The 57,119-nt window shown below is 31.7% G+C and overlaps 5 protein-coding genes across 6 annotated transcripts; 3 read left to right on the top strand and 2 right to left on the bottom strand.

Moving 5' to 3' along the window:
• Positions 1 to 431: 431 nt before the first annotated feature.
• On the top strand, positions 432 to 1,628 carry LOC111009866 (uncharacterized). Its single transcript, XM_022283095.2, has 2 exons — positions 432 to 800; positions 985 to 1,628. The coding sequence occupies exons 1-2, from the start codon at positions 516 to 518 to the stop codon at positions 1,483 to 1,485; spliced, it is 786 nt and encodes a 261-aa protein (XP_022138787.1). The 5' UTR covers positions 432 to 515; the 3' UTR covers positions 1,486 to 1,628.
• A 317-nt stretch (positions 1,629 to 1,945) lies between these two features.
• On the bottom strand, positions 1,946 to 7,228 carry LOC111009865 (Peptidase S41 family protein). The gene is made up of 13 exons (XM_022283094.2): positions 7,064 to 7,228; positions 6,606 to 6,942; positions 6,373 to 6,522; positions 5,749 to 5,831; positions 5,403 to 5,608; positions 4,851 to 4,919; positions 4,404 to 4,522; positions 4,100 to 4,175; positions 3,985 to 4,026; positions 2,944 to 3,052; positions 2,475 to 2,572; positions 2,298 to 2,391; positions 1,946 to 2,219 (listed from the first exon to the last, which is right to left on the bottom strand). The coding sequence occupies exons 1-13, from the start codon at positions 7,166 to 7,168 to the stop codon at positions 2,094 to 2,096; spliced, it is 1,614 nt and encodes a 537-aa protein (XP_022138786.1). The 5' UTR covers positions 7,169 to 7,228; the 3' UTR covers positions 1,946 to 2,093.
• Positions 7,229 to 14,667: 7,439 nt separating this feature from the next.
• LOC148210480 (ammonium transporter 1 member 1-like) lies at positions 14,668 to 16,416 on the bottom strand. Its single transcript, XM_088126650.1, has one exon. It carries the CDS (start codon positions 16,345 to 16,347, stop codon positions 14,854 to 14,856), a length of 1,494 nt encoding a protein of 497 aa, XP_087982776.1. The 5' UTR covers positions 16,348 to 16,416; the 3' UTR covers positions 14,668 to 14,853.
• Positions 16,417 to 23,053: 6,637 nt separating this feature from the next.
• On the top strand, positions 23,054 to 24,892 carry GATA1 (GATA transcription factor 1). Its single transcript, XM_088126198.1, is given in 3 exon segments — positions 23,054 to 23,357; positions 24,072 to 24,390; positions 24,393 to 24,892. Coding segments are annotated over 3 exon segments (807 nt in total). The 5' UTR covers positions 23,054 to 23,168; the 3' UTR covers positions 24,692 to 24,892.
• An 11,430-nt stretch (positions 24,893 to 36,322) lies between these two features.
• Positions 36,323 to 41,222, top strand: LOC111009870 (uncharacterized). Of its 2 annotated transcripts, none has more exons than XM_022283100.2 (3): positions 36,323 to 36,860; positions 37,333 to 40,288; positions 40,615 to 41,222. In XM_022283100.2, exons 1-3 carry the CDS (start codon positions 36,804 to 36,806, stop codon positions 40,995 to 40,997), a joined length of 3,396 nt encoding a protein of 1,131 aa, XP_022138792.1. In that variant the 5' UTR covers positions 36,323 to 36,803; the 3' UTR covers positions 40,998 to 41,222. The 2 variants fall into 2 exon arrangements, with proteins under 2 accessions (XP_022138792.1, XP_022138793.1); XM_022283101.2 differs by having other exon boundaries at positions 37,300 to 40,288.
• Positions 41,223 to 57,119: the final 15,897 nt, after the last annotated feature.

The raw sequence follows: 57,119 nt of genomic DNA, 5'->3' as shown, positions 1-57,119 counted from the left end.
TGGATCTCGTGCGTTCACTTTGATCCTTGTACGTTCAAAATATTTATTTTGATCATGTACTTCCAAAATATTTGTTTTGATCCCTATACTTAGAAAGTGACCACTTTTATTCTTGCTTTCAAATTTTAACACAAAGTTCACAATTTAATAAAATCATAGTTATATTTTTTATAAAAAAAATATTGAACACATTCCGTTTGAATGGAATAGAAAAAGAAAATTATATTAAAAATAATATTATAATGGATAAAAGAGTCCAAAAATGAAGATTTTAAAATTACAGCAACTAAAATAAATCAAATCAAAGTTGAGATTACTTTGATCAAAATAAACTAAATCTAAAACTGAAAATATAAATATCAAAATAGTATTTTAATCTAAAATTTAATATAATTTATTAGATTTAATCCTGAAATTTTTTTTTTGGCTGATGTAGAACACTATACGACACCGTGTAGGCGAAAATGAAGGCGCTTTAACAGAGAAGGAGGGAGACAAAAGGATAACGTGGCGAAATGAAGGCCCTGCACCTGCAGCTGCAGCTGCTCCCTCATCCCTTCTCCGCCCTTCCTTTTCACCATCCATGGCGTCTCTCTTCTCGCTCCCGTTTCTCCTCTGCAACCCGCTACCGTCTCTGGGATTCTAATGCCGAAGACGAAGAACCCTTCGACCCCGGCATTCGCTTCCGAACCACCCGGAACAAGCGGCGGCGATGGTGGTCCGACGACCCGGCGCCGGAGTTCGAGGAAGAATCTTCTGGGATCTTGGATGAAGTAATCGACAGTGTCTGGATTTTCAAGGTAATCCCAGTCCTCCCTTTGATGCTCTTCTTCATTCTCTTTTCTACTTCAACGTCCCTGCAACGGTTAATCACAGAGTAAACTGGAAGAATCCAGGACAGAATTCAGTTTGCAGAGGAAGTGTTTGTTAAAATTACCAAAAGACTTCCTTCTTCTTGTTGTTGTTGTTTTTCTTCGCGTGCAGGTGTTCAAATCCTACGGTTGGACTCTTCCACCCATAATCATCTCACTGCTGCTGAACTCAGGGCCTAAAGCTTTTCTAATGGCGCTGGCCCTTCCACTTGCCCAATCAATCATATCTCTGGCGTTGGAGAAGCTGTGGGGAGCAGCAGAGAGAAGGCCAAAGCGCAGCGCCAGAAGCAGGACCAGGAAGAGGTCATTTTACAGCACTGAGACTAAGGTTCAAGAAGAAGAAGAAAAAGGAAAGATGGGGTATGGATATCAGTCATGGGAAGCTAGAAAGGAGGGCAGAAATGGGAGCAGTTATGGGGGATGGGAGGATTTGGATGGAGTTGGGTCTGAGAGAGAGCCAAAATCTGGGGTGAGACCCAAGAATCAGAGCAGCACCACATCAATGGAGAAGGGTAAGTTGAGTTGGAGAGAGAAGAAAAGTGATACTCCCTTGCTGTTAAGATTGTTGATTGCTGTTTTTCCATTTTTGGGTTCATGGACTAGGATGCTTTAGTTGAAGGCTCTTCTAGACTTCTATACTTGGGTTAGAGTTTACTCATTGTTTTGGTTACATTAAACCTCAAGAAGTTACTCATCTTGTTGAGAACAGGATAAAAAATTCACAATAAACCTAATGTAATAGTGTGAGTTTCTATACTTCAGTATAAGTTAACCTGTAAGTCACTGCAATATTATTTCTTCTGCATAGCTACATGCTCCATGCAAATGAACTTAATATTACAGGATAACAGTCTAATCTTACATATTAAGAATCAAAAGCTTGGTAGGATAAGTTTGTTCTTAATTGATCTAACTCTTGAAGTGTTCGGAGCACAACTTGACTTATTTCACGGGACAACGGGACAACTACCTGATCCTACCTCACCGTCTAACTAAATCTTTAATTCTTATCCATAAGAAACTTTTGAGTTATGGAAGAAGCTAAAGATTGAATGGAGAATTTGATTAAAATATAAATCAAACATGCTGCTTGTATTTAACTTGTAAATAATTGCTATTACATAAACCAATAGGATTATAAAATGTAAAGAATGTTGATTAGTCAAGATAACTGACCATCCGGGTTAAATAATGCCAATCTAATTCAAAGAAAAATCTCCATCATCTTGAAAATAATTGTACCGTGTTGACATTGCAAGCAGAAGCCGGGTCCCTGAGGCAGCTGCAGAAACCATCTTCGTCCTTGGGGAATGAAGCTGGTAGAGGACGATCTGGAATCACTCCAACCTGTAGAATATGAATATCCAGGTGAATTAGAACTTCGACTTTCTGAGAAACGTCTGTGTGGGTAAGAAATAGAGAGACCTTGTCAATGTCGATGCGAGCTGGTGTCTCGTAACGAGCTACGGTAACAGCCAAGCCAGAACCATCGGATAGTTTAAAGACCGACTGGATTTTACTGCAAGGAGGGATGTGAATTCTTGTTAGGAATTTGAACATTATGTCATGTTTTGTGTTACAGACTCGCAGAAAAATTCTTACCCTTTACCATAAGTTGGTTCTCCAAACAACATAGCACGTTTATTGTCCTTTAGTGCTCCGGCGAGTATTTCACTCGCACTAGCAGTTCCCTTATTCACCTGATATAAGCGTGTTGAAGAAATAATCACAACAAAGTTCACAAAAGGCGAACAAAATTTCCGTACACTCGATCACAAATACTCAGATTTAAGACTAAAAATGCTGCAAACTAACTAGCAAAGAATGATGAAGGGGAAAATCAAATTTGCGGATAGGAAATATTAGGGGATTTGTTATACATGAAGAAAATGCATGGAGTCCATCTAAGGAAGTAAGGTTTAAATACAAACCACGAGAAAAAAAAGTATCTCAATGAAACGCTAAAGATTAAACTTAAATTTGAGTTACTAAAGTAGTTTAGATGGAATAACAACAGATGAGACATTCGAACAGGGTTTTACATAGAAAGAGAATAGAGCTGATAGTTTACCAACACAGCTAAAGGTTCTGAAGCTGCTATAGTTCTACTTCCATCTGAATCATATATATCTCGAACACCACGACTGTCGCAAATATACACAATAACACCTTTGTCCAACCTGAATAAGAACTGATAATATCAGAACCAGGCTGCAGAGTGTAATTCTTTTATGTCAAGCTTTATGTTAAAAATCTGATAAAATATTGATATCTGAAATACATAAGTCAGTTAGCAAATGAAATGATCGATGGAAAAGAGGAAGGACGAAATTATAGATCTTGCACATGCAGAAGATAAACTTCACCTATAAATATCAGTTCACCCAATTCGTTAAAATACATCTAAACATACTTAAAAAGACGGCCTATTTTACAAGCTGGCCCCACAATGCAAATAATTTTTGGCTTGAATCTAAATCTAAACGGAAGGTCTTTGGCTTTAGGGGGCATAGACACGGCAGTCCCTTTTCCCTGTTCCTTTTCATAGTGGTTATGGACATTCTTAGCGGACTTTTGGGTAGAGGTTTGGGTACAAGATTAGTGGAAGGTTTCGGTATGGGAAAGGATAAATTTCAACTCAGTTTGCTACTGATACCATTTTCTTTTGTAGTAGGAGGGAGGATCCGTTTGTTAACCTTGGTAAGATCCTTCAAGTCTTTGAGTGGTCTTAGTATAAATAGGGAAAAATATCAAGTGGCTGTGGCCGGTATCAATTGTGAGCCTAGTAAGCTTGGAAGATGCTTGTCTGGTCCTAAGATATGGTATCTAGCGGTGACTTATTTAGGACTTCCACTGGGTCATAATCCTAGGTCACATTACTTCTGAGATCCTGTGAGAAAAATAAAAGTGTCTATTCAGCTCGATTCTTTTCCAAGGGTGAAAGGTTAACATTAATCCAGGTAGTCCTTTGTGGAATTCTTTTATATTTTCTCTCTTTATTCAGAATTCCCTATTTAAAATTGTAACAACATATGCAGTCCATTGTCATATTAAACTATTAATGAAACTAACAACATGAATACACATCAGATAATACTCAAATAGCACGTACCAAATCTTGGCAATCTCAACTCCTTCAGGAAAAAGACCACCACTGCAACAAGATCCATAGTTCAAGACGTGTGCTAAAGAGCAAACTTAACTGATGAAAAGTGAAAGCTAATCACCTATTGTCCCGAAGGTCAAGTACAAAAGCATCAACCCTGTTACTCCTTAAAGAATCAATAGCTTCCTTCACAGCACCTGCAAAGGATGCAATTCTCAGAACAAAATAAGCATGTTGCCTCTTGGAATCCCTGGACGACTTAGAATGATACGAGATAATCTCCTGAACATAATGCCGTTTACAAATGATGTACAGATAAGTATAATGAATGAAGGAGATTCTTGTTTGAATTATTAGAATATCTTGTTTCTGAGTGTCAAACTAGAATTGCTCTAGCTATAAAAAAAACAAATAATCTTTCTTACCAGATGACTTTTGATTAAATGATGTAAGCTTGATGTAACCAATCTTAGACGAATCGTCCCCTGAGCCAGGCAACTCACAGATTCTAGACTTCACTGGATTTATCGCAACTTTCTCTCGCCTGGAAGGCAACATTAAATTAGTTTAGAATCCCTCAGGGTATTTGGGGAAAAGAAGACTTATTGCAGCTTCATTCCTAAGTAAGCTACATGATGTCAGCAGAATCTCTAAGGACGCAAGACTTTTGGCTCCTTAGTCCAGCTCCAAATTCATTAATATAAGATAAAGGGACAAGTTGCAATGAAAAAAAATATATAGCAAACTGAAATATTCTACACTGACGAGAAACTACCATGCTTTACAAGAGAATCTAATCTATTGCTGAAAGGAGGAAGGCAAGTCATTGTCAGTTAGAACTTAGACATAAAAAATGTGGAAGATAGTCTTACACTAAATCTAGATGCTTTACACTGGGTCCACTTTGAATGGTCAATTGCACAGAACTTCCTTCTGGTCCTCTGTAATCGCTCTTGTTAGATGGTCAGGTAAAATACAATTAAATAGACACCAGATAAGAAATTTGTGCTTCTAAAGAACTTCTGGAAACAACTTTAACCAACTATTAAACACAAGTTAGAAAGTTGGGTCTTCCTTAATCAATAGTTTCCAAATACATCCATAGATAATCTAATTGTATCCCTTTGATGCAATAGTTTGCAGTAATCATCATGATGCCTTATGATCAAGTAGCAAAACAAACCATTTCGTACGTTTCATCCTTCATCTACCAAAATGAAACACCAGATACCATGAAAACAAAGTCCATATTTTTGCATATCTGGACGTAATAACCCAAACACAAACATTTTAGATGACTGTAAATTTATGACATATTGAGATTATATAAGTACCTTCTTATTAATTTTAATTTACTCATTTATTGAAATACATATGGTGACACGACACTGTTTCAACATTTCATGACAAGGAAAGAAACCTACTGCAATCGCTCTGCTGCATCATATATACCCATGGATTCTGTAGTTATCTCATCAATTGCCAGAATAACATCACCAGAAGTAATACCAGCTCTTTCTGCAGGCCCTCCTGGGGAAGCTGAAATGACAACAAGTCCAGCAGGTCCATCAACAATAGTGCGATAACCAATGGACAGCCCTACACCTGTAAGGGCACCTTGAGTACCAGACTGCCTTCAAAGAAGATATTACTAGATTTCAGAGCATTGATTTCATACACCCGTAGGGTCATGTTAACAATGAATGTCACATCTAACTTTGTATATAGTCATTTTTCCAACTGAACCTATCAAAAGGTAGCATCTCCTACCTGCAAACTTTTAAACTTTTCCGGTTCTAGAAATCGAGTGAAGGGATCATCCAGAGTCGCAAGCATCTTCTTTATTGCAGCATCTGAAAGCAAAATTATCAACTAGAGTGGCAGCATTTTAATAAAATGAGTAAACATGTCTAAATTGAAGAGCTAAATTAATAAGAAGTTTCTCGCCCAGGAATATAATGGAAAATCATTAACCTATACGAGACTGCGCGGTTTTTTGCAGCAAGACTTATTTTTCCCACTCAAACTCGTGAAACAAAATTCTAATTTGAAATATTGTCCTCGTGTTCAAAAAAATTTCAAAGATTACTGCAGACATCATAGTTATATTAGTCTTTTTATATTTCCCAAACTTGTAAATTATTGCATGATTAAATCAATAAAATGATAGAAATTGGCCCTTCCAGAGTGGCCGAGCAACCCCAAAGTCAAATTCACATTACAGCACGAGTAACTCAAGAGTATAATAAACAAAACAATAAAATCAGATGCTCAAATGTTGGGATAAATTTACGACAGTGTGATATTGGAACTGTTTATTCCCGCCATTAGTTCATCACTGTGAAAGTATTCGGTCTACCATACAAGATAAGAAATAGAGAGGAAATTTCGTACAGGTCTCTTCTCGCGTATTCATGGGTTCATTTCTCAACGCATTTTCTCTGTAGCGAAACCAACTTTGTCCATTAAAAGTCTTGTCAATATATGCACGGTCTATTGTTCTCCATGCCTCCAAAAAGAGTAGGTTCTCCTCAGTGAGAGCCCCTGAATAATGGAAGCACATTTAACCATGAACAGTTATAAGAATTATTGTTCGCACGTAGATTCTATGTGGAAATTAAACTCACATGATGGAGTATCCCCAAAAGTAGAAGAAACTGACACCACAAGCATCACACAGACCATCACCCGAGCAAGTTGTACAGAGAAATGCTGTCTAAATTCTTCGATAGAACTCCTGATTCCTCGGAAAGTGTTCCGGTAATTTTTCCACTTGAAGACATACCGATATCGTACCGAAATCAAATCAGACACAGAAGACAAACCGGACGATCGATATCTCCTCAGCTGCTGGAGCAACAAACCATTACTCGATCCACAATTACAGCCCCAAACTCGCTGCCGACCATCAGTAATACCAAGACTCGTCAATCGACCAAACACAGAAGAATTCCACGGCAATACCTGCGTCAGTTACACACGCTACTAAAAAAGTAACCTAAATTTTGCGCCGGCAGAATGAGATTCTGCATTATTATCGACGGAAGACGAAAATGGCGATCGTTTGAAGGAGGAGGAGGAGTACCTTGGCAGTGGCGCGAGAAGTGAGGTTATGGAGATGGTGAATGTTGAAGAAAGCGAAACTCGAGGAGGAAGAAGAAGCAGTAGCACAGCTGGAGAGGACCTCCATTGGAGGAAGAAGAAAGCCTACTGGCCGTTCACCACCATTGCTGATGACTGTACGGCTTTATCCATTGTTATTTTTGCTTCCTGAAACTGAAGAAGACAACGATGGGCTGGGCTGGGCTTGGTGGGCTGGGTGGGCTGGGCTGATATTCGTGGGTCCAAGAGATCCATGGGCCTCATTTATTGGGAAAATAAATTAATAGAACAACTAAAATTATAATTATAAGTTTTGTGGTTAAACTTCTCTTGAAACAATGTATCTTAAAAAAAAAATTGATTGAAATATTACTTCCGTTGTTATGCTTTTAGCTTTCGTTCATTTCAGTTTATGTAATTTTAAAATGTTTATTTTGGTCATTATCATTTCAACTTTGGTTTATATGTAATTTTAAAATGTTTATTTTGGTCATTATCATTTCAACTTTGGTTTATGTTTGTTTATCCTTACACTTTTAAAATGTTTGTTTTAGTCTCTGAACTTTTAAAAAGGGATTATTTTGTTTTCTATTTTTGAAATCCTGACACAAATTATACACAAATAGAAACTCGTCAATGTAAAGTCATGGTTGCATTTCAAGAAATATATTGAGTATAGTTTCGTGTTAAAATTGTGATTGGAAAAATTATAATAAAAATAAAATAAATGGACAAAAATGGTCACTTTTAAAAAGTATGGGGACCAAAACAAATATTTTGAAAATACATGGATTAAAATGAACCAAAATTGAAAGTACTAAAATAATATTTTCACACATTTTTAACGGGTCTAACAACTTTTAGATTCGTATGAATTTACTTGTTAGTACAAAATTTTTTTAATTTTATTTTTGTGTTTAGCGTATTCTTTCTATTAACGTTGTTAGTATAACGATTATGCCACCAAATGTGAACCCAGTCGACATTAGTTCATCATATAATTAAATAATATAAGTAACTAAGTGTTAAACCAACTAAGTTAATAATAGTGATTCGTTAAGTAACTAAATTAAAAAGTATAAGCACTAGTTAGACAATCTAATTCACCCTTTTTTTAGTACAATCCAATTCATTTTAGTAGCTAATTTAATGGGTTTGAGAGATTGAAAATATGTGGAAAAAATCATGAACTAAAAATAATTAATTCTAATTAATGAGTTGCCCACATAACTTATGCCACTTTTTTACACACACAATCTTGTTAAGTGAATGAAGCAACTGAATTTCCTACTACCCATAATCAAACTTAGATTAATTATATAACTTCATAGCTGAAATATTATTTTTGACTTATATACTTTCAGCTTTATTTTAGTTTTTGTAATTTTAAAACGTTTATTTTCATCGTCGTACTTTTGATTTTTGTTTATTTTAATCTCTCTATTTTCAATATCTCTTTAATCTTTGTATTTTTATCTCATTTCTTTTGATTATAATTTTAACACAACATTTCACTCATCAAATTCATACAAATGTAGTCAAATTTTATAAAACGATTTCCATTGTATAATTTTTGTGTTAAAATTATGCAAATAATAACTAAATTAGCTACTTTTTAAAAGTAAAGTATAACTGACTATGGGTAAAAATTGAGAGTAATTAAAATGAACTAAAGTTAAAAATACAAAGACGAAAATAGTATTTAATTAAACATAAATTCATTCCTATTGTCCCATTACAACAAATTGTTAACATCTTTACCATTATATTTTCAAAAATAAAAATAGACTAAATTATTGAAAAAGAAGTATAAAGATAATGACACAATGTAAAAGTATGATTTAACCCAAAGTTATGTGCTAACATTTTTTTTGGTGGGTTTCCAAAAAAGCTTACTATTGTTTGCCTTTAAAAATAGGTCAATTTTTTTTTTTTTCAGTGAGAAAAGGAAGAATTGTCAAGTCATTGAGTAGAATTAAAGCAATGAATTTATAAAGTTGTTTGGCATTTTGCTATTTCAAAGTTTGAACGAGAGACTTTTTGGCCCCAAAATTAAATGCTTCAAAAGTGTGAATTAAAAAAAGCCAAAACTAGGGGCGGCTCCATTCAAATGGTAGGGACGACCTCAAGGTCAATAGTGTCAAAGAGGGCGTGTTGGTTTACGCGACTTAGATTTATGGCAAAAATTTCTGGTACTACGGTAATATGAACATATTATCAATAGCACTTGAGAATGTTATAGGACTATCGAAAATTTTAGAATACTATAGGAATATCTACTCCCTCTCACTATAATTTTTCCTTTATAAATAATAAAGGGTATGCACTTATGTTATTTTCTCGAATAATAATGATAATAATAATTCTTTAATTTTGTTGAACCCTACATTATTCTTAAACGAGATTAATATGACTAACAATGAATAGAAGTAGTATCTGTATCCTGATACTAGAAATCCCCATGAACTCTACAACGTTATTCAAGAATTATTAAAAAAAAAAAACCATGTGAAGGGAAAGAGAAGGAGTCAGTGTGAGGAATACTAATGGCAAAATGTTTACCCTTACCAAAGATAGATGTTTGATAAAAAAAAAAAAAAAAAGACCAACTCTACCAACCTCGGCTCGGACTGAGAGCTGCTCGAATGATGAACTGGACGGGTGACATGCAAAATAGAATACACTCCGATGCGAAAGTCAGTAGCTGGCTGAACTAAACTCGAGAGAGAATTTAGTATTTGCGTACCTTTTAACGGAGCAAATGAATCCTCGGCTCTTTAAGGTTGCCACGAAACTCGGTGTGTTGTTGTGGAGTCTGTCAGAGAAGAGGCTGAGCCGTATAAGACATGTGCGTCTCATGTGATTCAATTATTTATGTCACGTGTGAGCTAGGAAATCACCTCCAACAATAGATACAGTAGAATAAAATCTAATCCTACAATCAAGTGTTTAATCCTTTCAACAATTTTCGGAGCCGATTAATAATTATAAAACTGTTTTCTATATAATAGTTTTTTGATTAAATTACAAATCTAGTCACTAAAATTTAAAAGACTAATTTTATTTGTTGTTTGTTGTTTACATTTCCAAATTTTGTTGAAAACATAAAAAATTAAAAATATATATTATCTTACCATTCTTAATTTATAAAATATTTTTAAAAAGTAAATAAAACGTAAAAGATTTGAATATTCAATTTTAAACAATTAATTTTCAGATAAACTTTTACGTTTTTTTAATTTATAATTTTAGAGAATAAGAAATGATTATAAAAAATGTTTCTATTTGTTTTTTTATAGAAACAAAAAATAAGAAAGAGTAATTACCAAACGCAATTATGTTATTTATTTATTTATTAAAACACATGAAATGTGAAACAATAAACAAAAAATAAGAAACGAGCACAAACGTTACCAAACGAGTCATCAACATTTAACTTTGTGTCTAATAAATTTTTAAGTTATTAAAAAATATTTTAAGTTTCATGTACCTATTAAAGACGCAATTTTAAACTACAGTCCTAATTGTAGGATTGGAAATTTTTAAAAATGTCATATAAAGTCAAAATTCTATCAGATACCAAGTTAAAAATTAATCTATCAGATACAAAATCGAAAGTGTAGAAGGTTGTTAAGAATTCGTAAATCTACTAAAAAAAGCATAAATATGTAATTTAACCAAACTTCTTTTTAAGAATTTAAATATATTTTTTTTTTTAATATGTCAAAAAGTTTACAATTTTATAAAAGTGACGTAATCTAAATCAAGATTTAATTGAAATGTGGTGAAAAATAAGTGTGTAAATGTGTAATTCAAAAGATAAAGCACGCTTAAAAAGTTGAACAAGAAAATAATAAATTAGCTTTTTTTTTTCTTTTTCAAATTAAATTGAATCTTGAACTAGAATCATGTGCACTATATTATTATTTTTTTTATTTAGTTAATTGAGATGGAGAAATTTGTCGTTATTGATTTCATTTGAGTGGGGATTTGATTGGAAACTTTGAAATAGTGTAGATGAAAGGATGGAAATTCTTGATCAATTCAATCATTAAAGTCTTTTATTTCATAAATTATGTTCTTAAGTGTATAAACTTTCACAATGTGTCCATCGAATCTACCAACTCATCAAATAAAACGACAAATTATGAATGCGCTGTTTTTGAAATTATTATTATTTCAAAATTTAATACTCTTCACAAAATCAAAGTGCTTCGTTGCTTTTTCAAAAGCTCCAAACTTTTAGCATATTCTTAAAGCAAAGCATAAAAGATAATTCCACTTTGTGATTCTCATAATTATGTATTATATGGAATATTTAAGGAATATTTGGTGAATCTCTTCCCACGTGCCTCTATATGTTTATATAAATTTGAAAACAATCTTTTCATAACCCAGTATTTTAATTAATTGAATTATATTCAAATTTATCGAGTTTTAAAATATGTCATTATTATATATAATAATAATAATAATAATAATAATAATTTGCAACTGATTGTGCTTAATTGGTCGGTGGTTTTTGTAATGATTATTTCTTAAAACTTCTAATTTATTCCCTAAATTTCAATAATCGTGTTTATTTAATCCATAAGTTATAAAAGATTTCAATCAGGTTCATAAGTTTTTAAATTTGATTGTAACGAGTTATATATGGTACATACATTTATGAATACAAAATTACAAATTAAATTTGCAAATAAATTTTGAAACTCGCATATCTAACTAGAATCACAAGTCTCATGTTATTTTGACACTTACAATAATTGTCTTTGTTTAGTTCATAAATTTTAAAAATTTTCAATTATAATCCTAAAATTGGTGTTGTGAATTTATCGTGTCGGTACGATTAATTATATATGTGATATTACTCTATAAAATAAGTTATTTGACTTGAAATAATATACAAATGACAAAGTAAATAGGCAATGGAACAAAAAAGAATTGACATATACAAACTCTTACAATTATTTTAATATACTATAAATTAAACAATCCTATAAATTTAAAACTATAACATAAATTCGCTCTAAACCGAAGCTTAGGGCAGTCAAGAGCCAAAATATTTCCTAAGCCCAATTAGGAGATAATTAAGATAAACTAATAACCTCTAGAAGAGTAGACTATTATTTAAATATTTGCTTGCATTTTTTCAACTTTAAGTTTTCCCCTTTTTGTTCTTTTAAAATCGATGTCGTGTGGTTTACACTAATGGATCTTTATAATTGGGGTGCGTCGCTTAAACTAAGCAATAGTATGACACGCGCAAGACTCGAAAATAATTTCATGATAGGTGATATCACAAGGCTGCATATAGTAAGTGTACCATTTTTTAGGGACAAAAACTTACGCTCGACGATACGACTTTTTATATATTAAGTAAGAAATTCATTTAAAAAATAATTAATCAAAAAAATATTCTAAGAAAACTATTATTATTTTGAATCAACACATCTTGAAGTGGGAATAGTCAAAGAAGGTTGGCGAGAAGGGCAGAGCTGTCAAAAACCTCGAGTTTTGCTTTTGGAACACTCAACTAAAATTCACGTGACTTTAATTAATTAATTATTTTTTTAAATTTAAATACTATTTTAATTATGTATTAAAAAAACAACAATTCTAGCCTTTCTACTTTTATACCTAATAATTCTTTTAAAATATAGCCATAATTTTATATTTAAAAAGTAAGTTAAATTTTTTAAAATAAGAAATAAAATGATCACTTGAGCAAAAATACGAAAGAAAATAAAATAACATTTAAATAAATTTATTTATTTTACAAAATATCGTGGGAATTTATTACATTTTGATAAATAAACAGACAAGACAAGATTCGAACAGTGGTTGTAGATATTAAGAACTTCAAGTTCCCACGTCACCATCTCTAGCTTTGAATTTTATGATATTTTCAAAACCAAACTTCCAACAAGAAACTTCGACGAAAATTCAACTGTCTACTAGTTGGAACTTGGGTCAATTTTTTTTTAAAAAAATAAAAACTATATCCTAAATTTTAAAAATAAATTTTAGTATGTTTTATTGTCTAAACCATCACGTTAATCCAGTCCAAATTTATTTAATTTAGAATATCATGTTAGCGTAATGATTGAGTTTAAGCAAAATATTTAATTTATGAACATTATAATAGAAAAAAAATAGTTTGAAACCGACCTTTTTCTTTTTTTTTTTTTGGACGATAAATTTTTAAAAGAGCTTAGAAAACCTATTCCATGTACCTCTTTATCTCTGAGATATTTTGAAAAAAAAACAGTACACAATAAATTATTTGTGAATATTGAAACTATTCGTTTGTTTGTTATAGTCGTAATAAGATGACATAATTAGGGTATATTTAATATGCAATTTAATTTCTTATTATGAAATTTATTGAATTAAGTGAAAATTTTGAAAACAACCCTTTTTATATTTTCACTATTTGAAACTTTAATTAAAATGAAGAATTACATTAAGGAATTAACGAAATAACAACTTTGATAAATATATTATTCTATGTTACAAACTCATTTCTTTTTTTTTTTTGTTAAAATTAAAACAGGTAAAAAATGATATATTATAAATAATATAATATTGAAGAATAATAATTCTACCAAATTTATAAGGCATATGCTAATAAATTGATTAATATTATTTTATATTGAACTAAATATTTTAGTGGATAATTATACTAGTTTACAAATATATTATTAGAGGCTTTGAAATTTCTCCAAATTAATATTCAATTTCCATATTTGCTATCAAGAACATATACGAAAATAATCGAGACGTGAAATTGTAATTTATTTTTTATTCAATTTTTTGTTTTCAAATTTCTATTTTCATATAACAAATCAAATACACCAGTTAGTATTTTAAAAAGACACCGCTACACGTACGCTTGAGCTACATTTTTTACTAAAAATTAAATCTTTCAATATATGTCTCTACTCAATGCAAGTCTATCTCACAATACTTATGCATCTAATACACCACATGGTATTATTATCTTACATCCACAATTGCAATATTTAAGTATCCTTATTCCAGAATTTAAGGAAGATTAAGAGCGCTTGTCCTCTGCCAAAGTAAACATAGTTCAGCAGTAATTGATGTATATCTCCAACCAAGAGGTTGTGAGTTCGAATCATTCTCTCCCCAACATGTTGTACTGAAAAAAAAAAAAAAGAAGAAGAGCACTTGTCCCCTCTAATTTAGATTGGATATAAACTCTTCCATATCTTCAAATTTGTCTAGTCAAATACACTTGTTCATCTCTCTAACTTAACATTAGACCACTTTTATTGTCTCCTATCTCAAAACAAAAAATAGCATATGAACAAAATTTTAACCATCCTTTCATGCTAGAGAGCAAAAAAATATACATATGTAAAACATTAGGATTACTTTTGAAGAAATTTAACACTCTCTCACACACGATACAAAAAATCCATATAAAAACGATACTTAATCTACGCAACCAGTAAAGACACATTTTTTTTTAACAATACTTCTATACTGCCAACTGTGTAAGTTGTCCATATGGAATACAAAGAAGAAGGAGAAATTATCCCAAGAGGCAGTCACAACATGTGGTTCTTAACTTTACACGTACCATTAGACATTATTAGAGACGGCATACAAATTTTCGAACTTACATCCAATAATTAATAGAGCACAGCTATATTGTGGCGGCCTCCTGTAATAATTTTCAATAGTGAGGAAACATCAAAAGTATTGTTCATAAATCTTCCTTTTAAAAAATTTAATCTTCTATCTTCAAAATGGACTTGTTGAGTTGGGCTCAATTTTCCTCATCTGAACTCCATTCTTATTGGAATCATCTTCATCATGGTACACGTAAGCAAATCCGCCGTGCCGCGTCATATCCATGCCGGCCATCTCATCTTCCGGCGAGATTCGCAAAAGCTTCAGCTTATGAAGAATGAAGAACAGCGGCCCCATGGTGGCGCTCACCCACCCAATAATCACCAAAATCTGAATCACGTGCGCCGCCAGCAGCCTCCCTCCGCCGCCCATGAACAGCCCGTGCGGCCGCCCCGGCTTTCCCGGATACACTTCGTTCACATACTTCTCCGTCGCAAACAACGCCGTGAAAATTATCCCCCACGCGCCGCACCCGCCGTGCAGTTGCGCCGCCTCCAATGGGTCGTCGAATTTCACCTTCTCCGCCAGTTTGTTACAGCTAATCAACACCACCGCCGCCACAAACCCACACACCACCGCCGCCCACGGCTCCACCACCGAGCAGCCGGACGTTATGGCGGCGAAGCCGCCGAGCAACCCGTTGCAGACGTCGGTGACGTTCCAATGACCGGAGAGAATCCGCTTTCCGAACAGCGTCGTGAGCGCCGCCGTGCAGCCGGCGAGCGTGGTCGTCACGGCGGTCCGCCCGACCGCGCTCCACTGTCCGTAAAACCCACCCGAACCATTCGGGTAAGTGACGAGTATTTTCGTGAACGAACCGGGGTTGAACCCGTACCAACCAAACCAAAGCATGAACGTCCCAAGAACCACGAGCGTCGCGCTATGTCCACGGAGCGCAACGGATCGGCCGGACCGGTCGAAGCGGCCAATTCTGGGGCCTTCAATGACTGCGCCCCAAAGTCCGGCAATACCACCAACCATATGAACGACTCCAGAACCGGCAAAATCAATGACGCCGGTCCCGAATAAAAAGTCCCCACCGGGCCGGGCCGGGCTGGCCCAACCGTCGGGGGACCAGAACCAGTGGGACACAACCGGGTAAACAAAGCCGGTCAAAACAGAGGAGTAGATCAAATAGGCGACGAATTGGGTCCGCTCGGCGATGGAGCCGCTGGTGATTCCGGCGGCGGCGATGGCGAAAGCCCACTGGTAGAGGAAGAAGCTGAAATCGGCGGCGGAGGAGGGGACGGATTTGAGGCCGAAGAAGTGGTGGCCGATGAAGCCGTTGGAGGGGGTGCCGAAGGCGAAGGCGAAGCCGAAGAGGTAGTAGAAGAGGCCGCCGGCGGCGGCGTCGAGGACGTTGGTGAGCATGATGTTCATGGTGTTCTTGGCGCGGACGGAGCCGGCGCAGAGCATGGCGAAGCCGAGCTGCATAGAGAAGACGAGGTAGGCGGAGAAGAGGAGGTAGAGGGTGTCGACAGCAAAGCGGGTGTCGGAGAGGTTGTTGGCGGCGGCGTCGCAGATGAAGGCGGCGGCGGCGGCGGAGTTCGTCACGTTCGGGCCCAGCAGCTCCGCCAGAGTGGCCGAGCAGTTTGGAGCCGCCATTGTTGAAAAACAGAGCAAATTAAATTTTGTCGTTGGACAGAAAAAGAGTGGGGGAGATTTCTCGGGGGGTGATGGGATTTATAGAGACCGACGATGTTTTTCTTTTTTCCTTTTTTTTTTTGTTGTTGTTTAAATTTCAAATTTCTTTTTGATTTATGATAATATTTATAAATAGGGTTGACTCCACGTAAAAGACGTTGACCGAATTATTGGTACTGCTGAAAGAGTTGACAGATTTTTTTTAGCTGGGAGTGGAAAATTTAACTAGCAACTTCTTAATTTGAGATATACGTAAATTTTGTTGAGTTATGCTCGCTTCGATACATATAATTAGTACTCAATAAATTTTAGATAATTTTTCCTTGGGAAGATGGGTGTTAAGACTGAGAACTAAATATTATTGTTTAAATGTGCATAAAAAAAAGTGTTTTTTAAGTTTTTTTTTTCAATTTTCTTAAGCGTGTAAATTTCTTCGAATTTAGAAAGTCATTTAGTTTTCTTTTTTTATTATACATTTTAATTTAAAACATTTGTCAAACTTTGAGTATAGTTTATAGAGGTATTGAAGTTCATGGTTCAATTTGTTAAAATTATAGGTTTAAAGTTATAATGAACTTGAGTTTAGTATAAAGGTAATATTGTATCATATGACTCGATAATGACGTTTGATAGATTTTTTCTGGTTTCATTTTCTGAGTTTAGTTCATTTTTTGTCTCTACATTCTTAAAATGTTCATTTTGGTATTATACTTTAACCTTTTGTTAATTTTAGTCCTTATACTTTTGAAATATTCGTTTTTGTCCCTATACTTTGAAGAAGTGATAATTTCGTCTTTTCATTTTCATTTTTCTCTCATTTATTTCGATTAGCGTGTACTTCAATTACTTAATAAGGACTAAAATAGTAATTTTTTTAAAGTATAGTAAAAAAACAAACATTTTGAGAGTAAAAAATTAAAATAAATAAAAAAACCAAGAGTAAAATATTTTAAAAATATATTGACCAAATGAACTAAAACAAAAATATAGGGACAAAAATAGTATTTAAACTATCGTAGTTTTGATTCTTGCTTTAGGCTTTGAGCTTATTTTACTTGCTTTTGTTTTCTATCATTTGCCCATACTAGTTTTGTTTGTGTTGCTTTTAGTTGTTTTTTAATATTTTTCTCCTTTACTCTGCAATATACGTAAGCTTTAATTTTTATTTTCTCTAAAAAATATGATATATATATATATATATATATATCAATCGATTGAATAATATAGAAAATTAAAAAAAATAGATAAACAAGATTTCCCCATATATTTTAAAAATTTTGGAAATAAATTGAGTCAAAGTCAAAACCAAAATGATATGTCTCACCCACACATAACAAAATACCAAAGTCTAAATTAAAAATCAGAGGTCTTATTCCCTCTCTATAAATAAATACAAATGTTAAATTATTTGTTACTCACCTTTCAAAAAAAAAAAAATTATTACTCAAATATATCGGCTTTTGAAATTCAACTCATTAACTTTGATTTTCAATTTTCTATTAAAAATCTATATGGAGTTGGAAACAGCTATTTTAGACTCTTAATATTAACTCATAATAGTCATTTTCCCAAAAAAAAATTAAAAAAAAAGTCCTTTCAACTCTACAAAAACTTCAATGCTTAGGAGTCTAAAAGTAAAAAAGCTCCTTAAAAAAAAAAATCAGCTGAATGATTGTGTTTTTTTTTTTTGCTTTGGTAAAATTTGAATGATTGTTAAAAAAAATTAATTATTGTATTCAAAAGTTCATTTTAGTTATTATATTATTATATGTTAATTTTTTCCCATTTTAGTCTATGTAACTTTGAAAAGTCTATTTTTGTTAGTATACTTCTGATCATTTTGATCCATATTCGCAAATTTTAAACATGAATTTTTACATACAACATAAACTTTTAAATACAATTTTAGAATTACATTTCAAAAAATTTACGAGTGAAGTATCATGCTAAATTTTTGATCGAAATAAATGAGATAAAAATAAAAACGAAGAGATATTTTAATAGTTAGAAACTAAAATAAATGATAGTTGAACGTATAAATACCAAAATAAACCTTCTAAAAATATAAAAAACTAAAATAGACAAAAATTAAGTACATAATCAGAACCCAAAATAATATTTAAGCTGGAAAAATATTTCAAATTCTGTGGACGAAGAGATAAGATCATGGAAATATTTTGTGATGCAAAGAATTCATCAAAGTTTTGAAACTTCTAACCTCATTTCTTTTATTTATGTTTTAAATTGGGAATTTGAAGAAGAAAATATTATTATTCAAAAAGTACCGAAATAGTTTAGTAATTTGCAATATAGACCTTGAAGTTTGTGGAAATTGGGAGAAGTCCAAGGTCAAGGTATCTGTGGAGTTTTTCGAGCGTTCACACTAGGATTTGATTTTTTGATTTTTTGATTTTTTTTTAGGGTTTGAATTGAAGTGGGAAACAAGTACATGGATTCATATGGTTATTAAGGTTAATAATATCAAATTTCTAAATTCTTTTTTCTATAGTACAATAATATTAGTTGAAGTTTAACCCTACATTTTGCTTCTACTTTGTAGATCTTTACTATGACGATGAAAATTAGGGATATCAATGGAGTAGGGTTGGGTGAAAATGTCATTCACATCCTCGTCGTCGAGACTTCTCAGTGACGGAAAATTTTCTATTTTATTATTGTTATTAGGTTAAATATATGTTTTATTAATTTAATCCTCATGGTTTGTAGTTATTTATGTTTTAGTATTTGATGTGAAATTAACTGATGATAAACTTATGAGATTTGATACTCAGTGAATCTTTAGAGATTAAGAGGAGAAAAAAAGTCATAGGGAAGGAGAGTTTCTAATTCCTCCAATTTCTTATTTTCTTCTCAGGAGGGTCTTTTTTCCCTTCTAAAATTAATTTCATTATGCCATATAAATTTGTAATCCATCAATTTTAACCTTTGAGGTTAAATTGAAAAATATCTCAGACAAACATCAGAGACTGAAATAAATATTTAGCAATTATAACTATTATTTTATAATTAAAGATTAATTAAATAGTAAATAAGGTATTATTTCAGGATAAATTAAGTTAATTTTTATTTTTAATAAAAAATTTCATACAAATATTTAATATCAATATATAAATGAAAAGTTAATAAAAAAATATATATTGAGAACGAGAGATGGAGATGGAGATAGAATAGAACCGGGCAACAAGTACATTTCCCATCCCTAACGTTAAGTTAGAAAAAAGAAAATAATTTCATCCCGTTCAAGATTAACCATAGTTGGAGCCATATTCTAGTTCAGCTTGCGACTACTCGGTTTTTGCCAGATTTTCTCTCTCTTCTACTTCCAGATATATACTATGTATTTGTGTTATTGTCCATTTCAATGCCACTTTGACATAGTAAATGAAAAGTAGGACGAAGATGATGATGGAAAACACAACACGTATCACCGTCAATAGTTGTCTCGTATATCAAAATCTCCCGTGAGGCAACTATTTGCCTATTCCTAACCAACCAGTGATCATTAGCTCTCTCGCCACCCTTCCTTAAGCCAGTTGTTTACGTTAAGTAATTTTGTAGTAATAGTAGACATTTAGGGACATTTAGCAATTAATCAAAATCCATTGTACTTGTCTGTGGCTATTTTGAGAATATTTTAGTTCTAACTTCTAGATTCTGGTATTAACTGTCTCATTTCTCCTCTTGAAAAAAAAAAGTCAAAATAAAATGTACAAAATAGTTGGAGAAACAAAATGGATGTTTGTTAAACAAGGACACCAACTCCCATAAATCAATTGAGCTATGCGATTTTTTTTTTTTTGTTGAGAGACTCACAAAAATTTGAATATGATGGGCCAATCCCAAAAGTTGAGGGCAAATCCCATCAGATCATGGGCCTTGAATAAAGATTGGGCCCATAACAAATCAATAGCCCAACCCATAAACTTAGTTCCTTAAATCAAAATTTAAAGCAAACTCAGATTACATTGAAATTTTGGGTTGTTTAAAAAATCTTAAGGAAAACATTTTCAAGACAGCATAAATTATTTTAAAAAAAAAATCTTCCGTTTTATCTTAAAATGAACATCTATATACTAATTTCCCTTAACCCCATACTTTATTATTTAATTCATATTTAATCCATGACGTTCTAAAATAAAATAGAATGAAAAGAAATTCCTAAAAAATAATAATAAATAAATGTAAAAGAGGTGAAAGCAATGATACGAATTTGAAAACACATGAATGGAAAGTTTCTTTCTTTCCTTTTAAAGAATATTTAGCTGAAAATATGACAATATGAAGACTATGTCACTTTCATCACTATGAACTTTGGCAACTTGAATCCTTTAGTTGCTTCTTTTCTATAATGATAATTTTTTTTTCTTTTTAATGTTTTCGATGATAATTAGACGGTTAGGGCATCAAAGTGAAGAGTCCTGAAAGATTCAAACACCAAACTACTCATTGTATGTTGAAAAAATCATCGGTGCTTCTTTGGCTGAATATATATTTCTTAGAAATTGATTAAAATATCATAATAAAAACAATACAATGTATTTATGGCAAATTTTTTTTTTTTGAAATTTGTGAAAATAACAACAGTATATTGATATAATATAGTTGTGGTTAAATTTTCGCCCTTATTTTATTTTGATTCATGAATTTTTAAATGGTTTGTTTCAGTTGTGGAACTTAAAAATTATTTAGTAAAAATTTGACATAAACATATCTACACATAGTTAATTTTAATCTAAAAATAAAAAATGGTTATGGTAAGAGATAAGAAAAAGTACACGTGTAGGGTAGGGATAGGATCAACATCAAAGTAGAGGATATGGGATACATTTCCTTCCATATAAATAAAATCACAAATAATTTATTATTATCAAATGAACCAAGAATATAATAATATAGAATTATCATTTTACTTTATATAATCCAATTATTATTAATTATTATTTTTATCTATGCTAGGGGATAAATATTTAAATTTTGATATTTTAGCTGTATTTCTTTTATAAGTGCCATAAAAATAAATATGATGATTATATAACGTGCTCTTTTTTCTTTTTTCTTCTTTTAGTACAATTATATAATGTGCTCTTACTTTATATTGATGTATATAAACGATCATAGTTTTAAAAAATTAAAATTAAAAATTAAAAATTAAATTAAAATAAAAGTATAAATGATCCTTACACATCTAAGAAATGATAGCTTGTGCCTTGTGGTCTATTGTTTTGCGAGATTGTTTGATATTTTTTATTTTATTTTAAGTCCAACGTCAAATTTGGGTGGGAATTTTGACTTTCAACTTTTTGGTCGATTATGTATATCTTAATTAGTTGAGTTATGTTTGAATTGGAAGTTTTTTTAGAGTGTCGATTATTTGAATTCTTACCTTTACTATGATATCTATAGATCCAAATATCTACAAGCATCCTTCGAATGCTTCTGTAAGGGTTGTCCAAAATAAAAGATGAGGTAAAGGATGTTAGGTATTTAGATTTCTAGCCAGTAAACATATATAGATAGGACACGAGGTAATAGTGTCTCATTTATGGAACTATAATACAGTCTTCTATTCGATTTAAAAAATAAAATCAACCTTGACACATTTTTAGTCGTTAAAATTTCAAACTAACTTTTTTTTATCCATGAACTTGAGAAACACAATCATTTTAGTTGTTGTTGTTTAGATTGTTAACCATTTTTAGTTTACGCTATTGAACACCTAAACTCAACAAAAATCATTATGTCACATAATCTTTAGATAATATGGTCCGTGTGTCACAAAAATATTAAACTTACAAGAGTTATCGATAATAACCTATCAAACACAAAATTCATTGTACAAAAACTTATTACAATCGTTATTAAGTAAAGGGTTCCAATAAATACCACTAAAAGTTTATGAACTAAATTTATAATTTAAATTATTTTTATATATAAATTATGGTCGGTTCAAATTTACTTTTGTAGTTGAAGACGTGGGTGGGGTTTTGAGGGGGTGGACTTCTCTCCCCATTCACATGCACACACTACTATTACTCTATTTACCTTTTTGCCCCTCTCCTCCCTCGCGTGGCCGCACGCGCGTAGTGAAAATCAGTCCCACAGCGCGTGGAGTCAAATCGCTACCATCGCCGCCACATGCGGTGTCTGCGGGCCCCACCTCCAAAATATTTTTTCAAAAACCAAAAAAAAGAAACTCACACGCGTCGCGCCCCCATTGGCTCTGCTACGTGGACGAATCTTATTGGATGGAGGAAAACGACGGCATCGTGAACGTCGTCCAGGTCCAGACACCATCCCCTCTTCCTAATTTACCCCTACCCACGCCCGTAAATTACAATCCTACCCCTCAAAGAAACGAAATATATATTCCTCAGATCCACACAAAATACGGTGTACTTGTTCTCAGTATTTCCAGCTCAGACTGGGCCCCACTCTTCCGTATCCGACAGTTGATCCTTTCACTTCCTAGTCAAAGTCAACGAAATGGCGGTTTTTTTCCCACGCTTACAGTGGATCCGACCGCACACGATCATTCCCCTTTAAGTATACGTTATATTAAAATTAAACATAAATAAAGTGGATATTTTTTATAATATTTATTTATTAAAAAAGGAAAAAAGAGGAAAATCTACATCCCCTCGTTGGTTCCCCCACTCCACCCAAAAACCCTCACGAAGGCATCGTGATGATAATTATAGGCTCAGGCCCAAACCACAACTCTTTCTCTCTCTAGAAGGGTTTTCTTTTCTCTCTCTAAAAAAATGGAGTCCTCTTTGGCTTTCATGGACGACTTACTGGATTTCTCCTCGGATATCGGCGAGGAGGACGAAGAAGAAGACGTCGTACCCTTTAACGTTAAGCCCAAAGCTGCGGCGGCGGCGGCTGCGGTGGTGGTGGCTGACTCGTCGGCCGCTTTCCACCCGGACGGTTCCTCTTGCCGTGTTTTGCCTGTAAGTTTCGAAAACGTCATTTTGCGCTTTCTCTGGACAAGTGGGTTTGTTCTGTTTTTTCTCTCCGTTGTGGCTGGCTCGGGGTGAGTTAATGAGTTGACTCAGCTGGTCAACTCGCCATAAAAGTGGAAGGGAAAAGGAAAGTCTGGTGGGTGGGTGAGGGTGGGTGGGATCCGTTGGATGGGGAGTCGTCCACTTGTCCAAGTGGAAAAGACAGATGTGTCCTTGGTGGAACTGCATGAATTTACGTGACTGTTGGAGGGTATTTTAGGTATTTCGGTAACACGTCTTTTTTTTTTTTTGTGGTGATGAGCTGTCGCCCGTTAGGTTAGAATTGTATGCTTGCAATAATATCCGGTTGGGGGGGAAATATCAAATCCCTCTCTTATTGATACGGCCACTCCCTCAGTTCCTCTTCGGTAATTTCAGACAGCGTCCTACCGAAATGACATTTTTGCCCCCGTCTCGAAACATTCCACCAACGAATACGACTTGGCTATTTCGTCTTTTCGCCACCCCCCTGCAGTCACGCTTTTTCTCACCCTAATTTCCAAATTAAAAAAAACATTAAATAACAATAATCTAATTTATTATTGTTGTTGTTATTAATTATTGGTACTGTTTATTATCATAATTATTGGGGGGCGAGTCGACTCGGTGAATTCAGGCCGAGTTGCTGAAAAGTAACTCGTTTGGTTCTTCTTTTGGCCGCAGGAGGATTATGCAGAGGAAGAACTCGAGTGGCTTTCGAACGAAGATGCATTTCCGGCCGTCGAGACATTTGTCGGCATTCTCTCCGACCACCACGCGCCGCCGCCTCCGCCGCCGCCGTCGAGCGTTTCGAAGCAGAACAGTCCGGTTTCGGTCCTCGAAAACGCCTCAATCAGCAGCCATAGCGGGGTTCTGATGAGCTGCTGCGGCGGCCTGAAAGTCCCCGTAAAAGCCCGCAGCAAGCGCCGCCGCAAGCACATTTCCGGCGCCCACCACCACCTCTGGCTCAAGCACCACCAACCCAGTAGCCGGAACTCCAAACAACAGATACTACCCCAACCTCCGCCACCGCCGGCGCGGCGGCGGGCGGCGGAATGGGGAGAAAATGCCTACATTGTGGAGCGGAGAAAACCCCTCAATGGCGGGCGGGGCCACTTGGGCCGAAGACGCTGTGTAATGCGTGTGGGGTGAGGTACAAATCGGGGCGGCTGGTGCCGGAGTACCGGCCGGCGAGTAGCCCGACGTTCTCGCCGGAGCTACACTCCAATTCTCACCGCAAAGTGATGGAGATGAGGAGGCAGAAGCAGTTTGGTAATTTGGTGAATCCAATGGATAAAGGGTAAGTTGGGGATTTTCCTTTTTTTTTTTTTCTTTTTTCCTTTTTGGGTTGAGTTTGATGAGCCATTGATTCCCTCTTCATCATCTTCTTCTTCTTTTAGTTTTTAGTTTAGATTTAGGTATTTGTTTGTTATGTGGGATAGAGATTAAAATTAGTGGAAAATTTCTCTGTTTGATTGAAAAATTAAGAAGGGAAATTTTTGACATTTTAGTTCGTTTGATTGAGCTCTTTTTTTTTCCTTCTTTTTCCCAATCCCATTTTTGATGATTTTTGTTGGTCTTTGGGAATCTTCTAGCTTGCACATATATAAAAATTTAGGGTTTTTTTGTTCGTTTGTTCATATTTTGAGAATAGGGTTTTTTGAAGTTCTGTTTCTGGGTTTGAATCCTTATTTGCTTCTCTGCTACAATTCTTTAATAACTTTATTTTTTAATAATGTAAAATTTGGACTTTTCTGGGTTTGTTTTCCCGAGAAAATGCAGAAGAGGATTTAGTTTGTGTTTGGCAGGCGGGAAAATTTAGTGGAAAATTAATGCTACTAATTTGGTTTGTTCTTTCAAGTTCTTATTTGATCATTTGGCTCTGAGGATATAATGGCCAATGGGTGTTCGAATATCAAATAAAAATATGATTTTGATTATAATACATTGATTATTATTAATTTTTGCATGTATTAATGTAATTAAAAATTGTTTTTGTTGTTGTTGTTGATTTTTGTGTAATTTTTTTTTTAATTTGATCTGTCAGAGTCAAGATTTATATAAAAGGAAAACCCCCTTTTTGGTCCTTTTCTGTGCAACTTTCATTTGATAATTTATCAGATCAGTACAAATAATTATTATTAATATAATGAGTCAAGATTTTCCTTTTAAAATTATCAATAGTTGATAATTTTCAATTAAGTTACACCATAAAATCATCGGTAAGAATTTACACACAAAAAATGACGTGTCAATTAGTTTTTTATTTACATATTTAGCCATAAACGTGTCATCGAAAAATGAATTTTGTTGATGTATATATATATTATTCATGGAGTATTTTACCTAATATTATGTTTATATGCGTATTTATTTTAATAAAATAATAATTTAATGCATGACTTTTTTGACAAATATTTTATAAAAACTTAGTGATATTTTTTAATACATGTAAGGGTGGAATGGAGAATTTAAAAATATTAAGAATATAATTGAGAGTTGCATTTTTTTTTGAGAATTAGTTATCAATTATTTTTCGATAAAATAATTAATTATCAAATAAAAAACGAGAGAAATGTTAGGTCCGGCCCGGTCCACTATCACGGGCCCATTTTTTCCTTTAATTTAGCAGGTGTTGGGATAATAGTTTTTGTTATCTTTTAATTTTCTAAAAATTGAAAAAAGAAAATATGACAAAGGGATAAAATTTGTCAAGGTCATTGTGGTAATTTTAATTAGTATGTGAGTCAATTTTCAATTAATTAGAATGTAAGGGGTTATTATTACTAAATCAGTAAATGATTAATGATATTTTGTTTGTTTTTATCATGATTTATATATTTGATCATATTAAAGAAATTATATAATAGAAAAATAAAGAGTAAATATGATAATTATTACTATTTTTAATACAACAAGGGATTCCGACGTCCAACCTCAAAGATGTACATACCAATTATTTTAGTTGAAAATTATTACTTGGGTTTAGTTATTGTTTCTTATTTATTTATTTATTTTAATGTTTTATTACTACTAAAAATTAAGTTTATTTAAACACATTTATTTGTGTTAATCTTTTTGCAAATTTAAATTATAATGGCTATTCAATGCTTGATCTTTTGTGCTTTCGATAAAAAATTTAAATTGTATCTAAATTTTTTTAGTACAATATGTAGGGGTAAGGATTTGAACTCACTGACATTTTAGTCGAGATTAGATGTCTATCAATCGAGCTCTGCAAATTGGAACTAAGTTTCATAATCACGTGTTTGAAATTGCAACTAGGTTTCAAATACAAGATTATGTATTTAAAATCTATTATCTTTTAGATTTTAAAGGACGGATTAGGACTAAAAAAGATTTTGTAAAAAGATTACCGACAACGAAATTGTTGTATAACAAAATATTACTTTGTGAAATATTTTTAGATCAATCATGTCTGAGATGAGAATTCAAACATGTGTCTTAACCGGTTGAACTATGTTTAAGTTGACTATTATTTTGTGGATATATGATTTGAAAAATTAAGTTTGAAATTCGAGAGTTGGATCAAACTCTATGTTTGTGAAAAGTCGCAAACGAATTTGCCAACATAAACTTAGTTTAAGACATGTAATCATTTATTTTAAAGTTGAATTTCAAATTTCTACCAATACTCAATTCACATACAAATTAAATATAGGTCAGTTTTTTGACAACTACTATTGACCATAATGAATATAATTGAGTCATGTGTCTCCAAAATCAAAATATTTAATGGTAAGTGTTACATACCAGCCATTTCCAAATATTGTACAACTATATATATATATATATATATATATATATTATTGTGAGAAAGAAATACCAAGGAAGAACAAGAGGGCTCGAGAGTGATTACGTGTCGATTCACACATTTTTAAGTTCTCGTTTGATAACCATTTGATTTCTGCTTTTTAAAAATATTTTCAAAATCTTAGTTAAAATTAAAAACTAAAAAAAAAGTAGTTTTGAAAAAATAGTTTTTATCTTTTAAATGTTGTTAAGAATTCGAACCGTGTGTTTTTAGTAAGGTGGAAATATATTAGAAAAATTATAGAAGACAACATAATTTGTTTTTTTTAAGTACTAGAAACATATAACTAAAAATGAGTTTTCAAATTATATAAATATTTAATAAGGGAGAGTGGGTTGTGAGTTATTACCCGATAAAAAAAGAATAAAAAATCATAATTAGAGGTGTCGTCTAAAATGCCTAACAAATGTCTAATTAACATTAGAGAATCATATTTACTAGATTTTGTTTGACATAATTATTTCTTTTATAGGGTTGAAGACATCTATTTGCAAACATTCCATGTTAACAAACCTATAACAAATTAAGCTAATTTACTCCCGTTGATTTTATTATTCATTAGTTTATTTATTTAGTTGATTTCATAAAAATATATTTTTTTAATTATCAAATTAATGAAAAGCCACGATCAAGGTCTTGTCTCGAATTCTATTTTAAATGAATAGGGAACTTGATCGATGGCGCAGTGACAAGCGTTCGAAACCTTGAGGTATCACCTACCTTAAAGTCTCAAGTTCCAGCCATACGCCGATGATATGTTGCTCAACCCAAGTAACGAGTCTCGGTTATAGAGATCCACTAGCGTTAGCCACACGAATAAAAAATAAAAAGAAAATACTTGACTCCATAGAATTCTTTGTCAATAAATTTAAAGAAAAAATACATATTTCTAAATATCATAAAAAAAAGAGAGTCAAACATTGTTATTATTTTAATTGGAGTAATTTCCATGTTCTAATAATATTGAAGAATAAAAGGCCTCACCAATAAGGTTGTCTTAGTTCAAAGTGGTTATTGACTCAAATTCGACGATTCGACAGTCAAATGGAACATTCACACTAAAAGAGTTTCGGTCGATGATTTATGCATGAACCAGTTGAACTAGCAAATATTTACCTCGAAGATTATCTAAGTCATTTCATACATAAAAAAAAAAAATTCAAAGCTAGAAGGGCGGTGATGAGAAGATTCCCGCAGCAACAAAACAATCGTCCAAGAAGAAGAAGGAAAAAAAAACCCTATTATTTAGACTCTTCCATCTTTCAAATCTTTTGACCATTTTTCATTAGATTGTCGTGAATTTGGCTACTACTCAATATTTCGTCGACCTAATTTTGCAAAACACCACATTGATTGGTGCAAACTTAAGATAAGGCTTATGGGTTCCCTTTTTTGTGGGCTTTCCACTGCCCATCCAAAGACAAATCAAAAGACCCCACACACCAGAAACCCATCAAAATATATGTGTTTGTTCTTCAACCATTGCCCTTTCTTTTTCTCTCTCTCTCACTTTTTTGCCATCTATTTCTTTCTTTTCATTCTTTATTCCCCATTTCCCATTGTGGCTTGTGCTGTTCTTGTGGAGTTTGATTTGAAAACCTGAACTTTCTCCTTGGATTATTTCAGGTCAAGAAAAAGATCAAAAGCCTTCAACCCTACCATGTAGCATACTATACATGTGCCAACCCGATGGGGTAGAGTCTAAGTGATCGGAATGTATAGAGGAGAGTTAATGGTCGAATGAAGCGATTGAGAATAATAGAGCGACACACGATATACAAAAATATTTACCTATAAATAGTCATCATTTATTTGATGATGTAAAAACGGTAAGAACAACATTTAGAATCGTAGTTGAAATTGGTTTTATTAGGCTTTTGTTTTGAGAAACCAAAACAATTGCCTATTGGAACTTTTGATAAAATAAAGAAACACAATTTTTGTGACAGGACGTGAAAAGATGTGACTATTTTAATAATCACAAATAGTCAATAAGTTATGGTTTCTTTTCAATTTTGCAACACAGAAAAATCATCCTTCATATTTCTCCCTTTTCCTCTTTAAATACTAAAGTTCGTTGAGTCCTATGAGAAGTGTTGCATTCACATATTGGTAAATTCGTCGTATCATGTAAGATAATTGTTCTCAAGTCTTATTATAATAATTCTTTGACTTGGAACACCCCCATTTGGAGAGAACATAATAAATCAACATAATTTTAATTTTAGATTTTTTTTTCTTTTTGCTATTACCTTTATGGTTGAATACAAGCCATTTTAGCCATATTTAAAAATGTTGAAGTCTCAACTTTATGGAAATGGTGATTAAAATATCAATAAAATATCGACGTTGATAAATATTCTAGAAAAAATTTAAAAATAAAAAATTGATAACAAATATTTGAATTTAACAAATAAACCTTTCATCCTTTCTAAATAAGTTAAAAATTATAAGTATTGTGGAACATAAATTTGGTCTCTTGGGATTTCGCCAAATTCGTACCAATCTTCTAGAATAAAGGGATTGACGAGACCTACAAAATAGAATAGCACTAAAGACCGGTGTGACTCTTGTCACACCGGCTCCGATATTTAAGTCAGAACCGGAGAAATCGAATATGGAGAGTAGGGTATTTTAGCATAGCAAATAGTAGAGATTTGTAGCCTACCTTCATAATATGAGTATTTACCTTCTATAAGAAGGGTATTCAAATAAGTGATTTTCTCATCCATAACAAGTATCAATATTGTATTCATATTCTTAATATATATATATATATATATATATATATATATATATATATTTTTAATATTCATATAAGTAATATTTTGTTGTTTTTTTGCGATATTAATAAAAATTTCAATTCATCCCAACTCATATTGATATTCAATGTAGGAACGTATGAAAATATTGACGAAAATTTAATATATGATCCATGGAATCGTATGTCGTGTGAAACATAGATCATCATCGTTCTTAACCGAGACTCAAGATTAAGTTCCGTAACTTTTATTTAATCATTTATTTTGCTCTAAGAGTAAAAATACATAGGCCGAAAAGAAAAAGTGAGGAATAAGACAGGTAAACCTAACTTCTTTTCTATCTATTTTAGTCCTCATTTTGCCTACCACTTTTCCTATCCCTAAAGAAGGTACATTGACTTGCATTGCTTCTAGAAAAATGTCACTCTCATTTTTCATTTTTCTTTTTCTTTTTCTTTTTTAATTTTATTTTCTACTTATTTTGTAAGCATCTAAAAATAACTAGGTAGGGTAAGTTTATAATATAAAGTTTGGAGTTTTAGTATATATTTGTTTATTTTACAAAAAGAGAAGAAAACTAAGTACATGAATATTTAATACCATTTTGGGATTATTTCTCACGAAATCATAAGAAAAAAATTGGCACCATAAGAATAAAAGTTAAGGTTTAAATACATTATATTCCCGTCTTTGTACTATAATCAACTTTAGTCCATTTTGATTCCTATCCGTTTTATTCCGTGTAATTTAAAAAATCTTCATTTTGGTCCTCGTACTTTTTAAAAAGTACCTATTTTGGTCATTTCATTCTCAAATTTATCTCATTCTTTTCGATCCTAATTAATTTTAGCATGATACTTCCCTTACTAAATTTCTTAAAATATTGATAAATTTGTATTAAAAAGTTTCTATTGTGTATAAAATTTATTAAAACATATTATAAATCAGAACTCAACTAAAATAGTATTTAAACATAAAAATAAATAGAATTATAGGTTTCACGTGTAAAAAGTTTTACTCGACTCATAATTAGCTTTATACAAACAAAAACCTATAAAAATATTTTTAGCCGACCAATACGATTTTATTTTCTTGGAAGTGAGAAAAAAAATGACTATATATCTAATTAAATAAAGAGGCTTATGATTTCCTTTCCAAATTAGATTTAAATTGTTGATCTTATTCAATATAGAAATGATGATCAAACTCTACTAAATCATTTTTTTATTTGAAAAACCTCAAACTTTTGGCAATATCAAGATTAACCCAATAAAAAAAAAAGTGCAAAATAATAAAGAAAAAGACCAATAGAAAAGAAATAAAACCCATCATTAAATTTATTTCTTCTTTGAGAAACAAAAACCAAAATGTTATTGTTGTAACAATTTACCACAAGTGAAAAACAATGTCACTAATTGACTTGGCCATTGGAGACATAATTAATGGTAGGTTTGAGCTTTTTGAATTCTTTGAAAACCCAACTTATCACAACATAATAATTTAATAAAAAAGAAAATAGTAAATAAAAAAGACGACTCTGCTACATTTTAATTGTCAAAAGTAACTCACACGACATTAAATAATCAGCCATTTGAACTCATACGTTTTACGATCTTTACTTTTTTTTTATTGCCCTCCAATGATCACTAGGTCAACTTATGATGATTACAAAAGTAATTCAACGCCATCTTTTCTATTTTTGAAAACTTGACTAAGATTTCAAAAGTATTTTTGAGAGAAAAAAACAAAAAAAATAAAATAAAATAAAATTAATCCTTCAAAATTTTACTCGGTTTCAATAAATTATTTTCAGAGAAGGAAAATTGACAAACAAAATTATTGTCATAGCTGCAACATTGCCACTAGGGCATAGCCTTAATATTTTAAATATCTTAAAAAATAACACATTTTCCTCCCAATTCTTTCACTCTAATCACAACTAAGATTTCTCTCTCTTTTTTTTCTCTTTTATTTTTTCAAACTCAAAATAATAAATTGAAAAAAGGAAATATTTTTTAAAAGCAAATTTCAACTACACCTAATTATATATACATTTGACTTAATCAACAATTTCGCCTTTAACAAAAAATAAAAGAAATAAAAAGTCAAATAATTTGAGTAGTATATATATTATTAGCAAACATGTAGTATTCACACACAAATATGAACCATATCTGTAAATTGTTAAAAATTTATCAATCCCAATTAAAGAAAGAGGAAAAATACATCCATCTACTCAAATGGTCCAAAAACATCATTCAAATCCATAGAAAATGATGTTAATCCATAGTTCTTTTTTTAAAAAAAAAATATGGAGAGATAGACCATTCGAACTTACAACATTTTTATCGAACATATATGTCTTAACCCGTTGAAATATGTTCAAATTAGCATCAATAACTTTCGTTACAAATTTTCACATTTTAGTAATTTTTTTAACATTTTCACAAACACAATTATCTACATAGAAAAAAAATCTATTTGACATGTTTATGAATAAATCTTACGAAACAAACGCAATTATATTCGGTTGCTACAAAATCCAATTACTCGAATGTATTAGAATAAATTCGAAATTAAGTAGTCAATCCAAAAAATAGAGAGAAAAAAAATTGAAGGTGAGGGAAGAAGTCAAACCTTGTAAGAAAATTCTCACGTTCACACGAGGGCCAGTAATGGCCTTACATGTGCTCCAACCAACACCAAAAAAATTATATATATATATATATAAATAAATATGTGGGATTAAAAAAATATATTTTTGGTGGTTGAATTGAAATAACAACTTAGTCCATCTATTTTGATCTATAAAAATAATAATTTAATCTATGTACTTTTAAATTGATGAAATTTAGTATTTATAGTTTAAAATTTGTACTAATTTAGCCTTTGAAAAGTTTCATTAAATCTAAATGTTGATTTTTATTGTGTAATGATTGAGTTTTTATAATTTATAAATATATTTGGTTAATCATTGGTTTATCTATATGCATGTATAAAAAACTCTATTAAATCTTGATAACATTTTTTATAATACATCCTGAATCGTGATTTTTTTTTCATAATGCTAAATTACAATCTTATTTGCAAAATATACATCTCCCGAAGCTTGTTCAAAGAATAACACTTAGAAAATTGTAGGTCATCGACCTATGTAATTTCATTGTGTAAACTACATAAACTAAAATCTCGTTTGGTAATGTCTCAATTTATTGTTTATGTTTCCTCATTTTTAATAAAGAAAAATAAAATTACATGACCCCAAAATCCATAAATCAAAAAATGATAAAATAATTTTTTTATTTATATTTTGGAAAAAATTGGAACACAGGAACTAGAAAACAAGAAACCTTTTTTCGATGTTTCTAAAATTTCTCATACAATTTTGAAAATGCTTATAAACAATGGAAAACAAGAAACATAAATAGTTGGTCAAAGGTATAGGTTTTTAACAAAATAAAAAACGAGAAACAAAACAAAACGTTACCAAACAGACCATAAATGATTAAGAGGCTAAATTACCATAAATTTAAAATTATATATTGTAGACTAAATCAGTAAAAAATATTTTTTTAACATTAATTTATTTAGAAACCAATAATTAATAGTGGGTCCCACCAAAGTGCAGTGGCAGTCCTCTCCTCCAATAGTATTTCGTTCCAACGCCGAATGATTAGTTGTCAGACCCTTTTGCAAATGTGAGCAGCTTGATTTTGACGTCCGATTTTATTTATTTATTTATTTGTTTATTTTGAATTAGTGGGTTTTGGTGGGCCCACTACCCAATTATCTGGGCCCAGTTGTGGGCCCATTTCTCAGATCTATTTAGGCCCAGTCTTTTTGGTCCAATCTTTTTGTCACATCTTCCTCTTAAAAAAAGCCAAAAAAGCCAAAAAAAAAAAAAAAACAACTCTAATTCATTCATGTTGCCCCACGCTTCCACTACATTTCTTCCATTATATTTCTTACAAGATACAACTTTTAAATTATTATTAATTTTTTCAAAAAGTTTTGCACTTTTTTTTCCTTCTTCTCTGTTTTGATCTTTAGATTATTAGATATTTTTATATTTAGATAAAATTTTGTGTTGGTTCTCTGTTGCTAGAAAAACATTTCAATTAATGATTAACATCTTTTTACTTTCTAAATTAGTTATGGATCTTATTATTAGTATTTATATTCATATTGGCGATTAATTGATGGTATTTCTTTGAATGTTTAATGATTATTTATATGAGACCACCCTCCTGATTTAAGTAAATATTGATGGTAGATGATTTCAAGGTATTTTATTTATTGAATAATATTTAGGTATTTACGATAGTTAAGAGAGATGACTCCACAAGAAAGAGAGATAAATTATATATTTTTATTATTTTTTTAAAGAATAAATAGTTGTTAAATTTTTAATGGTGGTGAATAGAAATAAATAACTGTCAAATTTTTAGTGACATAATAAGTAGAAAGATATATAAAATATTTTTCTTCTTTATTTCACTTGAGAAGAAAGATCTTTGTTATCTGTGAGATGAGGAAGCAAATGGAAAGAATGAAAAAGATGGCAAGAATTTGATCAAATTTGTACCTGTAACGTCCCAGCCCAAGATTTGGAATTCAGATTTGTCTCTAATTGTCCGACATTCATAAACTAACAAGAGTCCTTCCAGCATGTTTGTACTCACGTGCTTCCTAATAAAACAACTAGGAGGTAATCCAGTCGAAGATTGCTCCAAGTCAAATTTTATAGGGAGGAAGAATGAAATGAGGCTGGATAGGATGATATAACACTCTAAAGAGAGTGTAAGTTTGTTTCCTATCTAACCACCAACTCAATGTAGTTTAAATTGGTGTCTTAAGGGCATTTTCTATAGTTTAAAATTTATCCTTAGTAGGTTTAAAGTTTAAAATTTGAATATAAACACTAGTTATTAAACTTTTAATTATGCACCTCATTAATAACTACCATACTCCTTTAAAGCAAAATTGAAAGAAATATGATTGCTGCTAAAATAAAATATGATAATATACACCATGCAGAAGATTTTTGTTAATAAAATCGAAATCTTATCGCAAGTTGCAAAGTTGCAATTGATATCCAATTGTATTCCAAATAGTAATATTTTCAATTTTCTTGATCTCCATTGGCAACCCAAAAAAGAAAAAAAAAAGAGTTTAATGCTCAAAAGAAAAAACTAATTAGTTCTTAAAATATATTTTTCAGAATTTAACTTCGATATATCAAACTTTTTTAATCAAGTCTCTAGTCAATAACGCGAATATAAATCTATCTTAAAAGTATTTGTAGGTTAATACTTAAATTCTACCTTCATTGCGAAATAATATAAAAAATATATTCCTATCATATGAAATTTATATATTAATTTCTATGAATGTCATTTTTAATATTAAATATATATTTCACTCAATCCTAATTAAAAAAACTTATCTCATAAGGTATTATTACATATAGATATAGAGATATTGATATTATTTTAAATCTATGGGCTGGATTTTCTAGTCATTTAGAGTTGGTGACTATTTAAAATTAAAAAAAAAAAGGTCTAACTAAAAAAATGTCATATCCAACATTAAAACTTCTACAACATAAAGAGTTAAAACTGAAACAAGGTCTAAAAAATTAGATGATTTATTTAACAAAAATTGGTAAAAAAGGTGAATTTATAAATACAGTCTGACTTTTTTATTTTAATTTTTAGAGTTTAAAAATTTGAAAATAAAAACCAATTTCTACCTCTAATTTTCATCATAAACTTTCAATTTTAACGACAGCAATAATCCACAAAATTAACCCGAGAATGAATCTCTCAAAACTTACAAAAATTCAATTTCTACTTCTCAATTTTGTACATGTTGAAGGAGAAATTCGAACCGACAACATGTCAAGGCCACCTGTATGAGGGCACTAACAATGAAATGACAAACCGACAAGTGGTAATATGACCGTGTCCCAAGAATGCCCTTGTCTACAGATCTCGATGAGGCGCGCCACCGTACCACATACGAAATATCCTTGGTCGGCCATGAACACTTATAAGACACAATATAAGTAAAAAATGGCTCGAAAGACATGTGGACCCCTCCGAAACTCGCCATCAACACTACTAAATCTAAATCTATGGTTTGTAAATCATCGAGCACAAAACATTTTTGCAACACTGATTATTGAATGTAGTTGAAAATTTTCAATATCCAAGGGATCATACTCGAATAATTTATAATTTAACAAAAAAGAAAAAAAAAGAAAAAAAAAGAAAAGAAAGTCTCCCTCGATAAAAGAAAACGGAAAGTCCCAGAAAAGTATAAAAACGAAGAAACTTAAAAAATTTTCCCGAGAAAATTCGAAGTTTCCCTTCTCCTCCCAAGAGAAAAAAGGGAAATAAAAAGTCACATAGTTTGCTTGATTAAACGGAAGCACGCTTTATGCTTTAATCTGACCCTTTCTTTCAATAATCCGCCTTACAATCCCTTCAAATAACACCCATCTCTTTAATCTACCCCTTTTCTTCTCCATTCGGATTAAAAATCTTCTTAAAGCAGCTCGAATTCTTTGTGGGTTTTCAGTTAACTTGATAAAATAGTCCAAATCTCTGTGTTGATTTGTGATTCTTTTGCACTCGTGAGATTTTGGGGTCCGAGAAAAAGCCGCAAATAAAGGCGTCGGAGATTGAATCACTCTCTTTCCAAATCTTGCCCTTGATTCGAGGATCCCAAATTTTGGTTTCTATGGCTGATGGGTTTCCTACTTTTGACCCTTTCAGTTTCATCTTCAGATTACAGTAGAACCAGTGGTGGGACTTGATGCTTTTATTGCTTCATTTATGGCGACTGATGATGATTTTAGTCTCTAGTCTAGAGGTACGTTTTTTCTTTCTTTCTGGGTCCTTTCTGTGATCATCAATTTTTTATTGTGTTATTGTATTTTCGTTGTTAGCTTCTGTAAATTCACAGGAGTTTACTGGCTTGTCGTATATGGTTTTCGTAGATTCCTGTGAAAAGACCTGTCCCTTGGCCCCTTTTAGATGCTAGACTTGGATATTTTTTTGGGGCTGTGATGAAAAAGACAGTTTGATGTTTGTTTGTTTCTCGGGAAACTATATTTGGATATTTGGATTCTCTCTAATGGATGGAAATCTGGATTTTCTGTTTGTGTGCTGTCTTTTTTTGGATTCCCTTGTTCTGTTTTTCGTCAATTCTGTTCTTTCTTTCTGGAATCTAACATGATTTGAAGGAGTATGATTTGGATGCTTTCCTTTGTCAACATTGTATTCTTGATTCTTGTCTGTATCCTGTGTAGGTCTTGAAATTTTGTTGTCTGATCATGCTGTAGCTCTGGTCGGGGCGGATGGTTATTAAAATGTCGCATTGTTTAGAATCCGGGTTGATTTCGGGTGCTAAACTTGCTGGGATTTTGCTGCTGCTGGCTTTTCTGTTTAGTACTTCACATGGGTTGAATCCAGAAGGGGTTTTTCTCTTGGAGCTGAAGAATAGTCTTTCTGATCCAGTTGGTTCATTGAGAAACTGGGATTCGAGTGACCGAACACCGTGCGGATGGACTGGTGTGAACTGCACTTCTGGTGATGAGCCAGTTGTCTATTCTCTTGACTTGAGTTTGAAGAATCTTTTGGGTCAGTTAAGCTCGAGCATCGGTAATTTGATCCACCTGACTTATCTTAATCTTTCCTTCAATGGATTCACTGGAAATATACCGAAGGAGATCGGGAATTGTACGAGGTTGGAATACCTTTTCCTGAATGACAATAAGTTTGATGGGAAACTTCCATCTGAATTGGGGAAGCTGACTTCTTTGGTCAAGCTGAATATATGTAATAATGGAATCCATGGTCCTTTTCCTGAAGAAATTGGGAACTTAGAATCCCTGTTTGAATTAGTTGCATATACGAACAATATCACGGGTCCGTTGCCTCGTTCTTTTGGGAATCTCAAGAGCTTGAGAAGGTTTAGAGCAGGGCAAAATGCAATTTCAGGAAGCATACCGGCTGAAATAGGTCAATGTGAGAACTTGGAAATGCTTGGCCTTGCCCAAAATCAGTTGGAAGGGGAATTACCAAAGGAACTTGGTTTGCTTAAAAACTTAACCGAATTGATTCTTTTGGAAAACCAGTTGTCTGGCTTTCTACCGAAAGAGCTCGGGAATTGTACAAGTCTATCAATTCTCGCTCTGTACGAGAACAATATTGGTGGAGCCATACCCAAGGAATTTGGTAACCTAATCTCTTTGAGGAAGCTGTATATATACCGAACCGCATTGAATGGAACCATTCCGAGGGAACTTGGAAACCTTTCTTTGGCGATCGAGATAGACTTCTCAGAAAACTATTTGACTGGTGAGATACCTAAAGAGTTCAGCAACATAAAAGGTCTCCAATTACTGTACCTTTTTCAAAATCAGCTGACTGGTGTTATACCAAATGAACTTAGTAGCCTGAATAGCTTGACAAAACTTGATCTTTCAATCAACAACCTCACTGGCTCTGTTCCATTCGGGTTTCAGTATATGTCTTCATTAAGTCAGTTGCAGCTTTTCGACAATAGTTTGAGTGGTAGCATTCCCCAAGGACTTGGACGTAATAGCCCCCTGTGGGTCGTCGACTTTTCAGACAACCTCTTGACAGGACGAATACCTCCCCATCTGTGCCGTCATTCTAACCTGATCATCTTGAACTTGGAGTCAAACAAGCTTTATGGAAATATACCTACCGGGATCTTGAACTGCCCATCGTTGTTGCAAATTCGTCTGGTCGGAAACAGGCTAACTGGTGGCTTTCCATCAGAATTGTGCAACTTGGTGAACCTTACCGCCATTGACTTGGACCAGAATAGATTCAGTGGTCCGCTTCCTCCAGAAATTGGGAATTGCCAAAAGTTGCAGAGGCTGCATATTTCAAACAACTACTTTTCGTCGAATTTGCCGAAGGAGATAGGAAACCTCGTGCAGCTGGCGACTTTCAATGTTTCGTCAAATCTTTTTACCGGACAGATTCCACCTGAAATAGTCAACTGCAAGATTCTCCAACGGCTCGATCTCAGCCAGAACAACTTTGTAAATACTTTGCCAAAGGAGTTTGGATCTCTTCTACAGTTGGAAATTCTTAGAGTTTCCGAAAATAAGTTTTCGGGAAATATACCGCGAGGATTGGGGAACCTCTCCCATTTGACAGAACTGCAAATGGGTGGCAATTCATTCTCTGGTAGTATTCCCATGGAGTTGGGCTCCCTAACAAGCTTGCAGATTGCTCTGAACCTCAGTTTTAATATGCTAACTGGGACAATACCGGCAGAACTTGGAAATCTTACTCTACTGGAATACCTCCTGCTTAATAACAATAATTTGACTGGTGAAATACCCGAAACCTTCGCTAGTCTTTCGAGTTTAATGGGCTGCAACTTCTCGTACAACGACCTTCGTGGGCCGATCCCTTCGGTACCGTTGTTTCAGAACATGCCTTCTAGTAGCTTCACTGGCAATAAGGGGCTCTGTGGTGGACCTCTGGGCGACTGCAATGGTGACTCGTCGCCTCGATCTATTCCATCGTTTGAGAGCATAAATGCGCCTCGAGGTAGAATCATTACCGGGATTGCTGCTGCTATTGGTGGAGTTTCAATTGTTCTAATTGTGATAATCTTATATTGCATGAGACAACCGACCGATATGGCGCAAAACAAAGAAACGCAATCTCTGGATTCGGACGTCTACTTCCCACCGAAGGAGGGATTCACTTTCCAAGATCTAATTGAAGCCACAAATAGTTTTCATGAGAGCTGCGTGGTGGGGAAAGGTGCTTGTGGAACTGTATACAAGGCAATGATGCATTCTGGACAGACCATTGCTGTCAAGAAGTTAGCATCAAACAGGGAAGGGAGCAACATTGACAACAGCTTCCATGCGGAGATTTCAACGCTAGGAAATATTAGACATCGTAATATTGTTAAACTATATGGCTACTGCTATCACCAGGGTTCAAATCTCCTTCTCTATGAGTACATGGACAGGGGTAGTTTGGGCGAGTTGCTTCACGGGACAGCGAGTAACTTGGAATGGCCGACCCGGTTCACAATTGCTGTTGGAGCTGCAGAGGGACTTTCTTATCTACACCATGGCTGCAAACCAAGAATCATACATCGTGATATCAAATCGAATAACATTCTCCTCGATAATAACTTCGAGGCACATGTCGGTGATTTCGGTTTGGCAAAAGTGATGGACATGCCTCAGTCCAAATCAATGTCAGCAGTTGCTGGATCATATGGATACATCGCTCCCGGTAATTCCAACTCTTAGTACCCCATGCATGTTTGCATCTCCAAATCTTTGATGACTGTTCACCAAGAATTTCTCTTGCAATTAACATATTCTGTTGTTGTTAATGTCTTTTCTATACAAACCTGTTAAAGGAAAATGGAGTCAGGATCTTTCTGTTTCGTTCGATTGTTTGGTTTTAGACTTTTAGTTTGTTGAAATAGTGAATTTACGACGCTCAGAACTCCCAACATTTCTATTTTCATTCACCATTTCGATATGAATTTTCAAGCAAAATGCTTTAGATTCTTTAACACAAACTCACAGCTTCCAATACTTCCTTTCTTGCAGAATATGCATACACCATGAAGGTCACAGAAAAATGTGACATATACAGCTATGGGGTGGTTTTACTAGAACTGTTAACCGGGAAAACTCCAGTACAGCCGATAGATCAGGGAGGCGATCTCGTCACGTGGGTCAAGAACTATATGCGAGACCATTCGACGTTGTCTGGAATGCTAGATCAGCGACTGAATCTTCAAGACCGAACCACAGTCGATCACATGCTGACAGTCCTAAACATTGCTTTAATGTGCACGAGTTTGACTCCATTTCAACGGCCATCGATGCGGGAAGTTGTACTGATGCTTTTAGAATCTACCGAGCCCGACGAAGATCATATTCCAGCTTTAACTTATAATGTAGATCCAAATGGCGACGCAGTCTCATGAGATTTCATGTGGGCGATATTCGTTTTCGGGTAACTGAATAGTTGCATTTTTTTAACATAAAAAGTGGTAATATGTATATTCTTCCCCCCCCACAGGATATATATAGTATGTAGAGGCTTTTCAGAGTTTTATAGTAAATGGTGTAATGGTTATGTTACCCAACTATTTCTTAGATTTTGTATTGATTTTAGGATTTAATAAAGTGTTCTTTGTACAGTTTGCATATGATTTGCATAATCTGCAGCACTCTGCTTTGCTATTAAAATTTTATTTTTATTTTATTTTTTTGGTGGGAGGTCTTTCTATAGAGGTTAAAAAATACTTTTGCTTTCCATGAAGCAATAACTTATAGTTCCTGAACGTAACAATTTAATTTTTGTATTTTTAAATCGGTAATAATTTAATCAAACTTTAGTACGTTTATTTAGTAGAATTTTAATTTGTTTATGAATAACAATCTAAAGTTATTTCTCTTAAATTTTAAGTGAAGCTCCTCCAAACGAAAATTCTAGGTCTGTCAGTAATTCTTCGTACCATTTTTTAGAAAAATTACTCGAGAGGGTGGAACTATAGGAACTCTTTAGTGAAGTAGAGATGTCGCAATCATTGAGTTAAGTTTAAGTTGGCTACATTCTCGACCATCATGGTAATTTTATTATTTTTATTTTTTTTTTCTCCAACCCTTGACAGAATCTTTACCAATGGGTTTTTATTAATTAAGCTATCTTTATAGTGTAAGTAATGATTTGATAAAATAAATAGGAAAGGTAACGCAATGATTACGTTAACCAATACTTTGTAATTAATTAATCAAAATTTGATTCAAGTAAATCACATAGTACAACTTATCAAAAAAAAAAAACATCAACGTAGTACAATAATATGATACTATACTAATAAAATAATGGTCCTGATTTTTTTAAATCTTTATTTCTTTTTGAAAATAATTAACTAAGGGTGGCACTCTAATTCATAAAATTTTTAGGTTAAATAACACTTTTGGTCTCTGTATTTTAGTTGAAGTAATAATTTAGTCCATGAACTTTCAAAAGTAACAATTTAGTCCCTATATTTTCAAATTGGTAACATTTAGTCTCTGAAATTTAGAAGGTAACAATTTAGTTTTTGAAGTTTAAAGTTTGTAATGATTTAGTCTCCATTGTGAATTTTTTGGGTTAATTTTTTATATATGTAGACCGATAAATCGATGAAGGATCAAATTAGTTTATAAATTACAAAAATTAAATCGTTATATGACAAAAATTGACGCTTAATTTTGATGAGAATTTTCGTGGTAAGGACTAAATTGTTACAAATTTTAAACTTTAGTACTCATGCTCCAAATATTACTGTTGTTGTTACCCATCAGCGACCTACATGATACTGATGAATTGATCTCAACTCCAAAGCAAGTTACAGTGATCATCGTTAACGAGTTGGCTCTTATTCCACTATTGGGCGTTCACTGTAGATCCAAAGAAGACGATTTGGGAGTCCATATCATAGAGGCAGATAAAAGTTACTCTTTTACCTTTAAAACCAACATCTGGGAGACGACACTATTTTACTGTAGCTTCGAATGGGTGAAAGGTGAAATCCACCAGTTTACGATTTATGACTACAAAAGAGATAATCCAAAAGGTTGCGCCAGCTGCAGATGGCTCATTTATACAAGTGGCCCGTGTTATCAACACATAGACTCCCCCTCTCTTACTTGCTATCCTTGGGACAAGGCCAACACTCTGAAATGAGATATTAGGGCCAGTTTACATACACATATACACATGTTTAAATTCTCATCATACTAAACATATAATAAAAGTAAACTAAAAAAAATTAAAGTTATGGGATGCATTTCTGTCTCTATGAGCAAGTTTAAGAATAATTACTCGTTTAGATTCAAATCTTTCTTCTATTATTTTTGTTGAAGGAACATGCATGAACTTAAATGCAATCAATTACTCTACTCGTTTAAGAATGTAAGTGGAGGAAACGAGTTGCCTTTTAAAAAATTGAACTAATATTAAATCAAAAAGGGTGCTCGAAACCCCAAATTGAGATGATTTTCTAATTTTTATGATAAAAAACTATAAAAATGTGTGTGGATTGTTGTTACTGCAAAGTGATTTTATCTATTTTTCAAGAAAGCAAATAAAAGTTCTTTTAAATTAAGAATATATGAATATTGATATTAAAGAGTAAAACTATAAAATTCAACTGAAAAAAGACATTCAAGAAGCCTAAGGTTAAATTCGATAGAAAAAGAAAGTTGGAGGCTAAATAAACATATAATAAATAAAAATTTCGAACCTTGAAAAACAAATTCGCCATTAAATCGTGTGTGTATATATATATATATATATATATATATATATAGTATTTTAATAAGTTCTTTACATTCAACAACCGAGAGAAGAGGAAGACTAATTGATATAATACTAACAATCATTCTTTATATTCTTTCATGTAACTCATCTTTGGTATTGAAGAAGAAATATATAACTCGAACATTTTTTGGAAAAGAAGAACAATTTCATTAAAGTAGGTAAGAAATATAAGGAAAAAAAGAAAAAAAGTGAGAGACTAGACGAAAACGCTCCAATTTAGCCTCAAGATTCATGTACCGTTCGGGAGGTGAAATACAAGAAAACTTGATCAGTTTTTTATCTTTAAAATTTGAAAATTACTTTGAATATAAAATCCACAATTTCTTAATTTCGATTAAAAAATCCGTCGGAATTTGGCGTTTCGCAGTGAAAAGTCTGAATTTTGTAACTTTAAGGTAACCTCGATGTCAACATGATTAATTAAAAAAGTAATTACGAGATGAAACATAGAAGTCTTAGATTAGTTTCATAATAAAGTTTTAAATTATTATCTTACCATAAATGATAGGCTGTGCAATATTTTTATACGTCTTTTTCAAGAACAACTTTATATGGTATGTTTGTATCGCCCTTCCCTAACATGACATGTTACAAAAGAAAATAATTTTATTTTTTATTAATTTCCATTTCATTAGTCAAAACGAGCATAACTCAGCGGTAATTTGCATATAGCTCAAAGTAAGAGGTTATGAGTTTGATCATCCATCCCACATGTTGTACTAAAAAATTATCAATTTCATTGTTTTGATTTTCTTTGCTCTCTAAAAATATTTTTAAATATCTGATTGAAAATTTTAAATTCTGAATGTAATTTTAAAAACAAGTTAAAAATAAAGATTTTGTTAGAGAATGAACTTAGATTTTTTTATTTTTATTATTTGAGGGGGATGGATTTAAGATTTAAATGGAAAGAAGTATGAGATGTACCCTTCCATATTTTTTATGCTTAAATGCCAACAATATACATGCATATATTTTTCACAAAAAAAAAAAATATATACATATACATATACACACACATATACATAGACACACACAGTATATACACACACACACATATATATACACATATACATATACACGACAATATTGAGATAGTTTGATTTTTTACACTTTTTTTAACCCGAAATAAATAGTCCGTTAGCTGCTTACTCCAATAGGCCAGAGCATCTTGTACTTGTCCCAAGTCTCAAATTTTAGAGGCAAAATAGATTTTTGATATTAAACTCATAAAAAGTACGTTCCAACATAAGACCTAGCTCGTGGTATGTTATTTCAAATAAGAATTCATGATTTATGAAAATTTGACATAAAAGATGAAAATTAGATAATTTTTTTATCTTCAAAAATTGAAAACCATTTTAAAATGTAAAATAATACAACCGCTAAATTTCAGTAAAACAAAAAACGGTCGCAATATTGCCTTGTAGTTACAAGTGTGTCGATTGTAACAGTTAATTAGTTAATTTCTAATCCACACAATTAATTAGAAAAAAATTAAAAAAATACCAAAGCAAGCATAGCTCAGCGTAATTGACATATATCTCTAACAAAGAGGTTGTGAGTTCGATCCCCCAACCCATATGTTGTACATAATATTTTTGAGGCAGGGTCGTTAAGAGCACTCTTTTGATTTTGACTCAATTCCAATCTTTTTTAAAACGTAAATCATTTCGCTGAATTTGTCGACTTTCAATATTTCTTACACTAGTAATAGCTAGAGTGATAATCACGGAACGATTTGAATCCAAGCCAGAGTTATTTTTTCTTAAGCTTGCTGATAGAGAGAGAGAAATGCATCCAATAACTTCAACTTTTTAGTTTGCTTTCATTATGTTTATTATCATGAGAATGAGAATTTAAACATGTGTATTTAAAGTGGCCCTAATATATCATTTGAGAGTGCTGGCCTTGTCCCAAGGATAACAAGTAAGAGAGGGGGAGTCTATGTGTTGATAACACGGGCCACTTGTATAAATGAGCCATCTGCAGCTGGCGCAACCTTTTGGATTATCTCTTTTGTAGTCATAAATCGTAAACTGGTGGATTTCACCTTTCACCCATTCGAAGCTACAGTAAAATAGTGTGGTCTCCCAGATGTTGGTTTTAAAGGTAAAAGAGTAGCTTTTATCTGCCTCTATGATATGGACTCCCAAATCGTCTTCCTTGGATCTGCACTGAACGCCCAATAGTGGAGTAAGAGCCAATTCGTTAACAATGATCACTGTAACTTGCTTTGGAGTTGCGATCAATTCATCAATGGCGTGTAGGCTGACGGGTAACAACAACAACAATATTGGGAGCGTGAGTACTAAAGATGAGCCCATGACTATTTTGTATTTTTTTTGGTTGTTAGATGCAAGGATATAACTTCAACCCCGATAAGTGCCGATCGACGTAACTGCCTCAAGATTCATGTACCATCGATAAAAAAGATGAAATACGAGGAAATAAAGATCAGTTTTTTATCTTTAAAATTTGAAACCTACTTTGAACGTAAAATTACACAATTTGTTAATTTCGATAAAAAAAAAACTGTCGCAATTTCACTCTCGAAGTAAGAAGTGTCAATTTTGTAACGGTAAGGTAGTCTTGACATTATCGATGCAAGAAGAAACATAAAAGTCTAGATCAGTTTCATAATAAAGTCGTAAATTAATATGTTACCATACATATCATAGGCTGTGAGATGTCTTTACATTGTCTTTTTTTTTTTTTTTTTTTTTTTTCTTTCTCTCTTTCTTTCTTCTGTGTATCTTTATATGGTAGGTTTGTTACAAAATAATCTATTAAATTTTAAATTTGGACTGGAATTATTAAAATAGGTTAAAAATAAAGATTTTGTTAGAAAATGAACTTGAAACGTAAAAGGAAAGAGCCATGAAATATAACACTCCATATTTTTTAAGCTTACATGCAAACAAGGCATGCATATATACTATAATAGATTATGCATGCCTTATTGAAAAAGTTTGAATTTTTACACTTTTTTTTAAACCGGAATAAATAACCCGTTAATTGTTTATGCCCTAGCCAGAGCACCTGCACCTTCCCAAAGGTCCAAATTTCAAAGGGTATCATAAAATTTTGGTGTAATAAACTCATATAAAAATATGTTCGAATTACACGAGATTTCGTGGTACGTTATTCTAATTAGACTTCATGTATTTGCCAATGAAGACAACCACAAGGGCTAAGTTTTTACAATTTAATATCACTATTAATAGATTTGTAAGTTTATAAAAATAATTGTCGTTCAAAGTTTTTTAGAAATAGTTGGATAGGATGACGAAACAGTAAAAAGAGAAAATTTTAGTTAAAAATATTCACCCACATAATTTTATGTTTTTTCTTAAAAATATTTTTAAAAAAATTTTATGATTGCAAAATTATGTAATTTATTAACTTCTTTGACCTCATAGTTAAAGATTTAGCCTAAATATTTATAAAAAAATTGACATAAAAGATTAAATAGGAAAAAATTAGTTCATGTTTTATCTTAACGGTCAAGAACAACTATTTTGAAATATAAAATAATAGGATTATTTAGGATCATTGGATAACCATTTATTTTCAATTTTTAGTTGTTGATATTTATTTAAAAAAAAAAGGTTTGCCAGCTGATAGCCAATTAAACTTTATGTTTACTTTTTAAAAAATTCTTTTTGAAATTCTTAGTAAATTTGAGAAAAAAAAGTAGTCTTTAAAAACTAAGTTCATTTGTTTCTTCTAATGCTCAAATTAATTTTCTTTGACATATTTCTTTCTAATAATTCTTTTTTCGTTCTTAAATATTTTTCCACTTAAATACTTTCTCTCTAAAATTTTTTTATCTCCAAAATATTTGTCTCACTCTCCAAATTTATATGGTATATATTTATATTTCTTTCTTTTTATTTCAAAACCTTCGTTCAATTTCTTAAAAGTGTAATATTTTTCTAAATTTCATTCTCAAATTTCACATTTTAGTATATTTTTTCTCTAATAAATATATCTTCAACGTTTTTTTATCTAATGTTTTCTCGTTCAATTTTATTTCCCTTATAACTTTGTTTCCTATTTTTATGTATTTATTTTATATAACAAATACATTTTGAACTTTTTCTTATGATAATTTTGTTGGCACTATAATTTTTCTTTTTTCTTTTTAATTCTTTTCGGTTTCTTTAACTTTGTCTTTGGTTCTCAAATTTATTCTCTTTAGAATTGTTTATTTTTTACTTTAACAGTTTCTCTCACTAATTTTTTTTTAAACATTTCTCTAAAAATGACGAAACATGAAAAAAGTAAAATTAAGCCACTGTAAATATGTTATAGTAAATAATTAAATATATATATCAATGATTTTTTTATCTTGACAAAATGATCATAATATTTGATACATATTCATTCTAAAAAATAAAATAAATTTTAATAAGTATGATAAAAAAAAATAGAAATATCACTATCCCATCCCCCTACATACACAAGGATAATCCTTGAAGCCCGCTACCTAAGCTATCCCTTAGGAACACTTTTTTAAAATATTTTGAAAGTATTTTGAAAATCTCAGTTGCAGGTTAAATAAAAATGTCATACTATTTCCTTTAACTTTTCAGTTTTTATAAAAATAGGTTAAAAAGGAAGATTTTGTTAGTAGATGAACTTAACATTTAAGGTCGGATATTCGATTTATACTTTCAAACTCAAAAGACTTAAAAATAACAACCAATTGCAAGGTTGATTTTGGCATAATAATTTCTACTAGTAAATAATATTTTTGAGACTGAGTCGTTAAGAACACTCTTTTGATTTGAATCAATTTCAATTTTTTAAAACGTAAATCGTTTCGTTGACTTTCAATATTCTTTACACTAGTAGTAGCTAGAGTGATAATCGAGGAAAGATTTGAATCTAAGCAAGAATTATTTTTTCTTAAGCTAAAGAGAGAGAGAAATGCATCCAATAACTTCAACCTTTTAGTTTGTTTTCATTATATATATGTTTATTATCATGAGAATTTAAACATGTGTATTTAAACAGGCATAATATCTCATTTGAGAGTGCTCGTCTTGTCCCAAGGATAGCAAGTAAGAGAGGGGGAGTCTATGTGTTGATAACACGGGCCACTCGTATAAATGAGCCATCTGCAGCTGGCGCAACCTTTTGAATTATCTCTTTTGTAGTCATAAATCGTAAATTGGTGGATTTCACCTTTCACCCATTCGAAGTTACAGTAAAATAGTGTCGTCTCCCAGACGTTGGTTTTAAAGGTAAAAGAGTAGCTTTTATCTGCCTCTATGATATGGACTCCCAAATCGTCTTCCTTGGATCTGCAGTGAACGCCCAATAGTGGAGTAAGTGCCAATTCGTTAACAATGATCACTGTCACTTGCTTTGGAGTTGCGATCAATTCATCAGTAGCGTGTAGGCTAATGGGTAACAACAACAATATTGGGAGCACGAGTACTAAAGATGAGCCCATTGATATATGACTATTATGTCTTCTTGTTTGTTGTTGGGTGCAAGGATATAACTTGAACCCCATATATATATAGGGAAATTCAATGTTGATTTGACGTCATAAGTGCCAATCGTAACTACCTTCAACATTCATGTACAATAATAAAAAAGATGAAATACGAGAAAACTAGATCAGTTTTTTATCTTTAAAATTTGGAAACTACTTTGAACGTAAAATTACACAATTTATTAACTTAAAAAAAAACTGTCGCAATTTTGATGTCTCGAAGTAAGAAGTGTCAATTTTGTAACGGTAAGGTAGTCTTGACATTAAAATAATCAATTAAAAAAAAAATAGTTACAAGACGAAACATAAAAAGTGTAGATCAGGTTTCATAATAAAGTTGTAAATTAATATCTTACCATATATGTAATATCTTTATATGGTATTTTTTTTCTTTTTTAAGAACAACTTTATATGGTATATTTTTACCCCCCTCCCCTAATATGACATGTTACAAAACAAAATAATTTTATTTTATTTCTTTTCTTTTCCGTTAGTACCAATTTCATTGTTTTGATTTTCTTTAATTTTTAAAATCTGATATTAGTTTTAAATAAAATGTTGAACTATTTCTATTATATTTTAAAATTTGACTGGAATTAAAAAAAAGGTTAAAAATAAAGATTTTGTTTTCTTAGTATAGCATATTGCGAGAGGGGATTCGAACTCACACCCTCTTTGTTGAAAAAAAAATAAAGATTTGTTAGTGAATGAACTTAGGGTTTAAACCCTAAACTCATACAAAAGTATGTTCGAACATATGACCTCGTGGTATATTATTCCAACAAGAATTCATGATTAAGGAAAATTTGATATAGAAGATGAAATAAGTGAATTTCGGTTATTTTTTTTATCTTAAAATTTTGAAAACTATTTTTGAAATGTAAAATAATACAACTGCTAAATTCCACTAAAAGAAAAAACGGTGACAATATGGCCTTGTAGTTAGTCATAAGTGTCAATTGTAACTGTTAATTAGTTAACTTCTAATCCACACAATTAATAAGAAATAGTCATAAGTGTCTAGATTAGTTTCATTAAAACCCTTTAAATTATTAGCTTACCATTTATGATGGACCGTAAAATACCTTTATTATTATATATTGGTATTGCCCTTGTCTTATATGAAATCTTACAAAAGCAAACATTTTGAGTATATAGTTTATCATAATTATACCATTAAGATTAATAATGTTTTTATTTTTGCTTGTTAAATTTCTTTTTAATATTCATGGGTTATGTGAGATCCTTAACACGTCCCCTCAAGATCGTGGCTGTTTGATTCATCGATCTTGACTGGATCCTATTTTTTGGACTGGATGTTCATTTGAGCGTTTTGGACTCTGATATCATGTCAATATTTATGAAGTTTCATCTCAAAACCAATTGACAATGAGAGGAGTAGTCATGTCTATTATAAATCCATGTAAGGTCGTTTCCTTAACAAACTTGTGTTTCAAGTTAAATAAACATGTCGAATTTTTTCGCTTTTGCTTTTATATTTTTACTCAAATTTATAAAAATAGGTTAAAAATAAAGATTTTCTAGTAAATGAACTTCACATTTAAAAGAGAACTATGGAATGGTGAAGCCATAAATAAGTAAATACTACAGTTTTTTAAATACATGTAAATAGTACATTTCCATAATATTTTTTTTAACATATTTATAAACAACATATATGCATACATATATACATATATATATTATTCCATATTCTTCATTTTAATAATTATTTTATTATTTACTTTTTCAAGATGTTTTTCCTATTAATTTTTTTTCTATATTTCCGTGATAATTTATTTTATTTTTATATTATTACTAAAACACGCGTGGAGGTAGGGATTATTATTATTATTCTTATTATTATCTTTTGAGAGAGAGTTTCAAGCTTATGAACTTTTGATCAAAGATATATACCTTAACTTGTTAGAGCTATGTTTAGGTTCGTCAGAGATATATATTACTCATTCAATTCTAAAAATGAGGTCATTTGACTGAAAAGAATATAGAGAATGATTGTTAATATTATACCAATTAGTCTTCCTTCTTTTGTTTTTTAGTAGAATATGTGGTGGTGGAGATCGAACTCACAACTTATTAGTCGGAGATATAAGTCAATTACCCCTGAGTTAGACTCGCTTTAACCTTCTTTAGGCTGTTGAATATAAAGAAATGATTTAATTGATTTAATGGTGATTTTTTAAAGATTCCAATAAATTGAATTCGAATGCACTTTTTTTACAATCTAGTCAATCCCATAAATTTTTTTTAAAAACATTTTTTGGGTTCAAAGTTGGAAATTTTATTTATATTTGATTATTTAACCTCCGAATGTTTTTTTAGATGATTTTTTTTGACACTTTAATATCACTATTGATATATTCTTAATTTGAGAAGAAATAATGATCTTTTATTTTTATTTTTTATTTTATAAAAAAAGGACAAATTTCTTGACCGCACTAAACTAGACAAAAATTACTTTTGAACAAACAATGGGGATACACACATTTTTATATAAGGGCTTTTTTTATCATAAACATTAGAATCATCTCAATTTGGTCCGAATTCCTACCCAATATGATTCAATATAAGTTCAATTTTTTAAAGGCCATTCGTTTTCTCGACTTACAACATTTCTTAAACTAGTAGAGTGATTGATTGCATTTAATTAAGTTCATTCAATAAAATCGAAGACATATTTGAATCTAAGCGAGTTATTTTTTTCTTAAGCTTGCTGATAGAAAGAGTGTCGATTGTAACGTAAAATATATATAAAAGATGAAATATAAGAAAATCAGATCATTTTTTTAATTTTAAAAATTAAAATTTTGAAATGTAAAATAAGCTTAATTTCGTTAAAAGAAAAAGACATTTGGCCTTAGTCATAAGTGTGTCGGTTGTAAGCGTAAATTAGCCTCTAATCTACACAAATAATAAAAGAACAAAAAAAAGTAATGAAAAACGAAATATGAAAATCCTGATTAGTTTCCTCGTTTGATCTCCCACCCTATATATTGTATTCAAAAAATAAAATGTGCAATGATTACCTTACTATATATAATGAAATTTACTTTTTTAGTATCAATTTCTTTGTGTTTTGATTTTTTTTACTTTTTAAAAATATTTTGAAAATCTCAGTTATTAAATAAAAATGTCAAACTATTTCTTTTAACTTTTCAATTGATTCATATAAATAGGTTAAAAATGAAGATTTTGTTAGTAGATGAACTTCACATTTAAGGTCAAGATATTCGAATTCCTAAACCTACATGTTGTATACTTTCAAGAGATAATGTTTTCAGAGGGATGTTTTAGAAATTTATTTACACAAATGTCTAAAATTTTGTAATTTTACACTTAGATTTCTGCCGGTAGGATTTTATTTTAATTTCGATTTTACCCTTATTTATTGCATTTGCATTTATTATGGTTATTTGTTTTTTTAAAATATAAAAGATTTAATTCCATAAATTATTATCATAATCATTTAATTATTGTGAGACCGTACTAATTTTCAACACAAATATTTTAATTCATCCATTCAAAACCTTAGTTTACTCCCTCAGATTGATTTTTCCTTGATTCACTCCTACACTGATGCTTAATCAAGGACAATTCAAAATTACATAAACAGCTCAATAAACATATATCTGCATATTAAAAAAATATATTCAAAATCACAGTATATATCCACTTATATATCCGCATATATACATTTAAAATCACTATAGTATATATCCGCATATATGCATATATACAAGTTGAGTTATAAGATATATTCACCTATATATCCGCATATATACATTCAAAATCACTATAGCATATATCCGCATATATGCATATATACAAGTTGAGTTATAAGATATATCCTAATCAAACTCACTATAATATATATCCTCATATATACAATAGTTCACACGAAATCCACTAATTATTCTTTAATTAATTACAAACCCAGAAGAAAAGAAAAAGACTCCAGACTTTCATTTTGCAGTTCGAGGGAGCGCAGCGTAGGGACTCACAGCGTCCGCCATGGCTATTCGCAAGAGACCTTCAGCAAACCCATCTGCAAAATAACCTTCCCCCAAAGAAATTGACAACACCCATCACAACAAACCCTCAACAATTGATGATCCGCCCATTGCGCCACCCAAAATGTCTAAAATTGAAACTTAAATATAGCAGAAACTACCGGAGAATAGGAATTGACGGAATTAAATGCTCTTGCGATAGCTGCCGGAGATGAAACGCTATGCGACAAAGAAAAGTGGAGCCGCCGAAGAGGAAGGGAGACAACGACGAAGAAAAGCGGAGCCACGCCCGGAGAGGAAGGGAGACAGTGACGAATGTCGGAGAAGAGAAACAGAGGTTTCAGAGGAATGAAGCTTGACGATTAGAGGAAAGAAAGAAAATCGAGGGAGAAGAACGAAGGTTTCGAAAATTTGGGGGTTTTGGGATATTTTAATTTTGGAAAGTATAATTAGCATAATTTAAGGATTTCCTACTGATTTACCAATTCTATATTTTGATAATTATTTAATATTGAGATAGATCTAATGAATATATTAGTAATTTATATTAGGGTACCATCTAATTAGGGATTATTTGATGATAAAAGTGTAAATTGTATACTTTTCCATTCTTCTACGCAATTATTGATTCCTAAATAGACCATCTACCTGACTACTTCGCACTCAAAAGACTTGAAAAAATAACCAACTGCAAGGTTGACTTTGTTCTAATAACTTTTACTAGTAAATTATATTTTTAGGGCTAGGTGATTAAGAGCACTATTTTTATTTGACTCAATTGCAGTTTTAAATAGTTTTGTTGACTTTGTTGACTTCAATATTTCTTACACCAGTAGTAGTTAGAGGAAACATTTGAATATAAGCGAGAGTTATTTTTTCTTAAGCTTACTAATAGAAAGAGAGAGAAATGCATCCAAAATAACTTCAACTTTTTAGTTTGCTTCCATTAGATGTTTATTACCATGGTAATTTAAACATGTGTATTTAAACTGGGCCTAATATATCATATGAGAGTGTTGGCATTATCCCAAGGATAGCAAGTAAGAGAGGGGGAGTCTATGTGTTGATAACACGGGCCACTTGTATAAATGAGCCATCTGCAGCTGGCGCAACCTTTTGGATTATCTCTTTTGTATTCATAAATCGTAAACTGGTGGATTTCACCTTTCACCCATTCGAAGCTACAGTAAAATAGTGTGGTCTCCCAGATGTTGGTTTTAAAGGTAAAAGAGTAGCTTTTATCTGCCTCTATGATATGGACTCCCAAATCGTCTTCTTTTGATCTGCAGTGAACGCCCAATAATGGAGTAAGAGCCAATTCGTTAACAATGATCACTGTAACTTGTTTTGGAGTTGCGATCAATTCATCAGTGGCGTGTAGGCTGACGGGTAACAACAACAACAATATTGGGAGCGTAAATACTAAAAATGAGCCCATTGATATATGACTGTTTTGTCTTTTTTTTGGTTGTTAGATGCAAGGATATAACTTCAACCCCATATATAGAGGAATTCAAGGGTTATTGATCTCATAAGTGCCAATCGTAACTGCCTCAGATTCATGTACAATCGATAAAAAAGATGAAATATGAGAAAGGTAGATCAGTTTTTTATCTTTAAAATTTGAAAACTACTTTAAACGTAAAATTACACCGTTTCTTAATTTCGAAAAAGAAAATCGTCGAATTTGACGTCTCGAAATAAGAAGTGTCAATTTTGTAACAGTAATGTGGTCTTGACATTAACATAATTAATTAAAAAGAAAAGTAGTTACAATACCAAACATAAAAAGTCTAGATGAGTTTCATAGTAAAGTTGTAAATTAATATCTTACCATATATGTCATAGGCTGTGAAATATCTTTTTCTGGTCCTTTTTTTTCTTTTTTTTGGAACATCTTTATATGGTATGTGTGTTACAGAATAAAATAATTGTATTTCTCTTTTTCTTTTCTTTTCTTAGTACCCATTTCATGGTTTTTATTTTCTTTGCTTTTTAAAAATATTTAAAAAATCTGAGTTTAATTTTAAATAAAAATGTCGATCTATTTCTATTAAATTTTAAATTTTGACTGGCATTATTTAAATAGGTTAAAAATAAAGATTTTGTTAGAAAATAAACTTGAGATTTAAAAGGAAAGAACATGGAGGGTCTAAGTAATATTGTTTCTTGTTTCTATTTTTCTTAAGAAATCTCAGTATTTTTCAACTAATTATGTTTATTATTTCTATTTTTAGGAGCATTGTCAAATTGTATAGAAATTTTGGAAACAACAAAAACAAATTTCTTATTTATTGTTCTCATTTCTAATTTGTTGGAAAATACTAATAGATAGATTATTTTATCATACCTGAATTTATGACATGCAATTCATTTATCTTTGTTAAAAATGAACAAACCAGAAACAAAAACGTTATCAAACGAACCCGAAATGTACCATTCTATATTTTTTAAAGCTTACATGCAAGCGGTATGCATGCATGTATAAAATAATAGATTATTTCATATGCATGCCTATTGAGATAGTTTGACTTTTTACACTTTTCTTTAACTCGAAATAAATAGTCTTGCCCCTAGCATCTGCACCGTCCCAAGGCCTAAAATTAGAAAACTATGAGATGGTGAAGACATGAATAAAGACAATACTACAATTTTTTTAGTACGTGTAAATAGTACACTTCCATAGTTTTTAACACGTATAAACAATGGAAGAAAAAATATATATATTCTTCATGTTAATCATTATTTTTTCAAGACCATTTTTTTTGTTTTTTGTTTATTTATTTTTAATTTTTCTATACTTCTACGATCATATATTTTATTTTTATTTAGTAATAAAACATGTTGGGTTGGAGATTAAAATCAATTTTGAATTTTAGATGTAGAACTACAATTTTATTTTTAAATATTAATTTCATTCAATTGAAATCCAAAGTTTCAATACCATTTCTAAGTCCTTTTTTTCTTCTTCCATTTGTTGAGTTCAAAGTTCTAAAATTTTATTTATGTATGTTTATTTAAGCTCCAACTTTTTTTTTTCCTTTTCGAGAGAATTTCTTGAATGTGTTATTGGATAATTTTTAAGTTGAATTTTATTTTTGTACACTTTAATATCGTTATTCATATATTCATAGTTTTAAAAGAAATAATGCATTGTTATTTATTTTCTTAAAAAAAAAAAGAAGGATAAAATTCTTGACTGCACGTTAAAATAGAAAAAATCATCGCTTCTCATGAAGGAAGATCCATCACGCACATTTCTATAATTCTTTTTTATAAAAATTAAAAAATAATCTCAATTTGGTCTCATCAAATTAGGTTCGAAGATTCAAATTCTCATCCACATATGGCATGCTTTCAACTAAAACATTTTAAAAAACACCAACTGTAACGATTGATTTTGTCCTAATAAATTCTACTAGTAAATAATATTTTTGACGTGGGTTCAGAGCACCTTTTGATTTAATATTTGTTCAATTTTTTATAATTCAAATCATTTCCTCGACTTAAAATTATTCTTAAACAAGTTTAGTAATTGATTGCATTTAAGTTTGTGCACATATGGTTGATTCAACAAAAATAATTAAAGAAAGATTTGAACCTAAGCAAGATATGTTTTTTTAAGCTTGCTCATAGAAAGAGAGAGAGAAATGCATCCCATAAGTTTAATTTTTTTAGTTTGCTTTCATTATATGTTTATTGTAATGAGAATTTAAACATGTGTATTTAAACTGGCTCAAATATCTCATTTGAGAGTGCTGGTCTTGTCCCAAGGATAGCACATAAGAGATGGGGAGTCTATGTGTTGATAACAGGGCCCACTTGTATAAATGAGCCATCTGCAACTGGCACAACCTTTTGGATTATCTCTTTTGTAGTCATAAATCGTAAACTGGTGGATTTCACCTTTCACCCATTCGAAGCTACAGTAAAATAGTGTGGTCTCCCAGACGTTGGTTTTAAAGGTAAAAGAGTAGCTTTTATCTGCTTCTATAATATGGACTCCTAAATCGTCCTCCCTGGATCTGCAGTGAACGCCCAATAGTGGAGTAAGAGCCAATTCGTTAACAATGATCACTGTTACTTGCTTTGGAGTTGCGATCAATTCATCAGTAGCATGTAGGCTAACGGGTAACAACAACAACAACAATATTGAAAGCGTGAGTACTAAAGATGAGCCCATTGATATATGATT

The sequence above is a fragment of the Momordica charantia genome, assembly GCF_013281855.1.
Source record: "Momordica charantia cultivar OHB3-1 chromosome 7 unlocalized genomic scaffold, Mcharantia_2.0 BLBB01000007.1, whole genome shotgun sequence".
In the NCBI taxonomy this organism is placed as follows: Eukaryota; Viridiplantae; Streptophyta; class Magnoliopsida; order Cucurbitales; family Cucurbitaceae; genus Momordica; species Momordica charantia.
This window is presented reverse-complemented; position numbering and strand designations above follow the sequence as displayed.

Bases quoted from the DNA above. Each gene is read 5' to 3' on its own strand.
- LOC111009870 (XM_022283100.2), top strand. From the start codon at position 36,804: ATGCTTTTATTGCTTCATTTATGGCGACTGATGATGATTTTAGTCTCT. The intron at 36,861-37,332 runs GTACGTTTTTTC...ATCATGCTGTAG, and splicing joins TTTTAGTCTCTAGTCTAGAG to CTCTGGTCGGGGCGGATGGT. The intron at 40,289-40,614 runs GTAATTCCAACT...CCTTTCTTGCAG, and splicing joins ATATGGATACATCGCTCCCG to AATATGCATACACCATGAAG.
- LOC148210480 (XM_088126650.1), bottom strand. From the start codon at position 16,347: ATGGCGGCTCCAAACTGCTCGGCCACTCTGGCGGAGCTGCTGGGCCCG.
- LOC111009866 (XM_022283095.2), top strand. From the start codon at position 516: ATGAAGGCCCTGCACCTGCAGCTGCAGCTGCTCCCTCATCCCTTCTCC. The intron at 801-984 runs GTAATCCCAGTC...CTTCGCGTGCAG, and splicing joins ACAGTGTCTGGATTTTCAAG to GTGTTCAAATCCTACGGTTG.
- LOC111009865 (XM_022283094.2), bottom strand. From the start codon at position 7,168: ATGGAGGTCCTCTCCAGCTGTGCTACTGCTTCTTCTTCCTCCTCGAGT. The intron at 6,943-7,063 runs GTACTCCTCCTC...TAACTGACGCAG, and splicing joins CTTCTCGCGCCACTGCCAAG to GTATTGCCGTGGAATTCTTC. The intron at 2,392-2,474 runs GTAAGAATTTTT...CCCTCCTTGCAG, and splicing joins GAACCAACTTATGGTAAAGG to TAAAATCCAGTCGGTCTTTA.